The 72,089-nt window shown below is 42.9% G+C and overlaps 1 long non-coding RNA gene and 3 other non-coding genes across 4 annotated transcripts; 1 reads left to right on the top strand and 3 right to left on the bottom strand.

The window, feature by feature from the left end:
* Window positions 1-14,023: 14,023 nt before the first annotated feature.
* On the bottom strand, window positions 14,024-14,095 carry trnae-uuc (transfer RNA glutamic acid (anticodon UUC)). The gene has a single exon. It is a non-coding gene; the product is annotated as a tRNA-Glu (tRNA).
* A 14,047-nt stretch (window positions 14,096-28,142) lies between these two features.
* trnae-uuc (transfer RNA glutamic acid (anticodon UUC)) lies at window positions 28,143-28,214 on the top strand. The gene has a single exon. It is a non-coding gene; the product is annotated as a tRNA-Glu (tRNA).
* Window positions 28,215-46,242: 18,028 nt separating this feature from the next.
* On the bottom strand, window positions 46,243-46,316 carry trnai-aau (transfer RNA isoleucine (anticodon AAU)). The gene has a single exon. It is a non-coding gene; the product is annotated as a tRNA-Ile (tRNA).
* Window positions 46,317-65,139: 18,823 nt separating this feature from the next.
* LOC132865932 (uncharacterized) lies at window positions 65,140-65,907 on the bottom strand. Its single transcript, XR_009650526.1, has 2 exons — window positions 65,478-65,907; window positions 65,140-65,199 (listed from the first exon to the last, which is right to left on the bottom strand). It is a non-coding gene; the product is annotated as an uncharacterized LOC132865932 (long non-coding RNA).
* Between the last annotated feature and the right edge of the window lie 6,182 nt (window positions 65,908-72,089).

Raw genomic sequence — 72,089 nt, 5'->3', positions numbered from 1 at the left:
GGCCATAAACAGCATTCCATCAATGACACTCCTCAAAGAACTAGATACACAGCCTACTATGGCAGAGTTAGAGAAGGCAATTGATGCCCTCTCTAGTGGAAAAGTACCAGGGAACGATGCAATCCCACCAGAGGTAGTTAAGGAAGGAAAACCAGCGCTTCTCCCACACCTTTATGAACTTCTTTGCTAATGCTGGAACAAAGGTGAGGTGCCACAGAGCATGCAGGATGCCAATATTGTGACTTTGTATAAAAACAAAGGGGATAGAACCGATTGCAACAACTATCATGGGATTTCGCTTCTCAACATAGTTGGGAAGGTCTTCGCTCGTGTGGTTCTTGTCAGACTACAGGTGCTAGCCAACCATGTGTACCTTGAGGCACAGTGTGGGTTCAGAGCGGGGCGCTCCACTATCGACATGGTATTCTCAGTGAGACAGTTACAGGAAAAGTGTCGGGAGCAGCGGAAACCACTCTACCTTGCTTTTGTCGACCTCACAAAGACTTTCGATCTCGTAAGCCATAGCGGACGGTTCAGGCTACTTGAGAAGATAGGTTGCCCACCAAAGCTGCTCAGCATAATCAAGTCCTTCCACAGCAACATGAAAAGCACTGCCAGCTTTGAGGGTAGTACCTCCAAGCCTTTCCCGATTCTCAGTGGAGTTAAACAGGGCTGTGTACTTGCCCCAACGCTGTTCGGGATCTTTTTCTCACTGCTCTTGATGTATGCCTTCCAGTCCTCTGAGAATGGGGTCTACATCCACACCCGCCATGATGGCAAACTTTACAACCTGGCCCGCTTACGCGCCAAAACAAAGGTAACACGCGTGCTCCTTAGGGAGCTACTATTTGCCGATGACGCAGCCTTTGCAAGTCATACACCTGATGGACTCCAATGCCTGATGGACAGGTTCTCAAATGCCTGTAAAGAGTTTGCCTTAACAATCAGCATAAAGAAGACTGAGGTGATGGCCCAAGATACTCCAAGCCCTCCGGTAATATCGATCAACGGCTCTTTGCTTGCTGTGACTGATCGATTCACATACCTGGGATCCACTGTCACAAACAACTTGTCTCTGGATGCTGAAATAAACACAAGAATTGGCAAAGCAGCCTCCGTTATGAGCAAACTCAACAAAAGAGTTTGGGGAAACAAAAACCTGACAATAAATACCAAACTAAAGGTGTACCAGGCCTGTGTGCTAAGTACTCTCCTCTATGGCAGTGAAACATAGATGACATATGCCAAACAAGAGGCAAAGCTCAATGCCTTTCACATGCGGTGTCTTCGCAGGATCCTAGGAATTAAATGGCAGGACAAGGTAACAAAAACTAATGTTCTCAAGAGGTCCAGTTTCAGGACCTTATTTGCAATGATCAGTGAATGCTGCCTGAGATGGCTTGGACATGTTCGCCATATGGGGAAAGGACGTGTTCTGAAAGATCTCCTATATAGCCAGCTTGAATGTGGTTCACGTCCAACTGGTCACACGCACCTGAGGTACAGAGATGTGTGCAAGAGAGATCTTAAGTCAGCTAACATCGACGTAAACTCATGGGATGAAACAGCGATTGACCGGTCAGCATGGAGACAAATTGTCAAAGCAGGGGTGAAGGAAGCTGAAGCTACCAGATCCCAACTCAGAGACCAGCGGCGACAGAAGGCACCTTCTTCCAACACCACCACATTCAGTTGTGCAGGATGTGGCAGAGACTGCCACTCTAGAATTGGCTTGTTCAGCCACCAAAGAAGATGCCGACCATGACCGAAACCCATCGTTGTCACGGAACAGACAGGAGAGGAGATCAAATGCGCTCAAACCACAGTTTATTCATAATAGGGGAAAGGGGAGTTGGGAAAATGTGTGTGGGTGAAATCCAGAGGCAGGGATGGCTGGTGGTGACATCTGAGGTCTCCTATCCAAGTAGTGTCCAGGCCCAACCCTGCTTAGCTTCTGAGATCTGACAGGATTTGCGTCATCAGAGAGCTGAGGCTGCAGGCTACCAGCAGGCCTGAGCTGGCTGGAGAACAGGCGAAGGTACAAGAGGGGCAGGCAAGAAGCAGAGTCAACAGGACAGAAGGCAGATCAGGTTACCGGGGCTGGAGAGCAGACAGAGTCAAACGAAACAGAACAATATCAGGAGTCAGAGTAGTAGGAACACAGAGCAGGTTATCAGGCTGAGAGTTGCAGACGATCTGACACTGAGGCTAGGGAGAACTGCAGCTTAAATACACCCAGGGGGAAGCAGGTGATCGGCAACAGCCAATGACAGTCACTGAAAGTTAATAAGAGGAAGTGAGTGCGGGCGTGGCCGGTAATGCTGAGTGGAGATGTTACCTGAAGAGAGAGCCCACAGGTAGGACCATGACAATCGTCTCTTTAAGACGGACGGAGGCCAATGATATACCGGTATATACATCAAGCTATGTTACTTCAGAGTGCCACAGGGTCATTTTCTCACACACCAATCTGCATATTCCTAAAGGAACGTACTGTCTTGTACAGTGCTTTGCAAAAGTATTCATACCCCTTGAACTTTTTCACATTTTTCCACCTTACAACCACAAACTTAAAAGTTTTTTATTCAGATTTTATGTGAGAGACCAACACAGAGTAGCACATAATTGTGAAGTGAAATGAAAATGATAAATGGTCTTCAAAATTTTAAACAAATAAAAATCTGAAAAATGTGATGTGCATTAGTATTCAGCCCCCCTGCATCAATACTTTGTAGAGCCACCTTTTGCTGCAATTACAGCTGCAAGTCTTTTGTGGTATGTCTCTACCAGCTTTGCACATCTAGACACTGAAATTTTTGCCCATTCTTCTTTGCAAAATAGCTCAAGCTCAGCCAGATTGGATGGAGAGCATCTGTGAACAGCAATTTTCAAGTCTTGCCACAGATGCTCAATGGGATTTAGGTCTGGACTTTGACTGGGCCATTCTAACACATGAATATTCTTTGATCTAAACCATTCCATTGTAGCTCTGGCTGTATGTTTAGGGTTATTGTCTTGCTGGAAGGTGAATCTCCTTCCTAGTCTCAAGTCTTTTGCAGCCTCCAACAGGTTTTCTTCCAGGATTGCCCTGTATTTAGCTCCATCCATCTTCCCATCAACTCTGACCAGCTTCCCTGTTCCTGCTGAAGAAAAGCATCCCCATAGCATGATGCTGCCACCACCATGTTTCACAGTGGAGATGGTGGGTGCAGGGTGATGAGCAGTGTTAGTTTTCCACCACACACACAGCGCTTTGCATTTAGGCCAAAAAGTTCAACTTTGGTCTCATCTGACCAAAGCACCTTCTTCCACATGTTTGCTGTGTCCCCTACATGGCTTCTTATGCCTGTCTTTCAACAATGGCTTTCTTCTTGCCACTCTTCCAAAAAGGCCAGATTTGTGGCGTGTATGACTTATAGTTTCCTGTGCACAGATTCTCCCACCTGAGCTGTGGATTTCTGCAGCTCCTCCAGAGTGATCATGGGCCTCTTGGCTGCTTCTCTGACCCTTGCTCACTCTGTCAGTTTAGGTGGATGGCCATGTCTTGGTAGGTTTGCAGTTGTGCAAACTTTTCCATTTTTGAATGATGGATTGAACAGTGCTTCTTGAGATGTTCAGATTTTTTTATAACCTAACCCTGCTTTAAACTTCTCCAGAACTTTATCCCTGACCTGTCTGGTGAGTTCTTTTGTCTTCAGGATGCTGTTTGTTCTTCAGTGTTCTCCAACAAACCACTGAGGCCTTTACAGAACAAGTGTATTTATGCTGAGAGTAAATTACACACAAAGTTCCACATACATTTTTCATACAAATGTTGGGGAGTTCCTGTTAGATAGCACACTCTGTGTGGGCTGTCAGCATGGTGGCCAGTTCCTTTCCTCACCACCTTTAGCTTCCCCAGTGTTTCCACCAGGTCCCCATTCACTGCTGGGTGGGTAGGAGGGAAGCCCCAGATCACCGTCTGAGGCAAGGCTTGAACCAGGGACCCTTCACTTGGTAGTCAAGCGCTCTAACCACTTGGCCACTTCACCTCATAAATTACACACAGTAGGACTCTATTAACTAATTAGATGACTTCTGAAGGCAATTGATTGCACTGGATTGTATTTAGAGGTATCAGAGTACAGGGGGCTGAATACTAATGCACACCAGATTTTTCGGATTTTTATTTAAAATTTTGAAGACCATTTATCATTTTCATTTCACTTTACAATTATGTGCTACTCTGTGTTGGTCTATCACATAAAATCTCAATAAAAAACTTTTAAGTTTGTGGTTGTAAGGTGGAAAAATGTGAAAAATTTCAAGGGGTATGAATACTTTTGCAAGGCACTGTAAATGCTCAAATGTCAAACAAATGCTCAAAATGAGCAAAATGTTCAGCAAATCACATCGCAAATGAAAGACAGGACGCGTATGACCATTACCTTAACAGAATCTGAACGTGGTCATTGGTTGGACTCTTGAATTGTTGGTGTTGCATTTATGTCAATTCATTGCTCAAAGCACTATATCAATACAATCAAACAAAAGTGAATTTTTGAAAGAGTTGTTCACTTGTTGCCCAATCTGGGTTTTCCTTGTCGAATAAGGAAGCTGGTTCACCTTTAAGAAATTCGAACACTTTCATGAAGAAGCTAACCTGAATGCAAACAGAAATAAAATGAAATTCTTATGCAAACTCTTCCATTCTGATTTACAGCTTTCTATTTTTATTTTTTATTTTTTTAATCCAAGTTCTTACCTGAAATAAAATGCTCGCTACAAATGTGGGTATTCACAAACTTTTCTGGAGTTTTCAGGCTTAGATCCTCTTGTCGCATTCTTTCTAACCACTCATTTCTTCATTGTTCTTGAAGCATTTGCTTCTCTTTCACATTTTTCTTGATAGCAGGCATATGATAAACCTTTTTATCTATTTCTCAGTTTGAACGATTTGAACAACCAAAAAAAAAAAATGCAAAAATGAACCATATTGAAGACAGACCAGGCCTTGCTTGCACAAAAGACTGTGTTTGTTTGTCACCCAGGTGAAATTATCATGTGATGCATCAGGTTGTGCGCAACGGGTCTATAGGAAATCACTATAAGACATGTTTTGTTTGGATAATAATAAAGGAGAGGGAAAAAAATTCTGGTACAATGAAAGTAATGTCTTGCACAATTTGGTCAGATCATGAGAGTATTTGGCACAGGCCAATATAGCTGTATATCCAATATAGCTCTAAACACTTACAGATTGAACACATTTAATTTAATAGTGACCAACGATAATTTATCATTAAAGATTAGCCATGATTAACAATGGATAAACAATGGTTAGGCTAATGACTAATTAAGGACAAAAAGGAGCCAATAAAAAAACAACAAGTCACTGATTTGGTAAGTTTAACCCAGCATTGCACTCAATATAACCAAAATATTGGGTTGAAATAAGAATCCAACCATTACGTAAATTTAAATTAATGGCCTTGTTAAAGTAACCCAACCTGCCAGGTGAAATGCATAACTCTTTTCACTGAGTTAAAATGACCCGGCATTGTTAAAATGCCCCTTACTTCTTTAAGTTACCAGCAGCAGCACAGAAAGGAATGCAATAACAAATATCAGACCTTACTTTATCAGCTCTCTCAAATGCAAAATTTAATACAGAATCTATAAAGTTCTAAATTAGCTGCATTTTCACCAACACTAACCTCATTCTTACACTCCAAGTTTCATTTACAGGGAAATCTTATTCATTTCACCAGTTGGGCAAAATAAACCAACATGCAAAACATCAAACCCATCTGTCAAAATAAAGCCAGCGCTCTAATGAACACACTCAGCACTGTCTACTCCTAGGCCTTTTCTCTTCTATAAACACGATGCTCACAATAAATGGTGTGTTAAAGCCTATCGTTTTTCAGATCTGTGTTACAGTAAATGTATATACATGTACACTCTGTTTTGACCAAAATACCATAGGTAAACCAAAACTGTACCTCTACACTTACAGATGAGCATTGCAAAAGATGTTTAGCATTTGCTTTTCTCACCAAACCTAGGAGAAATTAAATAGTGCTGATGTTCAGAATTATTGAGGTAATATGTACAAATGAGGGCGGCACGGTGGTGTAGTGGTTAGCGCTGTCGCCTCACAGCAAGAAGGTCCTGGGTTCGAGCCCCTGGGCCGGCGAGGGCCTTTCTGTGTGGAGTTTGCATGTTCTCCCCATGTCTGCGTGGGTTTCCTCCGGGTGCTCCGGTTTCCCCCACAGTACAAAGACATGCAGGTTAGATTAACTGGTGACTCTAAATTGACCGTAGGTGTGAGTGTGAATGGTTGTCTGTGTCTATGTGTCAGCCCTGTGATGACCTGGCGACTTGTCCAGGGTGTACCCTGCCTTTTGCCCGTAGTCAGCTGGGATAGGCTCCAGCTTGCCTGCGACCCTGTAGAAGGATAAAGTGGCTAGAGATAATGAGATGAGATAAAGTGCATGAGTATTGCACATAGAGGAATATTGTACTAGTATGTTATTGCACTAGTGTTGATATAATAATATACAGCACAGAATATACAGAACTGGTCAAATGCCATGGGCTGTATTGCACAGTAGTATAGCAGCAGTGAGCGAGTGGAGGTGTGCTGTTCAGACCTGTGGATTAGTTGGCGGAGGCAGTGAGTGCTGTGAGTTCAGTAGTGTGATAGCTATGGGGTAAAAACTATTCCTCAGCCGGGTTGTGCGGGCGTACAGAGTTCTGTAGCGCTTTCCAGGGGGTAAAGAGTCTGTGTCCAGGATGGGTTGGATCCTTGATAATGTTTTTGGATCTGGGAGTGCACTGGGAGTGATGGATTTCTTCCAGTGATGGAAGTGGAGTGCCTGTGATCCACTGAGCTGTTTTATGATGCGCTGCAGGGTCTTCTTATCTTCCAAGGTGCAGCCCAAGTGATGCAGTGTGTGATCAGTGACTCTATTGTGCACCTGTAGAAGTTCATCAGCAGCTGTTGAGGCAGTTTTGCTTTCCTCAGAGTCCTCAGGAAATGGAGCCTCTGAAGACCTTTTTCAGCCAGGGCCGAAGTGTTTGGGGTCCATGATGGGAGTCAAGAGCCATGCAGAACAACACGCTGCGCTGTCTAAAAGACCCATTATTATTTAATTTAGTAATCAATCTTCAGCATTTCTCTGAGCAGGGACAAACTGTCAATAAAGACACAATATAAAATCTCCTGCACCAAACATCAGTTGACACCACCAGCTAACAACTTGAAGGCAGGGTTCAACTTGCAACTTGAAAAGAACCCCAGTGCATTTCAGGTCCAATGCATTAATCCCTGACTGATTGCCAAAATGGAGCAAAGTCAAGGCCGAAAGGGTCATTCCTTGTCTTGGGTTTTTTATTTTTTATTTTTTCGGAACTGTCCATGATCTATACAAGGTGGCGACCTTTGTCCTCATTAGTATAGTGGCCAGTATCTCTACCTGTCAGGCGGAAGACCAGGGTTTGATTCCCTAACAGGGAGGGTATATTAGCTGTGAGTGTAAGAAGGCAAAAGGGTTTTCTGTCTTCATGGATGGTTTCCAAGCAACGTGTGCTGCCCTCTATTATATTTTCTCTTCTCCAGACACACCTCATTCTATTCTTCTGCTAATTACCAGCAGTTCTGGGGGAAGTGCATGCGTTTGATGAGGAAACAATATCAAATCTACTGCACCGAACATATTCTGGGACCACATTTGTGAATCAGGGATTTCCACAAATCTGACAGCATTCTCATTTTCAAAGTTCTGTAACGTAAATGAAATAGATGACACCCTTGGTGAACTTAATTGGCAAATACTATAAAAGAGTCAGTTGACACCACCAGCTTACACCATGAAGGCAGGCTTCAACTTGCACTGAAAAGAACCCCAGTGCATTTCAGGTCCAATGCATTAATCCCTGAGCGGTTGCCAAAATGGAGCAAAGTCAAGGCTGAAAGTGTCATTCCTTGTCTTGGGGCTTTTTTAATTACTATTATTTTTATTCGTGGTGAATAAGAGAAGAGAAGATACAAAGAAGAAGACCATCTGTCTGTGATTTTGTCACAAATGATACCCTAAAAATGTTGTAGGTGTAATTAATGATTTTGTGTATTTAAGATTGGATAAGTATTCAATCTTTAATAATTACATGAAATCAGTCTCATTAAAATTTGAAGGAACTAACCTTCAAATTAACATTTAATTAATTAATTAACATTTAATTAAAATGAATCAATCCTATTGAATTGTTTAATTTAACTCATTTGAATTGAATCATATCATAGAATCAATCTCATTTGAATCGTTTGAAGTGAATCATTCAATGAATCGTTTATTGAATCAGTGAATCATTTAGTGAATCATTTAGTGAACCGTTCAATGAATCATTTAGTGAATCAGTGAATCATTTAGTGAATCATTTAGTGAATTGTTCAATGAATCATTTAGTGAATCATACCATTGATCCTGGGTAAATTACCAGACAGCTAAAATGGTATCTTCCAAATTATTACTGATCACTCACCATATTACAAATTATCTACACCTTTCCTTGAATTCTTTGCGATTGGGCAACTTCAAAAGTATTAGAACAGCAGATAGACACCACACAATTTCAATAATAATGGAGTTTATTATAAAAAATAATAAAAGGAAATTAATAAAAAAAGGAAAAATGAAAACTTAATAATTGAATGGCAACAGAATGAAACCTTTATAACAGAGTATGTCTCTGTGTATGTGTGTGTGTGTAGTGTGTGTGTGTGTGTGTGTAGCCGAGTGATTAGCTATGTGGCTACACTAGACAAAAGGCTAGCTAACATGTGCTTTTGGCCTAATATGGGGTTAGCCACGTGATTAGCTTTGTGGCTAATAGACAAAGAGAAAGATAACATGTGCCCTTGGGCCTAATAAACTATGTGTGTCAAAAACCAGAAATTAATGATTAAAATACATTCAAACAGTCATCTGTAGTCTATATGGCTTTAAATGCAGACAGGAGAATTGCTATCAAGGTTGAATTAAACTCAGGACTTATGATGTTTATCTAATACTGAGATACAGGCCTCATGATGAGAACAAAGGAGAGGAGGAGGGGCTCTTCCTAAGCATGCAAAGGCCCCTTTTGGAGGCAAAACATTCCAACCCGCTCACCCATTTCTGTAGTATCATTCAATCTACTGAAATCTTAATGGGGTCACAATATGAGTGAGTTAAATGAAATTAGAATGTTAGGAGAGAGAGAGAGAGATATAGAGCATGCAAAACTTATGGATGAACCAATTTTAAATCAACAAACAAATGATAGAGAACCAAAATTCAGTGTATACACTTCATTTAACTTCATATAACTTCACATTAAGTGAATAACTAATTCCTAAGACTTAAACTTCTGTTTGCCCAATGCCTGCTTACTGCAAAAAGTCTCGCCTTTTGTAGGAAGCACAGTCTTACATGGAGAAGTGAATCTTGGAGAGGAAGTTTGTGCTTCGGTGAGGAAGAGAGAGATTGCTTTGAAGATCTTCGTGGATGATGACGAAAGTCTTTTCAGCAGTGCCGCGTGCGTGGATTTAAGAAGAGAAAATATATAAATATAATAAATAAAATAATATAATAAAAAGAGCTGTGGGGGGTTGGGTTGCAGTTCCATGGCCTGATTAGATAAAAAAAATGTTGAAAAATGGAAGTAAAAGTTAAATCTATCCCAAAGCCTCCAAACTTGTTATATGACTATTTGCCAGTATACAGGTGCTACTCAGTGGGTCCAAGGGTCAAGGGTTGGGTTGCTTTCAGCAAAGATTTGGCCACAGCTGTGACTGTCTCTCTTGGCAGAGAACAGCAAGCTTATGGTTATTTCCCTGTAATCTAATGTCTTTTTATTTTTCTGTATTTCCTGGTAGTCCTCTCTCTCAATCCTCTCTCTCTCTCTCTCTCTCTCTGATGATGATTAAGTTCTGACTTTTTTTTACCATGGGCATTAGGCAGAAACTTGACAAATTCCCACAGTTCAGAAAAATGACAAATTCCCACAGTTCAGAAAAATGACAAATTCCCACAAAAGACAAAGTTCAGAAAAATGGCAATGTCCCACTGCTCAGTTTTACCATGGGCATCAGGCGGAAATATGATAAATTCCCACAGTTCAGAAAAATGTCAATGTCCCACTGCTCAGTTTTACCATGGGCATCAGGCGGAAAAATAACAAATTCCCACAGTTCAGAAAAATGGCAATGTCCCACTGCTCAGTTTTACCATGGGCATCAAGCCGAAAAATGACAAATTCCCACAGTTCAGAAAAATGGCAAAGTCCCACTGCTCATTTTACAATCACACAAACCTTCTTTACTGAGCTAGGACAATAATTGTAGATCTGACTGTGGAAACAACAGTGGTGATGATATGCTGCTTTTACAGCAGATGGAGTGACAGCTGGGATAGCCAACCATGTAAGTTAGCAAGAAACAGGTAGCTAATCAGATAATGATATCATTGTTAGAGGGGGGATTATTAGCAGTGTCATACATTTAACCCTTTGTGTGCCATATAATCATTGCACAGGTGAGGAGATCGGTTTTATTGATCGTGATTACACAGTAGCAGCTGAATATTGGTAGGGACATGTTCCTAGCGTCCCTACCCAAAATTACGCCCTAGCATCCAGGAGACTTTGTGCTTTTCCTTGTTTGGGAAATAAGTATTTGTTATACATAAGTTCCTGGCGCAACATAGTTCCAAAAGTCTCTGTCCATTTTCATTTATTTTGCCCACTCCAAAGTGGCCAATGCATGCTGGCCAGACATCGTGCTCAGCGCCAACTCTGGCGTTGAAATCGCCAAGCAGGTAGATGTCCTCTGTTGGAAACATTTGACTAATAAGCTCATCGAGCTCATTGTAGAACTTGTCCTTTGTCTAAGTAGGGGACTTAAGCGTGGGTGCATAGACAGACACAAGGTTTACTGGACCATTTGTGGAGTTTAGATGAAGGCACAGTAGCCATTCGGTACCACCAGAAGGTGCTTCTATCATGGTTAGGAGAGATGTTCTTACTGCGAACCCAACTCCTTGTTCACATCTGTCATCCTAGTGTTTCCCCTTCCAGAAGAAGGTGTATTGACTTTCTTGTAATGAGACATCATTTGCAAGTCTAGTCTCTTGGAGTGCAGCAATGTCCACGTTTAGTCTGGCAAGTTCAGCATCAATGACAGCTGTTTTTCGGTTGTCATCGATAAGTTGTAAGTCATTTGACAATCCTGTTAACATTGTCCTAACATTCCAGCTTGCTATATGAAGTGCTGGAGACTTCCTTTGCTTTGTGCGAGAAGGTGTGCTGAGTATCGGCCTGCTTGTCAAGCGCGAGCACCCTAAGCCACTTACACCCAAAAGAGCAGCAGACCGTGACAGATCAGCACCCTATTGACTGGGGGCTGCCCAGCTTCAGGTGGGCGGTAGCTGATCAGTGGACCATGGCGGGTCCTTCCACCGTCGGAGTCAGCCCGTGGTGTCCTTTTTCTACGCCAATTGAAATAGGACTTATTACCTGTAACTGCTGACTCCCGTGTTGTGCCCTTGCTTGTAACCACAAAGATGGAGTGACCACTCCATGATGCAAAATGCCTGGGCAGGGTTATGGAGATCCTGAGTTGCCCAAGTGTCAGGACCCCCCTCTCGGCCTTGCTGATGTGGTCCAGAGGAAAGCAGTGCAGTACATCTGGCACCAACTTGGCTGCAGGAGCTGCCGGAAGAATTGACTGGTAGCCAGGTCAAACCGCTTAATGGGGCTCCGCTCCAAGTTTTCTTTCAGGGTTTACTTCCATAGCCTTCCACTATCCCTAGCACTCACAAGGCAGTGAGACTATTTACCCATAGTTGGGGCCCTTGACAGGTGCTGTCACTCCGGGCCAGAGCGAGCCTTGGAGTAGTGATAGCTAAGGGGTCACTCCACTCTCCCCACAGCCAGACCATGGCCCTATCAACATATATATATATATATATAGAGAGAGAGAGAGAGGGGCGGCACGGTGGTGTAGTGGTTAGCACTGTGGCCTCACAGCAAGAAGGTCTGGGTTCGAGCCCCGTGGCTGGCGAGGGCCTTTCTGTGCCGAGTTTGCATTTTCTCCCCGTGTCTGCATGGGTTTCCTCTGGGTGCTGCGGTTTCCCCCACAGTCCAAAGACATGCAGGTTAGGTTAACTGGTGACTCTAAATTGACCATGAATGTGAGTGTGAATGGTTGTCTGTGTCTATGTGTCAGCCCTGTGATGACCTGGCGACTTGTCCAGGGTGTACCCCACCTTTTGCCCATAGTCAGCTGGGACAAGGTCCAGCTTGCCTGCGACCCTGTAGAACAGGATAAAGCAGCTAGAGATAATGATATATATATATATATATATATATATAAATAGAGAGAGAGAGTTTATTCCAAAGATACCATTTATTGAAATTGCTGACATGAATTAGCGAACTAATACTGATCGTATATAGCAACGATAGCAGCCAAGGAATAGTTCAATATAACTGGTGATACAATATGTACAAATAAGAATCAGTAGTGTATATGATGATAACTAAGGCACCAATGGTGATCAGAAGTAATAAGCTATATCCAAGTTTGCCATGTTGGGGTGAGTGGATGTTGAAATTGTGATAGGGAAACCACGTGTTTGTGAGAGTGTGTGTGTGTGTGTGTGTGTGGAATGCAAATGGAATGCAGCCGTGCCCAAAAGGTGGATGGTCAGCACAGAAAGGGCGTGCGAAATTGAACAAAGGAATCTGTAGCTCAAACTAGTCTTGGCTCGGCCTTAAACCCAAATTCTACTCAAATCCCAATGTTGAGGAGTGAAGTATAATGGAGGAAGTTAAAAAGAGAGAGAGAGAACATATGCACAAAATAACTAAATACAGATCATAAATAAAGTAAATCAAACAACACGTGGTGTAAGACCGACTATCATGTGAATCAAAATGTGAACATTTAAATTATAAAGGAATTCAAATAAAGAACACTATTAACTAACTACAAGTAAAAACTAACACATTTTGCCCAGATGCTAGCCTTGGGTGATTGCTCTTGTTAGCAATTGAAGTGTGCCTTCTCCGAAGATTGCGAGGGATGCAGATCCAGGATGAAAATGATTTTGTTCCTTACAGCTCAAAAGCTGAAGATCCTCGGTGTCCTGTTGGCTGTCCAATAATCTAGAAGGAATCTTGTTCATAATTCATTGACATTGAAAAAGGGAAAAGGAATCCGGTTGCCTTTTCTCTTTGAAACACTTCGTGGGCTGCAGTAACTAATCAGTTCAATTATTATTACAACTCTGCAAAGGTCAAATACATTGAACTTTGGCTAAAGTCTCGTATCAATAGCTGGTTCTTTGTTCTCTGTCCTTCTGTAATGCCAATGCATGGCTTCTCTTTCACTTGTGGAATCCACCGCCAGAGAGACAGAATTTCGGTGCCGCCACTGGTTTAAAGCAGTCATGATGTCACTGTATTTCATATCTGGTATCGTCTCTGTCCAATACACTTACAGGGATTCAGAAGAATGGGCGGAGATAGAACATGGCTTCGAGTACAGAGATTGGTGTGTTCAAACTGTACTGGGAAAGGGTTACTATGGTTATGGGCATGGTAGCCGGCCCTACATCATATGTTGGAAAAACAGCTGGATGCACTGGCACACATTTCGCCTGGTGTAGTGAAAACCTGGACCCTTACTCTTTCCCTCTGTACAGGTTTGAGCCCACGGTGTTAAAAAATAGCTGTAACACTGAACACTAGCTGCTGTGGTCAGATTCAGAGTACAGCCTTTGTTGGAGTTAACAAAAAGCCAGGCCCAGGATCTTAGATGGGGTAAGAGAGAGCTAAGCTGAGTAAGCCAAGAGTTAATCCTGGAATCTTCTGCACTGTCATGAGACTCCTTGTCCCATCATGACACCAAAACGACTCATGAAAGCAAGAGCCTATAGAATGAAGATTTCACTCAAGGTCATGTGACTTGCAACTAGAGTGACACAACAAAGACACATTCCCATACCAGGAGTCGAACCCAGGCCTCCTGGGTGAAAACCAGGAATCCTGACCACTAGACCATATGGGACAGCCTTCATGTGTAAAGGCTGCCTTTGAAGTGCTTAGGCCATTGGTGAGAACTCAGGCATTTTCATTGTCCATGACAATGTCAATTGTCCAATTGTCAACAGCTTGCTGTTGATCGAATTTCATGTTTCCCATACAAGACAAGTCCACATTTCGCTAAAACGTGTCAGAAACAGGAGTATATAGGATATTTAAAGATTAGAATTACATATGATTAATAAAAATACCACTACACGATCAGTTTTAAAATGGTTTTAGATCAACATTAGGTCATTGTTAAACTTTTCCAGTCACAAGTAGGGTAAATATATTTGATGCCTTTTATTACACCTTTTCCATATCTGTTCTATTCTATGTGATGAACACATGAGGCGTGTTGAATAAACTTGTGTCCAGGCATACAAAACATTTCCTGCTTCTCTCCCATCTAGTGCACATGCCTAACTCACAAGCATTATAGGAACTGGAGTTCATCACAATTTTGCCGTCACATACTTCTGGTCTTAGTTTTAACTACTTCGTATCCATCATTTATAAGATCTAGACATGAAACTGCATTAATAGCTGCACTATTAATTATTAAAACATTAATAGTCTTGTAGAGTGCTCGCGGACCACTCGTGACTTTCCAGTTACAAGTTTCGGACTATCAACACACAAAGAATATAAAATACAAATGATCTACTCACCAAATGCTGAAACTAATTGATTAAGAAGCAGATTTTTCCTCTGATGATTCCATTCTGTGTTAACGGAAGAGGATCTCTAAAGGCCTCTGCCTGCTCTTGCGACAAGGCTTTCGCAGACAGCTTTTCACAGACAGTTGTAATTTATCGTTGAGCGGGAGATATAGGCGTGCACGATGTTATTCACCAGCACAACGCAAGGGGGCACAAAGTCGCTAGGAGTAGTTGGTGGGTGTGGTTAGTGGAGTGTTTATCCTCCGGTTACTTATAATGACTAGAACTTTTTTTTTTTATAATGACTAGAACTGGAGTTGTATAGATGTACGTACTTCCTCAATCAACCCCTCTTCATGCTGCTCCATCTTCACTCGTGTTTTTAAAAATGCCAGTCATGAAAACAAACCAAACCAGGAAAGTAGGGAAGCGGAAGTGTGTGTACAGCGGATGTAGAGTGGACCAATCAGAGCCCTCTTGTCTGCGGCGCTGTCTGCGAGGCTTCTGCGGTGGTCACAATTTTTGGGAGGTGCGCGCAGAGCGTCTGCGAAGGTGGGGGGGCTACGCAGACACTGTCTGCGATGCTATCTGCAAGGACTGGGTTGTCAGTGTAACGGTGTAAATAATAAGTTTTCTTTCCCTTGCTTATTTTTTTTTATTTTGAAACTTCACCAATTCCTGATTTGTCTCTTTAATGTTGTCTAAATGAATACACTGAGAATGTGAACCTGTACTGCCCCTTTAAGGAAATTATTTCCGTTTTCTTGTTCCCATGGTTTTTCCTCAGTCTGTGATTGCTGTGCTGAGGAAAGGTATGCTTGTTTCGTTGATGAATCATAAAAGTACATATTCTTAGTGTTAAACTCTTACAGATCGTTTATAAGGTCAAGATTAACATGTAGATAATGATAGTGGACATGCAGCTTAGTATACATACGATGTGAGTTTGTGTTTCTTTTATTTTGTAAGATGGTTTTCAGAAAGTTTTTCTCTGCTGCAGGCTACTCCCGTATGAAGATTGCATGTCAGCCTTTTCTTTTCTTTTGTTTTGCTACGTACAGGTATGTTGAACTCAGTGTATGTTCATTTTACTTAATGTTTACTTTTGTTGACGATGTTTAGCGTATAGCAGCACTCTTATACTGTATGTTGAGTGAAGTTTCCGTCTGTATTTGCCTACAGACTTAGCGTGTACAAGCCAGTGAAATATACTGTTGCTCAGTCTGTGATTGCTGTGCTGAGGAAAGGCTACTCCCGTATGAAGATTGCATGTCAGCCTTTTCTTTTCTTTTGTTTTGCTACGTACAGATATTGCTTTACGCTAAATAAAGCAACCAGTGAGAGAATCAGTGTCCGGCCATTCCCTGCCTAGTTCACAGCACAGCCACTACCAGACAGAACACAACGCAACGCACAGTCCCGTTACAATGGTGCCGTGACCTTCAGGATCGCCTTCAGATCGACGTCAGTTCGTTCACCGTGGGAAAGCTGCGCAGGGTTTTCTCCTTGCGTGGCATTGAGGTATTTTTTTTTGGACAGAGTGACTTTTATCAATCAGCATATTTTTGAGTTTTGTGCATCGCCGTGGACTGAGTTTGATGCGTGCACACAGTAAAGACTTTGGTTAATTTTGCTTTGGGTGAAAGAAAAAAAAAAAAAACAGTTTAAATGTTGGACAAGACAGGCTGCATAGCCGATCTGTTAAGGTGTTTGAATATATGCTGAGTTGTATCTTTTGAGATTTCCATTACATATGGTGTTTTGTGCATTTGATATCTTTAAGGAATTTTGCATATAGCTTTTTTTTCTCTTCTTTTTTTTCTTGTCTGTGTAACTTGATCGCTGGGATAATGGCAGAGGGAGTGACATTTACTGTTGGGGAAGAGAAAGGCAAAGATGATGACTTTCAGAGCCAGATAGTTGTGGGGAGGGGATATTTTCAGTATCCTTTTGAAACCAGTACACCAGGGCCAGGAAAGAGACCATTAGCTGAACCTGTACTTACCTCCACAAGATATGTAGAACGTCCCATGTCAAGACAAGATCAGAACACAGACATAGGTGCACTCATCACAGAGATAGCTGAGAAATTAGGCCAGTCCATCGCAGCACAGCTACAGCCTGATAGGAGCGCACACAGTCCTGAACAGCCCTCAGAAGTGACACTGTCCAATGTTAAGTTGGTCATGCATTCTGATGCAAGGGAGCCCCCTATCTTTAGGGGCGATGCCTCAGACAAGTTCACAGTTCATGAGTGGGAGACTCTTATGACCATGTACTTGAAGAAACGGGCTATCCCAGTTCATGAGCATTCACAAGAAATTCTGGCTAAGCTTATGGGCAAAGCGGGGGATGTGGTGAAGATAAAGTTGCGCAACGCATCTGTTGATCATACACAGAATCCCACAGTGATCTTTGACATATTGAAACAGCATTTTAGTGTGCACACATACTCGAACATGCCATTAGCTGATTTTTATAATACCCTTCCAAAACCAGACGAGGACACCATGGAGTATTGGATCAGGCTTAACAAGACAATGGATATTGCAATCGAGTGTCTGAAAAGGCAAGGGCGTAGCATTGAAGACCCGAACCATGAGGTCAGCATGATGTTCACTAAGCACTGCCCTGACCAGTCACTTGCAAATGTCTTCAAGTTTAAGTCTGCAGACAAATGGCTAGCCAGTGAAATTCAGGAACGGCTTGATGAGCATATGCAGGACAAGAAGAGTCGTGCTTCTGTTAAGTCAGCTCAGCCAGATACAGTGAAGTGCAAGGCCCATTCGCAGTGCCAGGCACCCTTTGTTGACAGTGAGCCCGAGCCAAGACCTCCTACATCTTCAATGCAGTCTCCAGTGTCTTCTGCAGTTAGTGCCGACAACGACTACATGAAAAGCTTGGTGGGATTGCTGGATAGGTTAGTGATGCAGCAAAGTCAGATACCTGTCAATGTCAGCAACCAGGCTGCTGCGCCTGTAGCTTTCCGTAGGCCTTGCAGAGTCTGTAGCAAACTCGATCACTCCACAGTGTCACACTGCAGACGGGAGAATAGGTGTCTGAAGTGCCTTGCACCTGGACATTGGAAGAAGGATTGTACTCAGCGCTTTAGCCAGCAGCGTGCTCCACCTAGTGCGCCTAGTGGCAGGGCAGAGGGGCAGAACCAAAAGTTAAACTACTGAGCCCACACCTTGAGGGGGGTGGTGTGGGTGAAAAGACTGAATCCCTCAATGAAGATTCTGACTTGATTAGTGTGTTTGAAGAGAGTATGGCTAATGCAACTAAGGGGTCAAAGGTCATCATCCAATCTAGCCAGAAGATCCAGGCATTCAGTGAGCTTTTCTATATTCCTGTTGTTATCAACCACCAAGTCCAACTTGAAGGCATGCTAGACTCAGGCTCCATGGCGTGTACCATCAGTGGACCGGCAGTGGAGAAGCTTAGATGCGCTGGTGTCTTGCCTGAAAAGCAGCATCCGGAGGAGAACATTGTGCTAATAGGTTGTGGGGGTCGGCAAACTCAACCAGAAGGGCTTTATGAGTTAAAGATCCAGATTTATGGCACATGCTGCATCGTACCCACTTTAGTTGTCCCATCTCAGCCAGATGACCTCATAATTGGGTCAAATGTCATCAAACACCTGATGCATGATTTAAAAAGTGACAGTAAATATTGGGACATTGTGTCCAGTTACAAACATCAGTCTAATCCTGACATTGACCACTTTTTGTCAATGTTTACCAGTGTTGAGCAGTGGAAGGGGCAAGAGATTCCTGAGAAGGTTGGAACGGTTAAGCTTACCCAAGCAGTCACTCTCTTGCCCAGACATGAACACCTTGTCTGGGGCAGACTTCCTCCCAATGTGCCGATGTCACCAGGTAGCACAGTTATGGTGGAGCCGACTGGATCCAAAGCTCAGCCACGGGGTGTCCTTGTTGGCCGTCTCGTCACACCTCTATGGGGTGACAGGTGGGTGCCCATGACCGTCGTGAACCCTTCAGAGAAACCTATCACATTGAAAAGAAATTGCAAGATGGCCGACGTGTATCCATGTTTGGCATTAGAGGATTTTGATGTCTTTCAGGGCTTACATGTCGTCTCAGAGAAACAACAGCCAGACCCTTCTCACGGTTCATGTTCTGGCTCCCAACATGCAGCTGCGCTGGCAGAGTTAGGCTTGGCTGACATCAAGATCGACTCCTCTCACATAAGTGAAAGTTGCAAGAATGAGCTTGATCAGTTACTTGCAGAGTTCCAGGACATTTTTTCAAAACATCCATTGGACTGTGGTGAAGTTAAGGAGTTCACTCACCGCATTCGTCTGACTGATGACCGACCATTTCGCTTACCATACCGGAGAGTGCCTCCCGCACATTATCAGAAGCTGAGGCAAGTGCTTACAGAAATGGAAGAAAGAGGAATCATTCGGAAGTCCACAAGTGAATATGCATCGCCTCTGGTAATGGTGTGGAAAAAGGATGGGGGTCTACGAATATGTGTCGATTTCAGATGGTTGAATGCACGAACTCTGAAGGATGCTCACCCGTTGCCACACCAATCAGATTGTCTGGCTGCTTTGGGTGGCAACTGCTTCTTTAGTACAATGGATCTCACTTCAGGGTTTTATAATATCCCTATGCATGAGGATGACAAAAAATACACGGCATTTACAACACCTCTTGGATTACACGAATATAATCGCATGCCACAAGGACTATGTAACAGCCCTGCTTCCTTTATGAGGATGATGATGGGAATCTTTGGGGATCTGAATTTCTCTAAGCTGTTGTGCTACCTCGATGATCTTTTAGTCTTTGCACCCTCAGAGAGTGAGGCTTTGTCCAGATTGCGCACAGTGTTTGAGAGACTGAGAGAGAACAACCTAAAATTGGCCCCAAGGAAATGCCATCTATTGCAGAAGGAAGTGAGGTTCTTAGGGCATGTTATTAATGTGGAGGGCGTATCTGTGGACCAAGCAAAGGTGGAGGTCATTAGCAACATGCCTGTACAGAGTCTCATGGAGCATGATGGGTGTACACCCTCAGTGCGGAAGATTAAGTCTTTTCTTGGAATGGTATTTTACTACCAACATTTCATTCCTAACTGTTCTGCAACCGCAAAGCCTTTGTTTGCTCTTACCGCAGGACAGAAAAGGAGAGGACGCTTGACTAAAGACAAGAAATTCCAGGGGGTGTATCGCAAACTTACTCCAGCAGACTGGACAGAGGAGTGTAATGACGCCTTTAATAAGCTGAAAGCCATGCTGCTCGATTGCGTAGTCCTTGCTCACCCAGACTTTGAGCGGCCTTTTATCCTCTCAATTGACGCTTCATTGGATGGACTAGGAGCGGTCCTTTCTCAAGTGTCTGAGGGAGAATCGAAAGCCAGGCCGATTGCTTTTGCAAGTAAGACCCTTAGTGCATCACAAAGGAAATATCCTGCTTATAGACTGGAGTTTATGGCCCTGAAATGGAGTGTGTGTGAGAAGTTCAGCCACTGGTTGAAGGGACATAGCTTCACAGTCTGGACGGACAATAACCCACTTACTTACCTTCTGACAAAGCCCAAACTGGACGCCTGTGAGCTTCGGTGGGTGTCCAAACTTGCCTCCTACTCCTTTGACCTCAAACACCTCCCTGGCCAAAGAAATGTGGTAGCCGATGCATTAAGCAGAGATGTGTTCACCAGGCCAATTAGCCAAAGATTGTTAACGGAGTCCTATGAGTGTCTTAGTCAGGAGGCTAATGAGGTGGGAGAGGAGTCTATACAGGATGCTTTTAGAGTCAGCTCTCAGTCTCAGATCCTTGAGTCAGTCAACAGTCGTCCGTCCAAGTTTGTGTGTGGTGCTGCTGAAATGAGAGCTCTCTGTCAGGCCCATTGTGATTCGATTGACGCTGCAGAGTCTCGGGCAATGTGTGTAACTCAACACCTGCAACAGCTGACAAGTTGTCAAGATGCACTGCCCATGATCTCTGCTCAAGAGCTTCAGCTGAGCCAGGAGCAAGACCCATACATTTCAAAAGTACTGCCTTTTGTCACTGCAAGAAAGCGCCCAAGTAGGCGAGAAAGGCATGGCGTTCACTCCAAAGTCCTTAGGCTGTTTAAGCAGTTTGACAAACTGGACATCCGAGACAATGTTTTGTACAGGGTGCTAAAAGACTCTGTGTCCAAGCAGAAAAGATTTCAATATGTGTTGCCTGAGAGCTTCAAGGATAAGGCATTAAAGGGCCTTCATGATCTTGCTGGACATCAGGGACAGGACCGAACTCTGTCACTCGCGAGACAGCGCTTCTACTGGCCTAACATGGAGAGCGACATCAGAGAATATGTCCGATGTTGCCAGAGATGTGTTGTCGCGAAGTCGCCAGATCCTGCTGCTCGTGCCCCTTTGGAGAGTATCAAGAGCTCGTATCCGATGGAACTTGTATGTATGGATTTTTGGTCAGCAGAGGATTGTAAGCAGCGTTCAGTGGACGTTCTTGTGGTAACAGATCACTTTACAAAGCTTGCCCATGCCTTTCCCTGCGCCAATCAGACAGCCAAACAAGTGGCCAAGAAACTCTGGGACAATGTATTTTGTGTTTATGGGTTCCCCGAGAGAATACATTCTGATCAGGGCACAAATTTTGAGAGCAATCTGATAGCGGAACTCCTCCGTCTGGCTGGTGTTGCAAAGTCTCACACGACAGCTTATCACCCAATGGGGAACGGTGCTACCGAGCGATTTAACCGTACCCTAGGTAGTATGCTTCGTACTCTGCCCCTTAAAGCAAAACATCATTGGCCCCAGCAAATTCAGACACTGACATTGGCATATAATGCTACAGTCCATGAAACAACTGGCTACGCCCCTTTCTTTTTGATGTTTGGGCGGGTTCCTAGACTGCCAGTGGACATCATGTTCAAGCCAGTCATGAATGACCAAGGGGTGGCTGATTATGATACATATGCAAAGTCTCTGCTCACTTGCTTGAAAAATGCCATGGAGATTGCACAGAAACACTCCACCGCTGAGCAACAGCACCAGACTAGACAGTACAACAAGCGTGTCAAAGGTACTCACTTGGCTGTGGGAGATCGTGTCCTAGTGGCAAATAAAGGAGAAAGGGGGAAAAGAAAGTTGGCAGACAAATGGGAGGATGGGGTCTACACAGTCATTGAAGCCAATCCTACTCTTCATGTCTATAAAATAAAGGATGTCACAGGGCATACAAGAACCGTCCACCGGAACTTGTTACTAGAGGTCAATTTTTTGCCTCTCCCTGAGAGTAATCTGGATGAGAGTGCACAAGATCATGATCAGTCTTTGATCAGCAATGAGTCTGATGAAGATTGTGACAATGATGAGGATATGTCTGCCATCCAAGTAGCTCAGGAAAACGACACAAGTGACCTGTTGGCGGAGTCCTCTAGTTCTCCACTTGATGGCTCAGTCGTGCATCATTCACCTAGCTCTGAGACATTGCATGAGCTTAGTTCAGTAGGCAGTCCAATTAGAGCCAGTGCTGAACACTCACACACATCAGTCGCATCACTTGCAGATACACCACACTCGACACATACTGATGTACCTCCTCTTGATCTACCAGATACATGTACGGATCCCAGTAGTAGTGTTAGGACCCGTGCAGGTAGATTAGTGAGATCAGTGAATAGACTAATTGAATCTATGGTTCAAAGGCCATTCCTGAAAGTTTAATGGTTTAGAGATTAACCAAGTTTTTGTTTGATACAGACTTTTACGAAGTACTTTTGGTTTGTTTTTCACATGAATAGTAATTAATGGGTATAAGGCCAAGTATTGTATGATGTAACAGGCATCATATTGACAGTATCAAAGGGAATTAAGAGACTTGATCAACCTCTTATTTTTCTCTTAACCTTGAGTTTGAGGTAACCTTTTGGGGATGATTAGTGGACTAGGTCTAATTTGATCTTGAGCCAGATACCAGTATTAGATACTACCCAGATTGTCTATCAGGATATTGGTGAATTTCAGGAGGGGTGTATGTAATGGTGTAAATAATAAGTTTTCTTTCCCTTGCTTATTTTTTTTTATTTTGAAACTTCACCAATTCCTGATTTGTCTCTTTAATGTTGTCTAAATGAATACACTGAGAATGTGAACCTGTACTGCCCCTTTAAGGAAATTATTTCCGTTTTCTTGTTCCCATGGTTTTTCCTCAGTCTGTGATTGCTGTGCTGAGGAAAGGTATGCTTGTTTCGTTGATGAATCATAAAAGTACATATTCTTAGTGTTAAACTCTTACAGATCGTTTATAAGGTCAAGATTAACATGTAGATAATGATAGTGGACATGCAGCTTAGTATACATACGATGTGAGTTTGTGTTTCTTTTATTTTGTAAGATGGTTTTCAGAAAGTTTTTCTCTGCTGCAGGCTACTCCCGTATGAAGATTGCATGTCAGCCTTTTCTTTTCTTTTGTTTTGCTACGTACAGGTATGTTGAACTCAGTGTATGTTCATTTTACTTAATGTTTACTTTTGTTGACGATGTTTAGCGTATAGCAGCACTCTTATACTGTATGTTGAGTGAAGTTTCCGTCTGTATTTGCCTACAGACTTAGCGTGTACAAGCCAGTGAAATATACTGTTGCTCAGTCTGTGATTGCTGTGCTGAGGAAAGGCTACTCCCGTATGAAGATTGCATGTCAGCCTTTTCTTTTCTTTTGTTTTGCTACGTACAGATATTGCTTTACGCTAAATAAAGCAACCAGTGAGAGAATCAGTGTCCGGCCATTCCCTGCCTAGTTCACAGCACAGCCACTACCAGACAGAACACAACGCAACGCACAGTCCCGTTACATCAGCATAAATTGGCCTTAACAGTGATGAGATTCACAAACAATTCGGATCTTTGTCGGGACGAAACATAAAAATGACTCGATCGAGCGAATCGATACAGAAGCATGGACTGCATTTGTTGAGTTCATGCACACATAATGGTTTGAGGAAAGTTCATACTTTAATTTCATGCAGCATGAAAGTGTGATTATTGTTTACAATTTGAAAACAGGAATACAGATAAGGTTTCTGTAGTTTCTGAGTCAAGAATCAAGTAAATTGATTCACATGCATGCGAGTTCGTTCTAAAGAATCAGTGAAGCTTTCATTGAGATTAAAATGCACAATATACAGAATGTCCATATTTTATACGGATTTAATTCAATAAACATAGTATATGGGCGTACAAATAAAGTTATACGGATTCTTTTTAACAAAAAAAACCTTCAATATTTATTTAGAGCTATAACCAATTCCCACGATGATAAAAGAGCACATAACATTTACACTTTGTGTTTTTTTTGTCAAACATTGAAGCTTTGTATTCATTCTTAAAGTTTATTGTTATTAATATTGAATAAAAAGTACCTGGGATATATAATTGTTACTTATCATTCAAATTTTAGGTAAATCATTTTAATTTGCATCCCATAAGGATCTTATAAAGGAAATAAGGATTTTGGAAGTTGGTTATACAGGTTTGATTGACCAAAGGTTTGACATTTATGCACACCAAGAACACACTGTTCATGTCCAGAGTACTGATTTGTTGTTTCATTATTTTGTGCATATCCAGTAATAGTTTATATAAATGCTCTAACAATTAAAGATACATTACACAGCTCCTAGAGATTGCAAATACCTGAATGAGGATAAATCAAAACTGAGCTGGCCAAATTGTCTAGAATTTGTGTAGAATGCTAAACCACAGCAATTCATCCAATCCCGTGGTTTTTTTTCTCTTGGGGTCCAGGAACCTTAATACAATACAATTTTCCCCCCATGGTGGCACGAAGGAATCAGTCCCGAGATTAATTAGGGTAATTATTATGGGTTTAACATAAAAAGAGCGCTCTTCCCGTGACAGCTCCTTCACTTCACGAGGATCACCTTCCCATGCTTTTACACGAGGTTTAACCAATCTTCCCGTGGCTCTTCCATGAGGTTCACCAAAAAACATCCCATAAACAAAAGTCTACGAGGATCCCCAAAATAAAAAACATCCCGTAAACAAAAGTCCACGAGGTTCACCAAAATAAAAACGTCCCGTGCCTCTACATGAGGATTACCAATAACATAACCAAAATAATAAACAACTGGGTTTTTTTCTGATACCTCCAACCAGGCAGAAGTCCAACCAATCAAACTAATCAATTAAAAGAGACCCCTTACCTGATTGGAAATATCCCTGTACAGGCCACCAAATTGTTAGGGTTAACCCAGTCAGAAATGGTCAACTTACTTCTCGGGACCCCCGCCCTCGTACCACCTGCAGAATTTTGGGATGGAACACCGCAAAAAAACAGAGAACCAGAGATCGGTTTCACTGTTGTTTATTCACAGTTTTCTCACCAAAGATGAAATATTACAAACACCTTTTATAACAAATTATAATTTCTCTAAACGGCTATTGTGTTTGTCGAATGTGCGTGTGTGTTTGTATGTGACCTCAGAGAGGGGTGTGTGTGTGTGTGTGTGTCTATGGGAGGGTGTGAGTAAGTGACATCATTTTGATATCTGTGTCTATTTGTGTGTGTGTGTGTGTGTGTGTGTGTGTGTGTGTGTGTGTGTAAATCATAACATAATCACATATTTCTGATCATATGACATGATAGCAAAGTACAGACAGATTTTAAAGGTCATTGCTTAAGTACATACGGAATTTTTCAACAAAGATATGTTATCAGAAAGTAAACAAAAAATAAGAACAAACCTAAACAAAGACAGTCATAAGCAAAACATCTCATATCAAGAATATGTTCTTAAACAATGTCCAGCCGAGACAGAAGATCATTTTAACTGAATAGAAATTAATCCTTAATTTTGTCACCATTTTAATAAATTACTGCTTTCTTGGTCAAGAATTCTACTTATATAAACCTAACAACACCAGGCCAAAAGTGGGCCAGGATGGCCCAATCCATGTCTAGCCACTGAGTTTGTGGCAATGCGCTCAGACACTCTGCCCTTGGGAGGCAGAGTGCTGTAGTAGTATAGTGGTTAATACTCTGTGTTATAATTGCAGCAACTCTGGTTTGAAGCTGGGTCACGGCATTGTGTTTTCCATCTCACTATTGAACAGGGGTGGCATGGTGGTGTAGTGGTTAGCGCTGTCACCTCACAGTAAGAAGGTCCTGGGTTCAAACCCCGAGTCCGGCGAGGGCCTTTCTGTGTGGAGTTTGCATGTTCTCCCCGTGTCCGCGTGGGTTTCCTCCGGGTGCTCCGGTTTCCCCCACAGTCCAAAGACATGCAGGTTAGGTTAACTGGTGACTCTAAATTGACCGTAGGTGTGAGTGTGAATGGTTGTCTGTGTCTATGTGTCAGCCCTGTGATGACCTGGCGACTTGTCCAGGGTGTACCCCGCCTTTCGCCCGTAGTCAGCTGGGATAGGCTCCAGCTTGCCTGCGACCCTGTAGAAGGATAAAGCGGCTAGAGATAATGAGATGAGATGACTATTGAACAGTGACTAAATGGAAATTTGTACGTAGTTTGGCTCTCACTTATCATGGCTCCGCTTGGGTCAGTGGTGTAAATGATAACAGGGCTGACTACAAATTAGAAGATTCTCTGTTAGATGCTTGGCTGACCACAAAATGCTTCAGCCAACAGCTGATTTTCTGGTAGGGGAACACAGATAACTCAGACTCTGGAGAGCTGTAATCAGAGAAGCGATTGGATTCTGTTCTGGCATCTCTGTAACCCTGGTCGAAATCTGGGTTATTCATTGAATTTTCAGTTTCACTGAGTCACTCTTCATCTCTGAGTTTGTCCATGGATTGCGACTGTTAGCATGGCTTGTGAGGGATAGCAAAATGAGAAAGGATCACCACTGCTTGAAACCTTACGTCAGCTTGGGGCACGATGGATAGTGCATGTGACCTCGGATCAGATGCTTCTCGCATTTCTGCTTGGTTCTCTCTTACCCCATACAGCACTTTGTACAAGACTCGTTCACACTCACAAAGCTCAAAGCTTCTGCTCAGAGTCTGACCATGGGCTGTGACCAGCAACCCTTTGAGAGAGGGAAAATTTTCTGACAGATAACATCTCACTCAGTTCTGCATCACTCTTACAGTGGTGCTTGGAACTTTGTGAACCCTTTAGAATTTTCTATATTCCTGCATAAATATGACGTGAAACATCATCAGATGTTCACACAAGTCCAAAAAGTAGATAAAGAGAACCCAGTTAAACAAATGAGACAAAAGTATTATACTTGGTCATTTATTTATTGAGGAAAATGATCCAATATTAGATATCTGTCAGTGGCAAAAGTATGTCAACCTTTGCTTTCAGTATCTGATGTGACCCCCTTGTGCAGCAATAACTGCAACTAAATGTTTCCGGTAACTGTTGACCAGTCCTGCACACCGGCTTGGAGGAATTTTAGCCCATTCCTCCATACAGACCAGCTTCAACTCTGGGAAGTTGGTGGGTTTCCTCACATGAACTGCTCGCTTCAGGTCCTTCCACAACATTTCCATTGGATTAAGGTCAGGACTTTGACTTTGCCATTCCAAAACATTAACTTTATTCTTTAACCATTCTTTGGTAGAACGACTTGTGTGCTTAGGGTCTTGCTGCATGACCCACCTTCTCTTGAGATTCAGTTCATGGACAGATGTCCTGACATTTTCCTTTAGAAGTCGCTGGCATAATTCAGAATTCATTGTTCCCTCGATGATGGCAAGCCGTGCTGGCCCAGATGCAGCAAAACAGGCCCGAACCATGATACTCCCACCACCATGTTTCACAGATGGGATAAGGTTATTAGGCTGGAATGCAATGTTTTCCTTTCTCCAAACATAACGCTTCTCATTTAAACCAAAAAGTTTTATATTGGTCTCATCCGTCCACAGAACATTTTTCCAATAGCCTTCTGGCTTGTCCATGTGATCTTTAGCAAACTGCAGATGAGCATCGATGTTCTTTTTGGAGATCAGTGGCTTTCTCCTTGCAACCCTGCTATGCACACCATTGTTGTTCAGTGTTCTCCTGATGGTGGACTCATGAATATTAGCCAATGTGAGAGAGGCCTTCAGTTGCTTAGGAGTTACCCTGGGGTCCTTTGTGACCTAGCCGACTATTACACACCTTGCTCTTGGAATGATCTTTGTTGTTTGACCACTCCTGGGGAGAGTAACAATGGTCTTGAATTTCCTCCATTTGTACACAGTTTGTCTGACTGTGGATTGATGGAGTCCAAACTATTTAGAGATGGTTTTGTAATCTTTTCCAGCCTGACTAAATAAAATAAAAAATAACAGCTACTTTTCTGGAAAATGCCTGAGTTCTCACCAATGGCCTAAGCACTTCAAAGGTGGCTTTTACATGTCAAGGCTGTTCCATATGGTCTAGTGGTCAGGATCCCTGGTTTTCACCCAGGTTGCCTGGGTTCGACTCCCGGTATGGGAATGTGTCTTTGTTGTGTCACTTGAGTTGCAACTCACATGACCTTGAGTGAAATCTTCATTCTATAGGCTCTTGCTTTCATGAGTCCTTTTGGTGTCATGATGGGACAAGAAGTCTCAGGACAGTGCAGAAGATTCCAGGATTCATGCTTGGCTTACTCAGCTTAGCTCTCTCTTACCCCATCTAAGATCCTGGGCCTGGCTTTTTGTTAACTCTAACAAAGGCTGTACTTTGAATCTGACCACAGCAGCTGGTGTTCAGCGTTACAGCTATTTTTTTAACACTGTGGGCTCAAACCTGTACAGAGGGAAAGGGTAAAGGTCCAGGTTTTCACTACACCAGGCCAAATGTGTGCCAGTGCATCCAGCTGTTCTTCCAACATCTGATGTAGGGGTGGCTACCATGCCCATAACCATAGTAACCCTTTCACAGTACAGTTTGAACACACCAATCTCTGTACTTGACACCATGTTCTATCTCTGCCCATTCTTCTGAATCCCTGTAATGGTATTGGACAGAGACGATACCTATACCAAATACAGTGACGTCACAACTGCTTTAAATCAGTGGCGGAACCGAAACTCTGTGTCTCTGGCGGTGGATTTCCTCTCTGGCGGTGGATTCCACACGTGAAAGAGAAACTGTGCATTGGCGCTACAGAAGGACAGAGAACGAGGAACCAAAATCAAATCAAATCAAGTTTATTTGTATAGCGCTTTTAACAATAAACATTGTCGCAAAGCAGCTTTACAGAATTTGAACGACTTAAAACATGAGCTAATTTTATCCCTAATCTATCCCCAATGAGCAAGCCTGTGGTGACGGTGGCAAGGAAAAACTCCCTCAGACGACATGAGGAAGAAACCTCGAGAGGAACCAGACTCAAAAGGGAACCCATCCTCATTTGGGCAACAACAGACAGCCTGACTATAATATTATCAGTTTTAACAGGTATAACTCTCAACTGTCCTCATGGGGCCGTCCTTCACAGGAGCGGTGCGATAAAACTCCGACCAGACACAGGGCACCAGGATGGATCAAGCAGGTCCGAGGGGCAGAAGAGGCCAGCATCTCAATCCCAGGATAAACATGTAACTCAGAGGGACAGATTGGGGGGGAAGAGAGAGAGAAAGAAAACACAGGTTGTTAGGTATGCCCTAAAAATGACAAGTATTAAATCTGTGTGGGGGCGGCACGGTGGTGTAGTGGTTAGCGCTGTCACCTCACAGCAAGAAGGTCCTGGGTTCGAGCCCCGGGGCCGGCGAGGGCCTTTCTGTGTGGAGTTTGCATGTTCTCCCCGTGTCCGCGTGGGTTTCCTCCGGGTGCTCCGGTTTCCCCCACAGTCCAAAGACATGCAGGTTAGGTTAACTGGTGACTCTAAATTGACCGTAGGTGTGAATGTGAGTGTGAATGGTTGTCTGTGTCTATATGTCAGCCCTGTGATGACCTGGCGACTTGTCCAGGGTGTACCCCGCCTTTCGCCCATAGTCAGCTGGGATAGGCTCCAGCTTGCCTGCGACCCTGTAGAAGGATAAAGCGGCTAGAGATAATGATAATGAAATCTGTGTGGTAGGCTCGCAGAGACAAGAGTCTTTACATCAGGCATAACACACAACAATGGCATGTTAATATGGTAAAAAAATATCATGACCTGCTCTGGCTGGATGCTTGATTGGGTGATGGGAGCACACTCCTCAGCAATGATGAGATGCAGATGGGACCCTTAAGGCTGGCCAAGACAATTCAGTTACATTTCACCGGGTCTGGGACATGCGACAGAATGTCTGACGGCCGATTCCCTGTAGGCTACAATAGCCAGTCAAGGTCTCCACCCTCTCCACCAAAAGATTTCCTGTTGACTCCATGTAACTCAGAGGGACAGATTTGGGGTGGGGGGGAGGGAAAGAAAACACCGGTTGTTAGGTATGCCCAATGTCACCTGAATAAGTAGGAGCAGTATACATATTGCACCGAGTACAAGCAGGGACTCCGGCAACTAACTATCACAGCATAACTAAAAGGAGAGAGCCAGAAGGTAACACAGGCATGAGGGAGCCCCGGGACATAAAGCAGCCAGCCACTACACCGTCAACAAACTCAAGTGAGCAAGCGAGTGGGGACTGACAGCATCCATACATCCCAGTTTACCAAAACACTCTATGTCTGAGGACCCTCCAGATCTACTCCTTTACCTCATAAACACCATTAACAAAAGGCTTGACTAAACAGATATGTTTTCAGCCTAGACTTAAATGCTGAGACTGTGTCTGATTTCCGAACATTACTTGGAAGGCTGTTCCATAACTGTGGGGCTTTGTAAGAAAAGGCTCTGCCCCCTGATGTAGCCTTCAATATACGAGGTACCAGCAGATAGCCTGCACCTTTTGATCTAAGTAGGCGTGGCGGGTCATAGAGGAGCAGAAGTTCACTCAGGTACTGTGGTGTGAGACCATTTAGTGCTTTAAAGGTCAATAGTAGTATTTTATAATCAATACAAAATTTGATTGGGAGCCAATGCAGTGTGGATAAGACAGGCATGATGTGGTCATATTTTCTAGTTCTAATAAGGACTCTTGCTGCTGCATTTTGAACTAACTGGAGCTTGTTTATGTACTTATTGGAACATCCAGACAGTAAGGCATTACAATAATCCAACCTGGAGGTAACGAAAGCATGGACTAGTTTTTCTGCATCATGCAATGACATTAAATTTCTTATCTTTGCAATATTTCTGAGATGAAAGAAAGCTATCCGGGTGATGTTATCAATGTGAGTTTCAAATGAAAGACTGGGGTCAATAATCACTCCGAGGTCTTTTACTGCTGCACGTGAAAAAACAGAAAGGCCATCCAGAGTCACTGTGTAATCAGAAAACTTACTTCTAGCTGTATGTGGTCCTAGCACAAGTACTTCAGTCTTGTCAGAGTTAAGCAGAAGGAAATTAATAAGCATCCAGTGTCTAATGTCCTTAACACATTCCTCAATTCTATTAAGCTGGTGTCTCTCATCAGGTTTTGCAGAGACATACAACTGTGTGTCATCAGCATAACAGTGGAAACTAATACAATGTTTACGAATAATATCACCCAGAGGTAACATATATAGAGAAAAAAGCAGTGGACCCAAGACAGAACCTTGTGGAACACTAAACTTTACCTCGCTACATCTAGAAATATCACCATTTATATCAACATACTGATAACGATCAGTTAGATAAGACCTGAGCCAGGAGAGGGCCATTCCCTTAACTCCCACAACATTTTCTAGTCTATCCAGAAGAATGGAATGATCAATGGTATCAAATGCTGCACTAAGGTCAAGCAACACAAGTAGCGAGACACAGCCCTGATCAGATGCCAACAGTAGGTCGTTTACTACTTTAACCAGTGCTGTCTCTGTGCTATGATGAGGTCTAAATCCTGACTGATACATTTCATGGATGTTATTCCTATGTAAATATGAGCATAACTGCTGTGCCACAGCTTTTTCAAGGATCTTGGAGATAAAGGGGAGGTTTGATATTGGCCAATAATTGGACAGCTGACAGGGATCAAGGTCAGGTTTTTTAATCAGGGGTTTGATAACTACTAGTTTAAAGGATTTGGGTACATAGCCAATCATAAGAGAACAATTTATTATTTTTAGAAGCGGTTCAATTACTCCAGGCATTATCTGTTTGAATAGATGTGTCGGTAGGGGATCTAGTACGCAAGTTGAGGCTTTTGATGTAGAGATTAATGAAAGTAATTCAGTTTCTTTTAGGGGAGTAAAACATTCTAACTGATGATCTGATACAGTTATATTGTTAACTACAAGGTCACTTTCATTATCTAACCTTAAATTAGTAGTTTGAATTTTTTGTCGGATATTCTCAATTTTGTCATTAAAAAAATTCATGAAGTCGTTGCTACTACATACTGCAGGTGCGCATGTTTTGATAGTGGACTTATTCCTGGTTAATTTTGCTACAGTATTAAATAGGAATCTAGGATTATTTTTGTTATCTTCTATTAGGGAGGAGAAATATGTTGATCTCGCAGCACTAAGAGCTTTTCTATACTTCAGGAAGCTCTCCTTCCAAGCTAATTTGAACACTACCAATTTTGTTTGACACCATTTACGTTCCAATTTTCAAGTTGTCTGTTTTAATGTGCGAGTGTCATCATTATACCAGGGTGCTAATTTTTTGTCTCTGACCATTTTCCTTTTTGGAGGAGCTACATTATCTAAAGTATGGTGGAATGTTGACTCTAAGCATTCAGTTGCCTGATCAAGTTCTGCAGGGGCTGACAGTGACCCAATCAAAGTTGACAGCTCTGGGAGATCATTTATAAAGCTCTGTGCAGTAGTTGACGTGAAAGTACGTTTAATACAGTAGTGTGGTGAGGTGCATATATTATTACTCAGACATGTCTTGAATGAGATGAGACAATGATCTGAGATAACTTCAGACTGTGGAAGTATGACTGTATTATCTACGTTTAATCTGAATGTTAGTATTAGATCAAGGGTGTGACCACCATTATGGGTCGGTCCTATGACATTCTGCTTAATCCCAACTGAGTCTAAGATGGACACAAACACTGTTTTTAAAGGGTCTTCTGGGTTATCGAAGTGAATATTAAAATCTCCGACAACTAAAGCTTTGTCTAAGGAAATAACCAGATCTGAGATAAAATCTGCAAATTCAGAAAGAAACTCAGAATATGGCCGCAGGGGCCTGTAAATAATAAGCAATGGAATTAACTGGGTAGACTTATTTTTCGAGGCTACATACATTATATGAGTATGAAGAACTTCAAATGTATTAAATTTATAACCAGGTTTTTGTGTTACACCTAGATAATCATTATAAATTACCGCGACGCCTCCTCCTCTGCCAGTTAGACGAGGCTGGTGTATATAACTGTATCCAGGAGGACTCGCTTCATTTAATACTATATGTTCATTTGGCTTAATCCATGTTTCTGTTAAACACAGTACATTAAACTCCTGATCAGTAATGAGTTCCTTAACCATTAGCGCTTTAGAGGTAAGAGATCTAATATTTAATAACCCCACCTTTAGATCAAAGGTGCTGGCAGCAGCTGTACAGTCAGTATGATCTAATTTTATATTGATTAGGTTACTGGAACAAACTCTCTGAAAATTTCTACCTTTTTGTTGAGCTCAGGGAACAGACACAGTCTCGATGTAGTGGGCCCTGAGTGACGACTCTGTGCAGCTAGCAGACAGTCAGTTTAGCCTGTTCATCCGATCCCTGGCCTTGGCTCTGGATTGTCAGAAATTAACTAGGCCTGTTCTGAGACTATCACCTATGCTGCAGGAAATGAGAGCAGCACCTTCCCGAGTGGGATGGATACCATCCCGCCCTAACAGGCCAGCAGTGCCCTCAAAATTAGCCCAATTATCTATAAAGCCCACACTGTTTTCAGAGCACCACCTGGACAGCCAGCAGTTCAGCGACCATAACCTGCTGTAAGCTACATCGCCACGCCGCATTGGGATGGGACCAGAGCATACTACAGCATCGGACATCGCCTTCGCTAATTTAAACACCTCTACAAAGTTACTCTTAGTAACCTCAGACTGACAAAGGTGTATATCATTAGCTCCTGCATGGATAACTATCGTTGAGAACCTGTGCTTGCCTAGGACCCTAAGATTACCTGCTATGTCCGGTGCCCTGGCTCCCAGTATACATCTGACTAAAGCTGCTGGTGCCCCTAAAGGCTGAGCTAATTTCACATGCTGTATGATAGAGTCCCCTATAACCAGAGCTCTTTCAGGTTTCTCAGTGGGTGCATCACTAAGGAGAGCAAACCTGTTCGACATGTGACGCGGAGAGGAGTGGTGCTCCAGTGGGCGAGCCTCAGCGGTAGCTTTGGCTCTACGCTTATGCCGCCGAGCCGTCACCCATTCGCCCCACTGTAAGGGCTCTAATGCCGGAGTTGGGGGATTGCTAACTCCACCTAGGGCATCCAGACTTTCCCTAACAGAAACTACACTGTTCTCACGCTCACTAACCTGCTCTAAACCCTGGACACACACTTCTAGCACTGTAATCTTCTCCGTCAGAGAGCTAACTAATCTGCACTTATCACAAGTAAAGCTAATGAAGCTATCGCTAGTGACGGAGGAAGAATTACTAGACATCCTGCACTCAGCACACTGAACAGGCTGAAGGTGTGCCATGATGAAAAGATTCACGTACCTTAAATGAAGATCTGTAGATATTAAAGCAGATCAGATGTGGATGGCCTCCGCTTGTGGTCTTTACACAGGAGGAGAGAAAAAGAAAACTTCTGGTCTCGGTGTTCTTCCAAAAAAAGAAAGAGAAAAAAACGGGAAAAAAAACCCGGAAAAAGGAAAGCGAAAGTGAAAAGTACAAAAATGAAAGCGACAGTACAATAAAAATGAAGAGGATACTGGAAATTTATTTGTAGAAAAAAAGTTAAAAAAAGATTAGTAATTAACGCCGGCACTCGCGGGAAAAAAGGACTCGGCGCGAACAACTCAGGAAGCAGGAAGTGGGTAAACCAGGAAGTCCTTACCAGCTTTTGATACCGGACTTTAGCCAAAGTTCAATGTATTTGACCTTCGCAGAGTTGTAATAATAATTGAACCGGTTAGATACTGCAGCCCACGCAGTGTTTCAAAGAGAAAAGGTGACTGGATTCCTTTTCCCTTTTTCAGCGTCGACAAATTATAAACAAGATTCCTTCTAGATTATCAGACAGCCAACAGGACACCAAGGATCTTCAGCTGATGAGCTGTAAGGAACAAAACCGTCTTCATCCTGGATCTGCATCCCACGCAATCTTCGGAGAAGGCACACTTCAATCGCTAACAAGAGCGATCACCCAAGTGAGGCTAGCATTTGGGCAAAATGTGTTAGTTTTTACTTGCAGTTAGTTAATAGTGTTCTTTATTTTAATTCATTTATGATTTAAATGTACACATTTTGATTCACATGAAAGTCGGTCTTAGACCACGTGTTGTTTGATTTACTTTATTTACGATCTGTATTTAGTTATTTTGTGCATGCATTCTCTCTCTCTCTTTTTAACTCCCTCCATCGTCCTTCACTCCTCAACACTGGGATTTGAGTAAAATTTGGGTTAAAGGTCGAGCCAAGTCTAGTTTGAACTACAGATTCCTTTGTTCAATTTCGCATGCCCTTTCTGTGCTGACCATCCACCTTTTGGGCACGGCTACATTCCATTCACATTACACACACACACTCACTCTCTCTCTCTCTCTCTCTCTCTCACCCACACGCACCCACAAACACATGGTTTCCCTATTACATTTTTAATATTCACTCACCCCTACACTGCAAACTTGGATATAGCTTATTACTTCTGATCACCACTAGTGCCTTAGTTATCATCATATACACTACTGATTCTTATTTGCACATATTGTATCACCAGTTATATTGAACTATTCCTTGGCTGCTATCATTGCTATATACGATCAGTATTAGTTCGCTAATTCATGTCAGCTATTTCAATTAATGGTATCTTTTGAATAAACTCTCTCTCTCTCTCTCTCTCTCTTTATAGAGAGAGAGAGAGAGAGAGAGAGAATGGTTGATGTTTTGCCTGCATCAGTATTAAGACGTATGTCATTTATAACTTTAATCAGCGCTGTTTCAGTGCTATGATTGGCATGAAATCCTGACTGAAAATTATCAAAACAGCTGTTTGACATCAAGAAGGCAGTTATTTGATTGAAGACAATTTTTTCAAGGATTTTCCCAATGAATGGTAGATTTGATATTGGCCTGTAGTTGTTCAATACTGAAGCATCTAGATTATTCTTTTTAAGTAGGGGCTTTACAATGGCTTTTCTTTCAGGGATGCAGGAAAAATGCCAGTCTCTAGAGATGTATTTATGATCTGAAGCACATCTGTAATTATAAGGTGAAGAACAGACTTAAAAAAGTTGGTGGGCAGAATGTCCAATTCAGATGTTGAGGAACTGAGATTTTGTACAGTTTTTTCAAGAGTCTCATAATCAATCAAACAAAATTCTGACATTGTGTTGAAATTGATATATTATGAGCAATATTCTGCCATATTTTATCAATTTTACCTTTGAAGAAGGATGCAAACAGGTGCAAAGTTGCACTTAATAAGTACAAACTGCCTTGGTATGAGCAGAGAAAATGCAATCATGATGAAATATTTCATGATTTCATCAGGAGATGACCATTTGCAGATGGATCTTTGACTTTCTGACAGGCAGATAATCGGACAGGTGGTGATAATCGGTAGCCACACTTCCTCCTCACTGATCCTGAACACAGGTGCACCACTGGGCTGTGTGCTCAGTCCCCTCATGTACTCCTTGTTCGCCCATGACTGTACTGCTAAATACAGCACCAACATCATCAAGATGTTTGCTGATGGCACAACCATGTTGGGCCTCCTTAGGGACAACGATGAGACAGCATGCAAAGAGGAAGTGAAGGCGTTAGCCAGCTGGTGCCAGGACAACAACCTCTCTCTCAACATCAGGAAAACTAAGGAGAAGATAGTGGACTACAGGAGACAGCAGGGGAGGACACACTAGCCCATCTAATCGTAGACATTTTTAGGGTATAATTTGTGACAAAATCACAGACAGATGGTCTTCTTCTTTGTATCTTCTCTTCTTGTATTCACCATGAATAAAAATAATAGTAATAAAAAAGCCCCAATACAAGGAATGACACTTTCAGCCTTGACTTTGCTCCATTTTGGCAACCGCTCAGGGATTAATGCATTGGACCTGAAATGCACTGGGGTTCTTTTCAGTGCAAGTTGAAGCCTGTTTATTTACAGTTTACATCAACATACTGATAGTGATCAGCGAAATTACAGCTGAGCCAGGAGAGGGCTGTTCCCTTAACTCCCACAACATTTTCTAGTCTATCCAGAAGAATGGAATGATCAGAGGTATCAAATGCTGCACGAAGGTCAAGCAACACAAGCAGCGAGACACAGCCCTGATCAGACACCAACAGTAGGTCATTTACTACTTTAACCAGTGCTGTCTCTGTGCTATGATGAGGTCTAAATCCTAACTGATACATTTCATGGATGTCATTCCTATGTAAATATGGGCATAACTGCTGTGCCACAGCTTTTTCAAGAATCTTGGAGATAAAGGGGAGGTTTGATATTGGACAGCTGACAGGGATCAAGCTCAGGTTTTTTAATCAATAACTGCTAGTTTAAAGGATTTGGGTACATAGCCAATCCTAAGGGAAGAATTTATTATTTTTTGAAGTGGTTCAATTACTTCGGGTATTATCTTTTTGAATAGACGTGTAGGCAAGGGATCTAGTACACAAGTTGAGGCTTTTGATGCGGAGATTAATGAAAGTAATTCAATTTCTCTAAGGGGAGTAAAACATTCTAATTGCTGATCTGATACAGTTCTATCAGTTAACTACAGGGTCACTTACATTGTCTGACCTTAAATTAGTAGTTTAAGTCTTTTGTTGGGTATTCACAATTTTGTCATTAAAGAAATTCATGAAGTCGTTGCGACTACATACTACAGGTATGCACGTGTCTGTAGTGGACTTATTCCTGGTTAATTTTGCTACAGTATTAAACAGGAATCTAGGATTATTTTTGTTATCTTCTATTAGGGAGGGGAGATAAGTTGATCTCACAGCACTAAGAGCTTTTCTATACTTCAGGAAACTCTCCTTCCATACTAATTTGAAAACTACCAATTTTATTTGACAACATTTACGTTCCAATTTTCAAGTGGTCTGTTTTAAACTGTGAGTGTCTTCATTACACCAGGGTGCTAATTTTTTGTCTCTGAACATTTTCCTTTTAAGAGGAGCTACATTAGCTTATGGCGGATAATGAGGTCAAGTATGGCGGAACGTTGACTTTAAGCATTCAGTTCCCTGATGAAGTTCTGTAGGGGCCGACAGTGACCCAGTCAAAGTTGATAACTCTGGGAGATCATTTATAAAGCTCTGTGCAGTAGTTGACGTGAAGGTACATTTAATACAGTAGCGTGGTGAGGTGCATTATTATTACTCAGACATATTTTGAATGAGTTGAGATAATGATCTGAGATAACTTCAGACTGTGGAAGTATGGCTATATTTTCTACATTTAACCCGAATGTTAGTATTAGATCGAGGGTGTGATGACCATTATGGGTCGGTCCTATGACATTCTGATTAATCCCTACTGAATCTAAAATGGACACAAACGCTGTTTTCAAAGGGTTTTCTGGGTTATCAAAGTGAATATTAAAATCTACGACAACTAAAGTTTTGTCTAAGTAAATAATCAGATCTGAGATAAAATCTGCAAATTCAGAAAGAAACTCAGAATATGGCCCCGGGGGCCTGTAAATAATAAGTCACCCATGAACCTGTTTTTTTTTTTTTTGGATGCTTTCTTTCCAGTAAAATATAGTGAATGGAATCATTGTAATAGTCTTAAATCATGGAGAAATAAACACAAGATTTTCTTGCTACGTAGTTATGATAGTAGATACAGTGTAGCGTCTCTCCTGGCAGTCACAGGTCCTACTCCCTAACTTGAATCACATACCAAGACAATGAAGTTACAGGCCTTGTTGAAAGCAGTAAAATCAGTAAAGCCATACAGATTTTGTGAAGAATGCAAAGGTGACATGAACCTGCATTCAAGCAGATATCTAATAGAACAGGGGCTAATAGGGGCTTCATGCCCCGACTAGAAAGATGGCCAAGATGGCTTTTGTTTCCCCTTCACATGAGTGTTAGTGCTATTGATGCTGGTCATTTGAGGTTAAGGCCTATGTCGCAGTGGCCTCATCAATGAGGCACTGGACTCTTAAGCCAGTGTTTGTGTGTCAAATTTGATGAGAGAAAGGCTTTGTCCAGAGGCTTTTGAAATTCGCGATTGCATGTGTTTAGCAGCGAGGGGCAAGCAGATTTCTTCTCATCTCATCTCTAATTATCTCTAGCCACTTTATCCTGTTCTACAGGGTCACAGGCAAGCTGGAGCCTATCCCAGCTGACTACGGGCGAAAGGCGGGGTACACCCTGGACAAGTCGCCAGGTCATCACAGGGCTGACACATAGACACAGACAACCATTCACACTCACATTCACACCTACGGTCAATTTAGAGTCACCAGTTAACCGAACCTGCATGTCTTTGGACTGTGGGGGAAACCGGAGCACCCGGAGGAAACCCATGTGGACACGGGGAGAACATGCAAACTCCGCACAGAAAGGCCCTCGCCGGCCACGGGGCTCGAACCCAGACCTTCTTGCTGTGAGGCGACAGTGCTAACCACTACACCACCATGCCGCCCGCGCAGATTTCTTCTAACACCAAAATTTCCAAGATCCCATTAATTGAGAGTACACACAAGGATGCAGCAGAAGCATGGCTGGCTTGCTAAACAAGAGGAAGCAAATCAGTAGTAAAAATGTGTCAGCCCATTTCAGTCCAGACAAATCCAGGTGTTTCCATTTTCTTTTCTTCTTCTGTCCCATGTCAATTTGCACCACATATAGGGACCGTTACAGCGATAGAGACAGGTTCCTAGCACTTCATCCCTCCCTGTCGTTTGCCATCAGTCTTTTCATGTTGGACTTTTCAACATAAGTTTCACGAATGCCTCATCGGCAACGATCCATGTCCCGTTTGAAACCATTCACCCGTACAACTGGGTTTGGGAATGCCTCACCGGTGTTTGCATCATGCAACAGTCTTAGCTCATTGCACAAGTGCACGATGGACTTGTCAGGATTACTTGAAATCATTTCTGTCAACCATTGCACACTTAGTCCTGGGTCATCAATCTCAGGCAGCCCTGCTCTTATGACAGAATAGCCAAAGGGGCCCCACCAATGGTGCCAGTTGTCCGCAACCCTTTGTTGGCTGTCCATTGCTTGCGATGATGCCTGCTTCATTAGGATGCACAGAAATGCAGATGGGCCGCGAGGCCTGCACCAGAGCGACAGAGTCGTCCGCAGCGGTGGCATGAATGGCCCGGTTGAGGTGCTATGGATTGTCTAGTTTCATGAGCTCTCCTATACTCCCTTTGATGCTTGTCTTCAATTTCAAACACTGAGCTTTTAACTTTGCTTCACTATGTTGCTCTAACTGAGGCATCCCTTTCTCATGTCTGATCGATAATGACGGCATTCTTCATGTTCCTCTTCCAAATGTCTTTGTACCTCAGTTTCTGTCCTCCTTGTTTCTGTCAGACTCTTTCCTAGGCTCAGTTCTCCATAGAAAACGGCTTCTGGTAGTCGCGTGTCAAGCATGTGCCAGATGTGTCCAGCCCAACGAAGTTGGGAGGCTGTGATAAGGGTTTCCACGCTTACTGTTTTGGCTCGCCTGAGGACTTCTACATCAGGGACCTTGTCCTGCCATTTTATTTTGAGGATTTGATGCAGGTGTTGCAGTTGTAGCCTGGTCAGATACTTGAAGTGTTTACCGTAGATCATCATACATTTGTTGGTGTAAAGCAGTGGTGATAAGACTGCGGCATTGTATACTTTCAACTTGCTGGTTCTCTTGATGTCATGGCGAGACCATAGTTGCTTTTGTAAAGCACCGAAGGCTTTGGTGGCAGCTTGAGTCTGGTGGTCTACCTCCAAGTCTGATGAGTTGATGTTGTGCATCTGCTTAATGCCTATCATGTAATATAATGGAATGTGATCTCAAAAACAAATTTCTGCTTGCTGCATACATTTCAAAAGGGCCAAAGGCTGTATCCGACTGCATGGAAGAAGCCATGAGTTAAACCCTGTAGGGCATGCTGAAATAGCTCAGTAGGGAAAGCGTAAGACTGAAGGTCCCTGATTCAGTCCTGGGTATCGGGATTGGTTGTTTGTGTATGCCTTTGACCAAGTGGGTGCTAAATTTTTTGCCAGAGCAAGGTCAGTTATATGGCAGTAATTTGATGGTAAAAACAGCCTTGTAGCTGTGTCTTGGTTCCATGGTGTAATGGTTAGCACTCTAGACTCTGAATTCAACTCTCAATGGAACCTCTGAAGCTGTTGTTTGCACCTCTTGAAATAATATATTTCACCTGAAGGCTGCTTTTGAGCAAGCTTGCATATCCCAAACCCTTTGTTTCCATCAACATGGAACAAGTTCTCGTCAAGATAGGTATGGTCCACTTCTGCAATTTTGGATCTGAGGTTTATTCCAGTACCATCACAGCTTCAATGATATTGGGCACTATAGGTCTGGATTTGGGTGCAACATGGTGGCTTGGGGAGCATTAGAACAGTTGGCGGTGGCACAGTCGTGTAGTGGTTAACGCTGTCGCCTCACAGCCAGCATGTTCTGGGTTTGCCCAGTGGCTGATGGGGGCCTTTCTGTGTGGAGTATGCATGTTCTTTCTGTGCCTGTGTGGGTTTCCTCTGGGTGTCCTGTTTTCCCCTGAAGACATGCAGGTTAGGTTAATTGGTGGGTCTAAATTGACTGTAGGTGTGAATGGTTGTTTGTCTTTATGTGTTAGCCCTGTGTTTTCCCCTCCTAGAACTGCCACCTTATCATGGTGGAGGGGTTTGTGTGCTTGAATGATCCTAGGAGCTATGTTGTCGGGGGCATTATGCCCCTGTTAGGTTCTCCCAAGGCAGACAGGTCCTAGGTGACAGGCCAGACCAAGAGCAGTTATATGTGTGCCGGGCATGCCACCATAGGGCAGAAGAGGTCTTTCTGCAGTCCCAATGGCCAGCATGCCTAAGGTCAGTCCCTGCCTGGGTCTGCCCACTGACCTTTGCCTTTCTGACCGCTCCTGGACATACGATGTTGTGATATGTGTCTCCCTGAGGCCACTCTGCATCAACTGCCCATGGAGGACATGAGCACGGAAGAGGGCAGCCTGCTCACCCTCAGCCCGAGGCCAGCACCCTTTGGCTGAGGATCTTGATGCCCGCTACAGATCCATCACAGTATAATTCGAATCAGCGTCGTACGCATGGGCGGCGACACTGCACATATGACGGACCAAGGGCAAAGCCGCAAGGACCCCCTGGCTCTGACTTACCCATGCGTGCCCGCCACACGATAAAATCAATCAAGCTTGCCTCCTGGAACATCAGAACCCTATCTGACAGAACCACCTCCAGACGCCAAGCCCCTGAAAGAAGAACTGCGTTAGTTGCAGACGAACTGAAGAGATTCAACATCGACATCTGTGGACTCAGTGAGTGTTGCATCCCTGAGGAGGGGGAGTTTATTGAGGGCAACTTTACTTTTCTCCACTCAGGCAGACCAAGTGTCCAGCCTAGACAGGAAGGAGTCGGGATTGCAATCAAGACCTCCCTGCACCCACTGGTAACCAAGTGGAAGGGTATCAACTCCCGCATTATGATGATGAGGATCAAGCTCAATAAGTCCTGCCAAGCAACTGTAATAAGTGCCTACGCACCTACATTTAAAAGACCCCTCGAAGAAAAAACCCTATTTTACGACCAACTGTCTGAAGCCCTTTCAGTGCCCAGTCATGACCGACTCTTTGTACTTGGTGACTTCAATGCTAGAGTTGGCAAGGACACCACAATGTGGCCAGGCGTCATCGGAAACCATGGATTAGGAGACTCCAATGAACAAGGAATCATGCTTCTCGAGCTTTGTGCGCGTTATGGACTCACAATCTCCAACACCCTTTTTGAACATCGGGACATTCACAAAGGCACTTTGATGCATCCATGATCACAATGCTGGCACATGACCGATTTCATCATTGTACGCAACCACTACAAAAGCGACTTGATCGATGCCTGGGTAAAACGCTCAGCTGATTGTTGGATGGATCACAGAATGGTGTGTGCACGCTTGAAGCTATGTTTCCATATCTCCACTCAAAGACGTCGGTATCCTGGTGCTAAGCACCTAAACACAACCAGGCTCAAAGATCTGGAGGTCATGAAAATACTTGAGGGATCAATCACGCAAAGGCTTGGAGACATCAAATCATCATCCCTAGAAGATCATTGGGAATCCTTGATAGATGTTTTGTACTCCACATCCAAGGACATTCTCGGGCTACAGAAGAGATATCATCGCGACTGGTTTGACGAAAATTACCTAACCATCCAGGACCTCTTGAAGAGGAAGCGTGACAGTTTCCAAGCGGTCTTACAGAATGAAACCCCTGAGAACTGCCAGAGATACAGGAAGGCACATAGCGAGTGCCAGAGAGCATTGCGCAAACTCCAGAACCAATGGTGGCTTGACAGAGCTACCGAGATAGAAGAACATGCAGAGAAACATGACTCACAGAGTTTCTTTAAGGCAGTGAAGATGGTTCAGCAGAGGCATTCATCTGGCCTTGGTCCCATCAATGATGTTAACGGTATTCGCCTTACCGAGAAAGACGACATACTAGCTTGCTGGAAAGAACATTTTGCCACTTTGCTCAACCAACCGAGCAGCGCTGATCCATGAGTTCTCAATGACATTCCCCAAGAGCCAATCCTACATGAGCTTGCTGAACCACCGCTCCTTGATGAAGTGCAGAAGGCACTAAAACACTTAAAGAACGACAAATCACCTGGCCCGGATTGTATCCCTGCGGAAGTCCTCAAAGCCGGTGGCATCGCTCTCACCAACAAGCTCCACAAGCTTCTGCTCACAATCTGGCAGGAAGAGAGAGTGCCCCAAGACTTCAAGGATGGCAACATTGTGACACTCTTCAAGAAGAACTGTAGGTTTACATGTGGAAACCATTGTGGCATCTCCTTGTTATCTATCATCAGAAAATCGTTTGCACGAGTGATCCTGAATTGTATCTGGCCAAGCATAGAAAAGCACATCCCAGAGGCACAGTGTAGCTTCAGAGAAGGGCGCTCAACCAATGACATGATCTTTGCCCTGCGCCAATTGACTGAGAAGAGCCACGAGCAGAACCAGCAGCTCCATATCATCTTCATTGACCTTGTCAAAGCGTTTGACACAGTGGATAGGTCTCTCACATGGGATATCCTGCGCAAGATTGGAATCCCCCCTAAGCTGGTGGCCATCAGCAGCAGCTTCCATGACAGCATGCAGGCCAAAGTCTCTATCAAAGGCGAACTCACTGAAGCATTCGAAGTCTCCTCTGGACTACGGCAAGGTTGTGTTCTCGCACCCATGCTGTTTATGCTTTTCTTTTCCTTCTTGCTTCGCCATGCTCATGAGGAAATGCAAGACTGTGGAGTTGAGATACGACACAAGTTGGATGGCAAGCTTTTCCAACTTCGCTGCCTCAAGTCTAAATCAGTATCCAAAACGACACTGAGCGACTTCCTGTATGCCGACGATGCAGCCTTAGCCACTGCAGACCTTAACTCTCTACAGAATGTCACAACAGCCCTTAACAATGCATGTAACGACTATGGCCTCACCATCAGCAAACCCCAGACCGAGGTAATGCACATTCAGTGCCCAGAACCACCACCGATCCTCCTAGACGGCTTCAAACTCAAGCGGGCACACAATTTTGTGTACCTGGGTAGCAACCTCAGCGACGATGGGAGCCTTCAAGCCGAGGTCAAGAAGAGAATTAGCCGAGCAGCTCACTCATTCCGCAGTCTAGCTACGAGATGTTGGGACAGAAATGGACTGTCCACCACCACCAAGCTGACAGTGTACAGAGCCATTATACTACCAATTCTGCTCTACGGCAGTGAGACATGGCCAACTCTCTCAAAGCAACTGCAAATGCTAGAAAGTTTCCATCAACGATCCTTGCAGAAACTCCTCAGAGTTAAATGGTGGCATCACATCACGAACCCAGAGGTCCTGTCACGTGCCAACTCAACTACAGTGGAAACTATGATTCGAGCTAATAGACTCTGCTGGCTGGGTCACGTCTGTAGGATGGGTGACAACAGGATCCCAAAGCAGCTCCTCTTCTGCGAACTCTCGCACGGCACCCGACCGAGAGGCCATCCCCTTAAAAGATGGAAAGACTGCGTGAAAGAAGACCTGAAAATCTTTGGCTTTGGCAACAATTGGTTTGAGGTGGCGGCTGACAGAACGGCATGGCGTGCCCAGGTGAAGCTTGGTCGAACCCTGTCAGAGCATCAGCTCATGGAACGAGCAGCAGCCAGGGGTCAACGACGTCATGAGAAGGGTCCCCGATCATCTTCCTAGATGCGGACCATAGTGAGTGAGTGAGTGATGATCTGGTGACTTGTCCAGGGTGTGCCCTGCCTCTTGCCCATAGTCAGCTGGAATAGGCCCCACCTTGCTTGCGACCCTGTACAAGATAAGTGGTTACAGATAATGGATGGATGGATGGATGGATGGATGGATGGATGGATGGATGGATGGAAAGCATAATTGGCTGTGCCCCTAGAGCCAAATCAGAGTGATAACTGCCCATCAATGTTTAACTCACTTGGTCTGCTCACATGGCATGATGGACCATCCATTGTACCCTCTGTTGCCACATTGGATTGTGTGGGTTGGGCTGTGAACGAACTCAAATTCTGATCAGATCCTGTGTACTTTAAATGAAAAACACCTGAGTCAGTCCCCTCAGAATGAAATAGTGGTCAACTGGTGAATTCTGACTATGGACTTTCTGGAAAAGCAGTCAGCTAATGACTGTATTATTTAGTGGTGAATAAGAGAAGAAAAAATACAAAGAAAAAGACCATCTATCTGTCTATCATACCCTAAAAATGGCTACTACCTTCCTGGATCCTTTGGTAATTGCTATGTTTTGGAGTGGTTTTGAGTGATTCAAGCAACTAAAGATACCTTTTAGAGTTTATGAAATTAAAGTTACTTTCAAAATGAAGCACAATTAGATGAATTGAAAAAGGAGCACTGATTTTTACGAGATTCATTAGTGCTTCTCTTTGAGGCAATCTCATGTGTGTATTTGAATTTCCTGCGTCCTGCAATCAGTTGTTATTGTATTTCAATGGCACATTCAGATACAAGGAATCGATTGACATTTTGCGAAACAACCAGAGAATCTCTTGTTTTGCAGAACATTTCCCTCAACAGAAAAAGGCTTCCCCTGTCCTGAAAACAACAGGACCTGTAAAGGAGGGAACTAGCCAGTACAGGGATTGAACCTGTGACCTTGGTGTTATTAGTATCACACTCTAACCAACTGAGCTAACTGGCCAAGGTAAAAAAAAATGTCATGGCTGCTGAGGTGCTTCACTAAATAGTGACGAGTCGGTGACTTTCCCTTGAACAGATGTCTTTTCTCGTGATTATTGTTTTGAAGCCCTCAGTTCGACCCACTCACATATTTACACAGGGGGATGAAAATCCCAACATCCAGTCTGGAAAACATATTCTATCTACTGAGCAAAGTCAGCATGGATAGCTTTAAAAATGTGAAAGAAGGATGCACACCTACTTCCCTTCTTCAACATGGTGGTCCAAAAGCCACCATGTGCTCTGATGAACCACTTCTCGCCAACCTCGACCCAATTGCTCACACTGAACAATAAAGCAACATCTGCTTCCTGAAACATGCGTCAAAAGAAGGAGAAGCAGGCCAAGGATCCCATGTCAGGAAATTAGGTAGTTTTAAAAGACTGGAGCCTTGAAGATCACCGAGGGAAAGGCTTCTTACTGTCCTGAAAACAACACATCCAATAAAGGATGGAACTGGCCGGTACAGGGATGCATTTATGGCTGAGGACTACAGTTGACTGGCTAACTTTCGGACTGCAGTTATCATGAACAGTTTTGCACTCAAGTTTCCATCAATGAACAGTTTATAACATCAACAAAACAGACTCAATGTAAAAAAAAATTATAATCACACTATCTGTTATCACCCAAATGAGCTTCTTCAAAAAAAGCTTCTGCTCACAGTCTGACCATGGGCTGTGACCAGCAACCAAAATCAAGTCAGGTTGCAAGATCTTGAAAGGATTTAGGCAAGGCAAGGCAAGTTTATTTATATAGCGCATTTCATACACAGTGGCAGTTCAATGTGCTTTACAGAGGTAAAAGCAAAACAGTAAACAATAGAAAATAAAATTACATAAAATAAAGTGGGAAGAAGAGAGAAAGTTCAGTAAAAACAGCAGAATAAAATGGAATAAAAGTTAAGTAAAGTTTAAGACATGCAAAGATTGTGAAAGTTAAGTAAAGTTTAAAACATGTAAAGATGATGATATTTATCAATTAGCATAAAGCATCTGAAAGCAGCTTGGTCTTTAACCTAGATTTGAAGCTGCCAACAGCAGGAGCATTTTTAATGTGCTCTGGGAGTTGGTTCCATAGCTGTACTGCATAGTAGCTAAAAGCTGCTTCACCACACTTTGTTTTAACAACAGGTTTTACCAGTAATTTTTGCTGCTGCGATCTGGTAGATCTGATTGGGTTAGGCCACTGCAACATATCAGAGAGGTAATTGGGCCCTGTACCATTTAGAGATTTGTACACTAGCAGCAATGCTTTAACATCAATTCTGTAGCTTACTGGAAGCCAGTGAAGGGACCTTCGAATTGGAGCAATGTGCTCTGTTCTTTTTGTTCGTGTAAGAACCCTAGCCGCTGCATTTTGAACCAGCTGAAGTCGTTTGATGGTCTTTTTTGGCAGGCCTGTGAAAAGGCCATTGCAGTAATCAACCCTACTAGAGATGAAGGCATGTATAAGTTCTTCCAGATCATTTTTTGACATAAGTCCTCTTAGTTTGGAAATATTTTTTAGGTGATAAAATGATGATTTAGTGATTGCTTTCATGTGACTGTCAAAGTTTAGCTTGCTGTCAATGAAAACACCAAGATTTTTAACCATATCTTTTATTTTAATCCCCTTTGTGTCAAGAATAGTGGTAATCCTGAGTCTTTCATTTTTTTCCCAAATAGAATTATTTCTGTTTTATCTGTGTTCAGCTGGAGAAAATTTTGTGACATCCAGTTGTTGATTTGGTCGATGCACTGGTAGAGACATTCAAGGGGGGCATAATCATTAGGTGATAGAGCAAAATAAATTTGGGTGTCATCTGCATAGCAGTGATACAAAATTGAGTTGTTCTTGATAATTTGTCCAAGTGGGAGCATATAAAGGTTGAATAGTAATGGTCCAAGGATCGAACCCTGGGGGACACCACAGGTCAAGGACATTGATGTTGAGGTACAATTTCCCATGGTAACAAAGAAGCTTCTATCTTTTAAGTATGGTTTTAACCAATTGATAACTTTACCAGTCAACCCAACCCAGTGTTCAAGTCAATATAGCAGTATGTTGTGATCAACAGTATCAAAAACTGCACTGAGGTCCAGTTACACCAGGACCGATATTTTGCCTGCATCAGACGTATGTCATTTATAAGTTTAATCAGTGCTGTTTCAGTGCTATGATTGGCATGAAATCCTGACTGAAAGTTATCAAAACAGCTGTTTGATATCAAGAAGGTAGTTAATTGATTGAAGACAATTTTGTCAAGGATTTTTCTGATGAATGGTAGATTTGATATTGGCCTGTAGTTGTTCAATACTGAAGCATCTAGATTATTCTTTTTAAGTAGGGGCTTTACAATGGCTTTTTTCAGGGATGAAGGAAAAATGCCAGTCTCTAGGGATGTATTTATGATCTGAAGCACATCTGGAATTATAAGGTGAAGAACAGACTTAAAAAGTTGGTGGGCAGAATGTCCAATTCAGATGTTGAGGAATTGAGATTTTGTACAGTTTTTTCAAGAGTCTCATAATCAATCAAACAAAATTCTGACATTGTGTTGAAATTGTCTGTCTGTGTCACTGGTGATTGCAGTTTTTCAGTTATTTGCAACTGAGATATATTATGAGCAATATTCTGCCATATTTTATCAATTTTACCTTTGAAGAAGTATGCAAACAGGTGCAAAGTTGCACTTAATAAGTACAAACTGCCTTGGGATGAGCAGAGAAAATGCAATCATGACGAAATATTTCATGATTTCATCAGCAGATGACCATTTGCAGATGGATCTTTGACTTTCTGACAGGCAGATAATCGGACAGGTGGTGGTAATCGGTAGCCACACTTCCTCCTCACTGATCCTGAACACAGGTGCACGACTGGGCTGTGTGCTCAGTCCCCTCATGTACTCCTTGTTCGCCCATGACTGTACTGCTAAATACAGCACCAACATCATCAACAAGTTTGCTGATGGCACAACCATCTTGGGCCTCCTTACGGACAATGATGAGACAGCATGCAGAGGAAGTGAAGGCGTTAGCCAGCTGGTGCCAGGACAACAACCTCTCTCTCAATGTCAGGAAAACTAAGGAGATGATAGTGGACTACAGGAGACAGCAAGGGAGGACACATTAGCCCATTAAGTCGTAGACATTTTTAGGGTATCATTTGTGACAAAATCACAGACAGATGGTCTTCTTCTTTGTATCTTCTCTTCTCTTATTCACCACGAATAAAAATAATAGTAATAAAAAAGCCCCAAGACAAGGATTGACACTTTCAGCCTTGACTTTGCTCCATTTTGGCAACCGCTCGGGGATTAATGCATTGGACCTGAAATGCACTGGGGTTCTTTTCAGTGCAAGTTGAAGCCTGCCTTCATGGTGTAAGCTGGTGGTGTCAACTGACTTTTTTATAGTATTTGCCAATTAAGTTCACCAAGGGTGTCATCTTTTTCATTTACGTTACAGAACTTTGAAAATGAGAATGCTGTCAGATTTGTGGAAATCCCTGATTCACAAATGTGGTCCCAGAATATGTTCGGTACAGTAGATTTGATATTGTTTCCTCCTCAAATGCATGCACTTCCCCCAGAACTGCTGGTAATTAGCAGAAGAATAGAATGAGGTGTGTCGGAAGAAGACAAAATATAATAGAGGGCAGCACAAGTTGCTTGGAAACCATCCATGAAGGCAGAAAACCCTTTTGCCTTCTTACACTCACAGCTAATATACCCTCCCCGTCAGGGAATCAAACCCTGGTCTTCCGCCTGACAGGTAGAGATACTGGCCACTATACTAACGAGGACAAAGGTCGCCACCTTGTATAGATCATGGACAGTTCCGAAAAAATAAAAAATAAAAAACCCAAGACAAGGAATGACCCTTTCAGCCTTGACTTTGCTCCATTTTGGCAATCAGTCAGGGATTAATGCATTGGACCTGAAATGCACTGGGGTTCTTTTCAGTGCAAGTTGAATCCTGCCTTCAAGTTGTTAGCTGGTGGTGTCAACTGATGTTCGGTGCAGGAGATTTTATATTGTGTCTTTATTGACAGTTTGTCCCTGCTCAGAGAAATGCTGAAGATTGATTACTAAATTAAATAATAATGGGTCTTTTAGACAGCGCAGTGTGTTGTTCTACGTGGCTCTTGACTCCCATCATGGACCCCAAACACTTCGGCACTGGCTAAAAAAGGTCTTCAGAGGCTCGATTTCCTGAGGACTCTGAGGAAAGCAAAACTGCCTCAACAGCTGCTGATGAACTTCTACAGGTGCACAATAGAGTCACTGATCATGCACTGCATCACTCGGGCTGCACCTTGGAAGATAAGAAGACCCTGCAGTGCATCATAAAAACAGCTCAGCAGATCACAGGCACTCCACTTCCATCACTGGAAGAAATCCATCACTCCCGGTGCACTCGCAGAGCCAAAACCATTATCACGGACCCAACCCATCCTGGACACGGACTCTTTACCCCCTGGAAAGCACTACAGAACTCTGTACGCCTGCACAACCTGGCTGAGGAATAGTTTTTACCCCATAGCTATCACACTACTGAACTCACAGCACTCACTGCCTCCGCCAACTAATCCACAGGTCTGAACAGCACACCTCCACTCGCTCACTGCTGCTATACTACTGTGCAATACAGCCCATGGCATTTGACTGGTTCTGTATATTCTGTGCTGTATATTATTATATCAACACTAGTGCAATAACATACTAGTACAATATTCCTCTATGTGCAATACTCATGCACTTTATCATATACATAATCTTACTCCTTCATTTGTACATATTACCTCAATAATTCTGAACATCAGCACTATTTAATTTCTCCTAGGTTTGGTGAGAAAAGCAAATGCTAAACAACTTTTGCAATGCTCAGCTGTAAGTGTAGAGGTACAGTTTTGGTTTACCTATGGTATTTTGGTCAAAACAGAGTGTACATGTATATACATTTACTGTAACACAGATTTGAAAAACGATAGGCTTTAACACACCATTTATTGTGAGCATTGTGTTTATAGAGAAGAAAAGGCCTGGGAGTAGACAGTGCTGAGTGTGTTCATTAGAGCGCTGGCTTTATTTTGACAGATGGGTTTGATGTTTTGCATGTTGGTTTATTTTGCCCAACTGGTGAAATGAATAAGATTTCCCTGTAAATGAAACTTGGAGTGTAAGAATATGGTTAGTGTTGGTGAAAATGCAGCTAATTTAGAACTTTATAGATTCTGTATTAAATTTTGCATTTGAGAGAGCTGATAAAGTAAGGTCTGATATTTGTTATTGCTTTCCTTTCTGTGCTGCTGCTGGTAACTTAAAGAAGTAAGTGGCATTTTAACAACGCTGGGTCATTTTAACTCAGTGAAAAGAGTTATGCATTTCACCTGGCAGGTTGGGTTACTTTAACAAGGCCATTAATTTAAATTTACGTAATGGTTGGATTCTTATTTCAACCCAATATTTTGGTTATATTGAGTGCAATGCTGGGTTAAACTTACCAAATCAACGACTTGTTGTTTTTTTTTATTGGCTCCTTGTTGTCCTTAATTAGTCATTAGCCTAACCATTGTTTGGTCATTGTTAATCATGGCTAATCTTTAATGATAAATTATCATTGGACACTATTAAATTAAACGTGTTCAATCTGTAAGTGTTTACAGCTATATTGGATATACAGCTATACTGGCCTGTGCCAAATACTCTCATGATCTGACTAAATTGTGCAAGACATTACTTTCATTGTACCAGAATTGTTTTTCCCTCTCCTTTATTATTATCCAAACAAAGCATGTCTTATTGTGATTTCCTATAGACCCTTTGTGCACAACCTGATGCATCACGTGACAATTTCACCTGGGTGACAAACAAACACAGTCTTTTGTGCAAGCAAGGCCTGGTCTGTCTTCAATATGGTTCATTTTTGCATTTTTTTTGGTTGTTCAAATCGTTCAAATTGAGAAATAGATAAAAAGGTTTATCATATGCCTGCAATCAAGAAAAATGTGAAAGAGAAGCAAATGCTTCAAGAACAATGAAGAAATGAGTGGTTAGAAAGAATGTGACAAGTGGATCTAAGCCTGAAAACTCCAGAAAAGTTTGTGAATACCCACGTTTGCAGTGAGCATTTTATTTCAGGTAAGAACTTGGATTAAAAAAAATAAAATAAAAATAGAAAGTTGTAAATCAGTATGGAAGAGTTTGCATAAAAATCTCATTTTATTGCTGTTTGCATTCAGGTTAGCTTCTTCATGAAAGTGTTTGAATTTCTTAAAGGTGAACCAGCTTCCTTATTCGACAAGGAAAACCCAGATTGGGCAACAAGTGAACTCTTTCAAAAATTCACTTTTGTTTAATTGTATTGATATAGTGCTTTGAGCGATGAATTGACATAAATGCAACACCAAAAATTCAAGAGTCCAACCAATGACCACGTTCAGATTCTGTTAAGGTAATGGTCATACGTGTCCTGTCTTTCATTTGCGATGTGATTTGCTGAACATTTTGCTCATTTTGAGCATTTGTTTGACATTTGAGCATTTACAGTGCCTTGCAAAAGTATTCATACCCCTTGAACTTTTTCACATTTTTCCACCTTACAACCACAAACTTAAAAGTTTTTTATTGAGATTTTATGTGATAGACCAACACAGAGTAGCACATAATTGTGAAGTGAAATGAAAATGATAAATGGTCTTCAAAATTTTAAACAAATAAAAATCCGAAAAATCTGGTGTGCATTAGTATTCTGCCCCCTATACTCTGATACCTCGAAATACAATCCAGTGCAATCAATTGCCTTCAGAAGTCATCTAATTAGTTAATAGAGTCCTACTGTGTGACATTTATGAGGTGAAGTGGCCAAGTGGTTAGAGCACTTGACTGCCAAGCGAAGGGTCCCTGGTTTGGGCCTTCCTTCAGACAGTGATCTGGGGCTTACCTCCTACCCACTCACCCAGCAGTGAGTGGGGACCTGGTGGAAACACTGGGGAAGTTAAAGGTGGAGACGAAAGGAACTGGCCACCATGCTGACAGCCTAGACAGAGTGTGCTCTCTAACAGGCACTCCCCAACATATGTACTTTTTGACTTTGTGTGTAATTTACTCTCAGCATAAATACACTTGTTCTGTGATGGCCTCAGTGGTTTGTTGGAGAACATTGAAGAACAAACAGCATCATGATGACCAAAGAACTCACCAGACAGGTCAGGGATAAAGTTCTGGAGAAGTTTAAAGCAGGGTTAGGTTATAAAAAAATATCCCAAGCTCTGAACATCTCAAGAAGCACTGTTCAATCCATCATTCAAAAATGGAAAAAGTATGGCACAACTGCAAACCTACCAAGACATGGCCATCCACCTAAACTGACAGAGCGAGCAAGGGTCAGAGAAGCAGCCAAGAGGCCCATGATCACTCTGGAGGAGCTGCAGAAATCCACAGCTCAGGTGGGAGAATCTGTGCACAGGACAACTATAAGTCATACACTCCACAAATCTGGCCTTTTTGGAAGAGTGGCAAGAAGAAAGCCATTGTTGAAAGACAGGCACAAGAAGCCATGTAGGGGACACAGCAAACATGTGGAAGAAGGTGCTTTGGTCAGATTAGACCAAAGTTGAACTTTTTGGCCTAAATGCAAAGCACTGGGTGTGTGGTGGAAAACTAACACTGCTCATCACCCTGCACCCACCATCCCCACTGTGAAACATGGTGGTGGCAGCATCATGCTATGGGGATGCTTTTCTTCAGCAGGGACAGGGAAGCTGGTCAGAGTTGATGGGAAGATGGATGGAGCTAAATACAGGGCAATCCTGGAAGAAAACCTGTTGGAGGCTGCAAAAGACTTGAGACTGGGAAGAAGATTCACCTTCCAGCAAGACAATGACCCTAAACATACAGCCAGAGCTACAATGGAATGGTTTAGATCAAAGAATATTCATGTGTTAGAATGGCCCAGTCAAAGTCCAGACCTAAATCCCATTGAGCATCTGTGGCAAGACTTGAAAATTGCTGTTCACAAATGCTCTCCATCCAATCTGGCTGAGCTTGAGCTATTTTGCAAAGAAGAATGGGCAAAAATTTCAGTGTTTAGATGTGCAAACATACCACAAAAGACTTGCAGCTGTAATTGCAGCAAAAGGTGGCTCTACAAAGTATTGACGCAGGGGGGCTGAATACTAATGCACATCACATTTTTCAGATTTTTATTCGTTTAAAATTTTGAAGACCATTTATTATTTTTGTTTCACTTCACAATTATGTGCTAATCTGTGTTGGTCTCTCACATAAAATCTGAATAAAAAACTTTTAAGTTTGTGGTTGTAAGGTGGAAAAATGTGAAAAAGTTCAAGGGGTATGAATACTTTTGCAAGGCACTGTACAAGACAGTACGTTCCTTTAGGAATATGCAGATTGGTGTGTGAGAAAATGACCCTGTGGCACTCTGAACCAACATAGCTTGATATATATATCATTGGCCTCCGTCCGTCTTAAAGAGACGATGGGTTTTGGTCATGGTCAGCATCTTCTTTGGTGGCTGAACAAACCAATTCTAGAGTGGCAGTCTCTGCCACATCCTGCACAACTGAGTGTGGTGGTGTTGGCAGAAGGTGCCTTCTGTTGCCGCTGGTCTCTGAGTTGGGATCTGGTAGCTTCAGCTTCCTTCACCCCTGCTTTGACAATTTGTCTCCATGCTGACCGGTCAATCGTTGTTTCCTCCCATGAGTTTACGTCGATGTTAGCCAAATTAACATCTCTCTTGCACACATCTCTGTACCTCAGGTGTGGGCGACCAGTTGGACGTGAACCGCATTCAAGCTGGCCATATAGGAGATCTTTTGGAACATGTCCTTTCCCCATACGGCGAACATGTCCAAGCCATCTCAGGCAGCATTCACTGATCATTGCAAATAAGGTCCTGGAACTGGACCTCTCGAGAACATTAGTTTTTGTTACCTTGTCCTGCCATTTAATTCCTAGGATCCTGCAAAGACACCGCATATGAAAGGCATTGAGCTTTGCCTCTTGTTTGGCATATGTCGTCCATGTTTCACTGCCATAGAAGAGAGTACTTAGCACACAGGCCTGGTACAACTTTAGCTTGGTGTTTATTGTCAGGTTTTTGTTTCCCCAAACTCTTTTGTTGATTTTGCTCATAACGGAGGCTGCTTTGCCAATTCTTGTGTTTATTTCAGCATCCAGAGACAAGTTGTTTGAGACAGTGGATCCCAGGTATGTGAATCGATCAGTCACAACAAGCAAAGAGCCATTGATCGATATTACCGGAGGGCTTGGAGCATCTTGGGCCATCACCTCAGTCTTCTTTATGCTGATTGTTAAGGCAAACTCTTTACAGGCATTTGAGAACCTGTCTATTGGGCGTTGGAGTCCATCAGGTGTATGACTCGCAAGGGCTGCATCATCAGAAAATAGTAGCTCCCTAAGGAGCATGCGTGTTACCTTTGTTTTGGCGCGTAAGCGGGCCAGGTTGTAAAGTTTGTCATCATGGCGGGTGTGGATGTAGACCCCATCGTCGGAGGACTGGAAGGCATACATCAAAAGCAGTGAGAAAAAGATCCCGAACAGCATTGGGGCAAGTACACAGCCCTGTTTAACTCCACTGAGAATCGGGAAAGGCTTGGAGGTACTACCCTCAAAGCTGGCAGTGCTTTTCATGTTGCTGTGGAAGGACTTGATTATGCTGAGCAGCTTTGGTGGGCAACCTATCTTCTCAAGTAGCCTGAACAGTCCGCTACAGCTTATGAGATCTAAAGCCTTTGTGAGGTCGACAAAAGCAAGGTAGAAGGGTTTCGGCTGCTCCCAACACTTTTCCTGTAACTGTCTCACTGAGAATATCATGTCGATAGTGGAGCGCCCCGCTCTGAACCCACACTGTGCCTCTGGGTACACACGGTCGGCTAGTACCTGTAGTGTGACAAGAACCACATGAGCGAAGACCTTCCCAACTATGTTGAGAAGCGAAATCTCATGAAAGTTGATGCAATCGGTTCTATCCCCTTTGTTTTTATACAAAGTCACAATATTGGCATCCTGCAAGCTCTGTGGCACCTCACCTTCATTCCAGCATAAGCAAAGAAGTTCATAAAGGTGTGGGAGAAGCGCTGGTTTTCCTTCCTTAACTACCTTTGGTGGGATTGCATCATTCCCTGGTGCTTTTCCATTAGAGAGGGCATCAATTGCCTTCTCTTACTCTGCCATAGTAGGCTCTGTATCTAGTTCTTTGAGGACTGTCATTGATGGAATGCTGTTTATGGCCTCCTCAGATACTGTGTTCTCCGTGGAGTACAGCTCCGAGTAATGTTCAACCCACCGATCCATCTGTCCCTGTCAGTCAGTGATGGTGTCGCCAGTTTTTGTTTTTAAGGGGGCTGTTTTCTTTATGGTCGGACCAGTGGCCTGCTTAATGCTGTTGTATATGGCCCTAACATTGCTAGTCAAGGATGCATGTTCTATGGAGGAGCAAAGCTGTAGCCAATAGTCATTTGCGCATTTCCTTGCTAGTTTTTGACTACTAGCCTTAGCGTTCTTTAGCAAGAGTAAATTCTGCAAAGTGGGGTCCCTCTTCCATTTAACTAATGCTTCTTTTTTGGCCCGGGTTGCTGGCTCCATAACCATAAGGTTGGCTTTGTACCAGTCAACATTTCTCTTTTCTTTCCTCCCAAATGCGGCAATAGCAGACTTGTATATAGCAGCGCTGAGGTGCTGCCATCGTGTTTCTGCTGACACAACATCCCTGGCCAGTCTCAGGCCATTGATAAGGGAATGGAATTTGTTTTTGCTGTCAATATCTTTAATAAAGGCAGTGTTTATCCTTGGGAGACTCCTAGGCCTCGCATGGTGCAGCAGTTTTCTTCCTTGTAGCGCTATTTTGCTGATAACAAGGGAATGATCGGAGTCACAGTCAGCGCTGCGATAGCTCTGTGTGCTGTGCACCATTTGGAGGGTTTTCCTTCTGGTAAATGATGAGGTCAAGCTGGTGCCATTGATGTGATCTGGGGTGCATCCAGGAGACTTTGTGCTTTTCCTTGTTTGGAAAATAAGTATTTGTCATACATAAGTTCCTGGCGCAACATACTTCCAAAAGTCTCTGTCCATTTTCATTTATTTTGCCCACTCCAAAGTGGCTGATGCATGCCGGACAGACATCGTGCTCAGCGCCAACTCTGACGTTGAAATCGCCAAGCAGGTAGATGTCCTCTGTTGGAGACATTTGACTAATAAGCTCATCGAGCTCATTGTAGAACTTGTCCTTTGTCTCAGCAGGGGACTTAAGCATGGGTGCATAGACAGACACAAGGTTTACTGGACCGTTTGTGGAGTTTAGACGAAGGCACAGTAGCCATTCGGTACCGCCAGAAGGTGCTTCTATCATGGTTAGGAGAGATGTTCTTACTGCGAACTCAACTCCGTGTTCACGTCTGTCATCCTGGTGTTTCCCCTTCCAGAAGAAGGTGTATTGGCTTTCTTGTAATGAGCCATCATTTGCAAGTTTAGTTTCTTGGAGTGCGGCAATGTCCACATTTAGTCTGGCAAGTTCAGCATCACTGACAGCTGTTTTTCAGTTGTCATCGATAAGTTGTAAGTCATTTGACAATCCTGTTAACATTGTCCTAACGTTCCAGCTTGCTATACGAAATGCTGGAGACTTCCTTTGCTTTGTGCGAGCAGGTGTGCTGAGTATCGGCCTGCTTGTCAAGTGCGAGTGCCCTAAGCCCCTTACACCCAAAGGAGCAGCAGACCGTGATGGATCAGCACCCTATTGACTGGGGGCTGCCCAGCTTCAGGTGGGTGGTAGCTGATCAGTGGAGCGTGCCGGCTCCTCCCACCATCAGAGTCAGCCCATGGCATCCTTTTTCTACGCCAATTGAAATAGGACTTATTACCTGTAACTGCTGACGCCCATGTTGTGCCCTTGCTTGTAACCACAAAGATGGAGTGACCTCTCCATGACGCAAAATGCCTGGGCAGGGTTATGTAGATCCTGAGTTGTCCAAGCGTCAGGACCCCCCTCTCGGCCTCGCTGATGTGGTCCAGAGGAAAGCAGTGCAGTACATCTGCCACAAACTTGGCTGCAGGAGCTGCCGAAAGAGTTGACTGGTAGCCAGGTCAAACCGCCTAACGGGACTCCACTCTGAGTTTTCTGTCAGGGTTTACTTGCTGAGCCTTCCACTATCCCTAGCACTCACAAGGCAGTGAGACTATTTACCCATAGTTGGGGTCCTTGACAGGTGCTGTCACTTCAGGCCAGAGCGAGCCTGGGAGTAGTGACATCTAAGGGGTCACTCCACTCTCCCAACAGCCGGACCATGGCCCTATCACCGGTTGCAGTTTAAGGTCATACCCAGGACAAATATATATATATATATATATATATATATATATATATATATATATATATATAGAGAGAGAGAGAGAGAGAGAGAGACAGAGATAGAGAGAGAATTTATTGAATTAGCTGACATGAATTCGCAAACTAATACTGATCGGATATAGCAACGATAGCAGCCAAGGAATAGTTCAATATAACTGGTGATACAATATGTGCAAATAAGAATCAGTAGTGTATATGATGAAAACTAAGGCACTAATGGTAATCAGAAGTAATAAGCTATATCCAAGTTTGCAGTGTAGGGGTGAGTGGATGTTAAAAATGTGATAGGGAAACCACATGTTTGTGGGTGGGTGTGGGTGTGAGAGTGTGTGTGGAATGCGAATGGAATGCAGCCGTGCCCAAAAGGTGGATGGTCAGCACAGAAAGGCGTGCGAAATTGAACAAAAAAATCTGTAGTTCAAACTAGTCTTGGCTCGGCCTTAAACCCAAATTCTACTCAAATCCCAATGTTGAGGAGTGAAGTACAATGGAGGGAGTTAAAAAGAGAGAGAGAGAGAATGCATGCACAAAATAACTAAATACAGATCATAAATAAAGTAAATCAAACAACACGTGGTATAAGACGAACTTTCATATGAATCAAAATGTGTACATTTAAATCATAAATGAATTCAAATAAAGAACACTATTAACTAACTGCAAGTAAAAACTAACACATTTTGCCCATATGCTAGCCTCACTTGGGTGATCGCTCTTGTTAGCAATTGAAGTGTGCCTTCTCCGAAGATAGCGCAGGATGCAGATCCAGGATGAAGACGATTTTGTTCCTTACAGCTCGTCACCTGAAGATCCTCGGTGTCCCGTTGGCTGTCCAATAATCTAGAAGGAATCTTGTATATAATTTGTCGACGTTGAAAAAGGGAAAAGGAATCTGGTCACCTTTTCTCTTTGAAACACTGCATGGGCTGCAGTAACTAACCAGTTCAATTATTATTACAACTCTGCGAAGGTCAGATACATTGAACTTTGGCTAAAGTCTGGTATCAATAGCTGGTTCCTCGTTCTCTGTCCTTCTGTAGCGCCAATGCACAGTTTCTCTTTCACATGTGGAATCCACCCCCAGAGAGGAAATCCACCACCAGAGACACAGAATTTTGGTGCTGCCACTGGTTTAAAGCAGTCATGACATCACTGTATTTGGTATCTGGTATCATCTCTGTCCAATACCGTTACAGGGATTCAGAAGAATGGGCAGAGATAGAACATGGCGTAGAGTACAGAGATTGGTGTGTTCAAACTGTACAGTGAAAGGGCTACTATGGTTATGGGCATGGTAGCCACCCCTACATCAGATGTTGGAAGAACAGCTGGATGCACTGGCACCCATTTGGCCTGGTGTAGTGAAAACCCAGACCCTTACCCTTTCCCTCTGTACAGGTTTGAGCCCACGGTGTTAAAAAAATAGCTGTAATGCTGAACACTGGCTGCTGTGGTCAGATTCAGAGTACAGCCTTTGTTAGCGTTAACAAAAAGCCAGGCCCAGGATCTTATATGGGGTAAGAGAGAGCTAAGCTGAGTAAGCCAAGAGTGAATCCTGGAATCTTCTGCACTGTCCTGAGACTTCTTGTCCCATCATGACACCAAAAGGACTCATGAAAACAAGAGCCTATAGAATGAAGATTTCAGTCAAGGTCATGTGACTTGCAACTCAAGTGACACAGCAAAGACACATTCCCATACCAGGAGTAAAACCCAGGCCACCTGGGTGAAAACCAGGGATCCTGACCACTAGACCATAAGGGACAGCCTTGATGTGTAAAGGCCACCTTTGAAGTGCTTAGGCCATTGGTGAGAACTCAGGCATTTTCCAGAAAAGTAGCTGTTATTTTTTATTTTATTTAGTCAGGCTGGAAAAGATTACAAAACCATCTCTAAATAGTTTGGACTCCATCATTCCAGTCAGACAGACTGTGTACAAATGGAGGAAATTCAAGACCATTGTTACACTCCCCAGGAGTGGTCAAACAACAAAGATCATTCCAAGAGCAAGGTGTGTAATAGTCGGCGAGGTCACAAAGGACCCCAGGGTAACTCTTAAGCAACTGAAGGCCTCTCTCACATTGGCTAATGTTCATGAGTCCACCATCAGGAGAACACTGAACAACAATGGTGTGCATAGCAGGGTTGCAAGGAGAAAGCCACTGATCTCCAAAAAGAACATTGCTGCTCATCTGCAGTTTGCTAAAGATCACATGGACAACCCAGAAGGCTATTGGAAAAATATTCTGTGGACGGATGAGACCAAAATCGAACTTTTTGGTTTAAATGAGAAGCGTTATGTTTGGAGAAAGGAAAACACTGCATTCCAGCCTAATAACCTTATCCCATCTGTGAAACATGGTGGTGGTAGTATCATGGTTTGGGCCTGTTTTGCTGCATCTGGGCCAGCACGGCTTGCCATCATCGAGGGAACAATGAATTCTGAATTTTGCCAGCGATTTCTAAAGGAAAATGTCAGGACATCTGTCCATGAACTGAATCTCAAGAGAAGGTGGGTCATGCAGCAAGACCCTAAGCACACAAGTTGTTCTACCAAAGAATGGTTAAAGAATAAAGTTAATGTTTTGGAATGGCCAAGTCAAAGTCCTGACCTTAATCCAATGGAAAAGTTGTGGAAGGACCTGAAGCGAGCAGTTCATGTGAGGAAACCCACCAACTTCCCAGAGTTGAAGCTGGTCTGTATGGAGGAATGGGCTAAAATTGCTCCAAGCCAGTGTGCAGGACTGATCAACAGTTACCGGAAACATTTAGTTGCAGTTATTGCTGCACAAGGGGGTCACACCAGATACTGAAAGCAAAGGTTGACATACTTTTGCCACTGACAGATATCTAATATTGGATCATTATCCTCAATAAATAAATGTATAATACTATATAATAATATAATATAATAATATCCTCAATAAAAAAATGTATAATAAATGTATAATACCAAGTATAATACTTTTGTCTCATTTGTTTAACTGGGTTCTCTTTATCTACTTTTAGGACTTGTGTGAAAATCTGATGGTCATATTTATGCAGAAATATAGAAAATTCTAAAGGGTTCACAAAGTTCCAAGCACCACTGTAAGATTGATGCAGAACTGAGTGGAGATGTTATCTGTAAGAAAATTTTCCCTCTCTCAAAGGGTTGCTGGTCACAGCCCATGGTCAGACTCTGAGCAGAAGCTTCGAGCTTTGTCAGTGTGAACAATAAGTCTTGTACAAAGTGCTGTATGGGGTAAGAGAGAACCAAGCAGCAATGCGAGAAGCTTCTGATCCAAGGTCACACGCACCAACCATCGTGCCCCAAGCCGACGTAAGTTTTCAAGCAGTGGTGATCCTTTCTCATTTTGCTATCCCTCACAAGCCATGCTAACAGTTGCAATCCATGGACAAACTCAGAGATGAAGAGTGACTCAGTGAAACTGAAAATTCAATGATATAACCCAGATTTCGACCAGGGTTACAGAGATGCCAGAACAGAATCCAATCGCTTCTCTGATTACAGCTCTCCAGACTCTGAGCTATCTGTGTTCCCCTAACAGAAAATCTGCTGCTGATTGAAGCATTTTGTGGTCAGCCAAGCATCTGACAGAGAAGCTTCTAATTTGTAGTCAGCCCTGTTATCCATTGCACCACTGTCCCAAGCAGAGCCATTATAAGTGAGATCCAAACTACGTACAAATTTCTATTTAGTCACTGTTCAATAGTGAGATGGAAAACACAATGCCATGACCCAGCTTCAAACCAGGATTGCTGCAGTCATAACACAGAGTACCAACCACTATACTATCACAGCACTCCACCTCCCAAGGGGCAGAGTGTCTGATCGTGTTGCCACAAACTCAGTGGCTAGACATGGATTGGGCCATCCTGGCCCACTTTTGGCCTGGTGTTGTGAGAACAGTCAGCTTTTTATTTCAGTTCAGTTCAGTTCATTGCTCATTTTATGTTAACACATGGCCAACTTGCAATGAAATGCAGTGGACCAGATAAGAACTAGAAAAAAGTCTCTCAGCACTGGAGCCCAACAGGAGTTTAACAGAATATCAGTTAAACAAAAGATTCAAATTCCTAAAGATAAAAAAAACAACGGAAGTTAAATTTAAGTGAAAATAGAAATAACTGAGACGTATGCATGCATTGTCTCAGGGTTGTAAAACTGATATCTTTGGCTACCAGTAATTGCACTTTGTTGAAGACCAATGAAGTACTGACCATGTAAACAGAGTTTTGATGTGTGTTGGTAAATGTGGAAACAGTAAATGTGTAAATGCTTTGGTGATATTTAAACAGAGTCTTGAGATATATTGGTGATATGTAAGCGGAGTCTTGTGATATAAACAGAGTCTTGTGATATGTTGTGATATAAACAGAGTCTTGTGATATGTTGTGATATAAACAGAGTCTTGTGATATGTTTTGATATAAACAGAGTCTTGAGATATGTTGGTGATATGTAAACGGAGTCTTGTGATATGTTGTGATATAAACAGAGTCTTGTGATATGTTGATTGTGGACCTGTAGTAGTTTGAAATGATGTTTGCCTTCATGCCAAACTTCTTCAGCCTCCTCAGGAAGCACAGCCACTGGTGAGCTTTCCTGACCACAGTGTGGAACTTGAAGCTCCTGACCCTTTCGACCTCATCCTCATTGTGTGTCCTCCCTTGCTGTCTCCTGTAGTCCACTATCATCTCCTTAGTTTTCCTGACATTGAGAGAGAGGTTGTTGTTCTTGCACCAGCTGGCTAACGCCTTCACTTCTTCTCTGCATGCCGTCTCATTGTTGTCTGTAAGGAGGCCCGAGATGGTTGTGTCATCAGCAATCTTGATGATGATGTTGGCGCTGTATTTAGCAGTGCAGTCGTGGGTGAACAAGGAGTACATGAGGGGACTGAGCACACAGCCCAGTGGCGTACCTCTGTTCAGGGTAAGCGAGGAGGAAGTGTGGCTACCGATTATCACCACCTGGGGTCTGCTTGTCAGAAAGTCAAAGATCCATCTGCAAATGGTCATCTGCTCATGAAATCGTTAAATATTTCGTCATGATTGCATTTTCTCCGCTCATCCCAAGGCACTTTTACTTATTAAGTGCAAATTTGCAGCTAAATGCTTTCAAGATCTTGCAACCTGATTTGATTTTGGTTGCTGTTCACAGCCCATGGTCAGACTGTGAGCTGAGCTTTGTCAGAGATAGCTTTCAGAAAACAGGTTTCCGTGGCCTTTTTGAAGGATGCTTTAGCTTCAGAAAATGCTAAATGTAACTCAAAGAATGTTGAACCTTGGTCCTATCTACTGAGCTGTGCAGGCTCTAAGATGAGCTATATTGAACCATATGTATTTTCTTTTAGAATGTGAAGAATTTTGTCCATCAGCTCACTTTGAAAATGTTACCAGAATTTTGTCCATCAGGTCACTTGGAAAATGTTACCATTGGAAACAGTTGGTGCATTATGAAATGCAAAATACGATAAAGGATACTCCAAATGCTTGAGCAACTGAAATCCTATAATCAGGCAAGAATGGGACAACATTTCTCTTTCAAAACTACAGCTCCCAGCTCCTCAGTTCCCAAACATTTACAGAGTTTTGTTAAAACAAGAAGTGATACAGCACAGTGGTAAACATGCCCCTGTTCCAACTTTTTGAAATGTGTTCCTGGCATCAAATTCAAAATTAGCATATCTTTTTCAAACAACAATAAAATTTCTCAGTTTCAACATTTGATACAGTATGTTTTCTCCACATATCACCTCCACACCACTCTGAAAGCTGCTCAGAATGTAGTGATTCATTTTTTGATAGCAACAGCTCTGACAGTATTTCCAGCTGCAAGCCCAAAAGTACTGGAACAGCAAGGACAATTCTGTCCCAGATAGCAGAGGGTCGTTGATTCGACGTGGAATCATCGGCATGTTCTTCGACCTATACGCCGTCGAATCACCGTCGATCACCGACGTTGATTCAACACCGCTTTGCTCATACGAGTTTCCATTGAAACGACGTTGAAAAGTGGCTGGTGGCCGACAGAGAATAGACCCCCTTTCACCCTTTATTCAACTACGTATTTCGGTCGATTTATAGTTGAATTTTCGGCGATGATTCATCCAACTTTACTTCCTGTTTTATGTACAACAGGAAGGCTACAAATTAAGCAAAACAGGCTAAATTAAACTAGCTAACAATAAAGCATCGGGGCTCTTGCCTAGGATGAACACACACATGCATACTTCAACCATGAAAGTGAAACTTAATTTATATCAATGTGCATAGGCTACATCCTGTTTAATGTACAACAGGATATAAAAATGCATGCAACAATGCACCTCTCCTAATGTTTGTCAAGCTATCTAATGAGGCATAACTTTTAACATTTATAAGGAACAGAACACACTTGAACAAGTTCTTAGAAACATTTTATGATTTATTTATAATTGTGGCCTATTCCTCCTGCGGCGCAGACCTGTACATGGAAACAGAAAAACATAACCAAAATTAATTTGATGCAGCATTGATAAAGAAAGTCAGCAGTAGGCTATGGGTTTCTAAATGCCACCCTACCTCATTATTTGGACATGGGGAAAAACTATATTTAAAATCCAAAGAGGGATGGAGGGAGGAAAATTAAAACAAAAGAAAGAAATGAAATATAGAGTAGAGAATATTTGATAAAATTAAGGATGTTTTTATTCAGTAAACATTTAAAAAAATGTTCTACAACACTCTAGCCTAGTGACTTACCAGTAACAAAATAGACTTGAAGTATTCAGATCCGCTCTGCATAAAGCAGCTAAATCCTCTCTCTGTCTCCCGGCAGAAAGCTCCTTGGTTTGCTTGTGTCTCAATCACAGCTGGTATTCTGTAGAAAGACTTCTTTTCACCTTTCCCATCAGCTTTGTTAGAACCCTAACACAGCACAAAAGTTTACCATTGTAGGTTTATGATGAACCAAGTGCCTCGTGGGTTCACATACCGCGCGCTGCCTTTATTTCCCCCAAATCACGAGTTTATGGTCTTCCAATGTAGCGCAGGGTTTGTTTACTTCCGGTTTCGGGTGACGTCAGTGAAAGGGGTCTAATGGGGGCATTACCGCCACCCACTGGATTGGGGTGTAAAGCAGTCTGAACAAAACGTGTAAACATAAACATAGGAGAAATGAACCCGTTTTTCTAACTCGTCCTCACTTAGTCTACTTTTCTTTTTTGATTAGTCTGGATTTGATATTGTAAATTTAAAGGTGAATCAATGTATATTCATCGGACATGAACAAATGAATAAATCTTGAGTAATCTTGAGGGGCGTGTGTGTCCGGGGCGCGGTGTCGCGTGGGGGGGGGGATCGAATTCACGAACCCTCCGATCCCCCCTGGCTACGGGCCAGAATTAGCATATCCTACCAATGTTGAAAACTGGCCGGCAAAAGTGACGATGGTTCAACGTCATATATTCAACCTTCTCTGACGGTCGACAGATCAACCTTTACCCACGTTGATTCAACGGTGATAAATCGACCCTCTCAGACGGCGGAGAAATCGACGTTTCACGGCGCCGTTTCAACGTTGATTTTCTGACGTACGACGGAAACCGACCATTCTGACCAAAACTCTACGTCGTTTCAACGACCCTCTGCTATCGGGATCCTTGGCCTGCTTCTCCTTCTTTTGACGCATGTTTCAGGAAGCAGATGTTGCTTTATTGTTCAGTGAGAGCAATTGGGTCCAGGTTGGCGAGAAGTGGTTCTTCAGAGCACATGGTGGCTTTTGGACCACCATGTTGAAGAAGGGAAGTAGGTGTAGGTTATATGTATGTGCAATTGGTCTTAAGTGATCAATGTCATTAAGTCAGTCTCATTAAATCATTATATCAGTCTCATTAATAATACCATTAATTTTGGTGCTTAATAATAAATTACCAAACAGCTAAATTATGGTATATTCTGAATTGTTATGATCACTACCGTATTACCTAAATACTGCAACCAATGGCGTTCATATACACTTTGGAATTCTTTGAGATTGGATGACTTCAAAAATATGGGAACAACACAGACACAGTTTAACAATTAATTGAATTTATTATAACAAAGATAAAAATGAATAATAGCAGTTGAAATCTTCAAATGCTCAGCAGCAAACAGTGAGGTATGTTTATGTGTGAGAGCATGTGTGTGTGTGTGTGAGAGAGGAGAGAGGGAGAGAAAAAGTGTGTGTGATAAAAAATTGAGTATTGCAGTTGAAATACATTCAAATGGTCATCAGTGATATGTGTGGGTTTGAATGTGGGCGCGGGAAAATGCGCTATAAAGTTTGAATTGAATCAGGGCTTGGAATGTTATCTAAAGTTGAGACAAAGGACCTCGTGGTAAAGAACGAAGGAGGAGGGGTCACCACGTGTTTTAAGGAGAACAAAGGGTGTGTGTGTGGGGGGTGACCACATGGCTGAGACAAAGGTGACCACCTCGTGGTATTCTAACCCACTACTTATAACATTACCAAAATCACTGAAATCTTGATGAGGTCAAAATATGTGTAATAATGAAATTAAAGGTTAGAAAGGATAGCAAGAGCATGCAAAAGCCTATCTATTAACAATTGAGAGATCAACACAAATAGAACAATAATCGATTCGACACCCTAAGTGTCTACAGTGTACAAAATTAAACCATTCCTGAGTTTAAATTCACACTACTTCATAAAGCTAATTCCTAAGACTAGTCTTTGTGCCCAAAAATGCCAGTCTTACTTCCAGTATCTTGCTGATATGCAAGATTATAGAGACGTTCCAAAACTTCTGAATCCACCGGAGCATGTGGGTCGTTTCCATGGAAAGCAGAGAATTCTTGGTCCGAACTTCAGCGTTCATGAAGAAAAGTCTCTGATCAAACAATGTGCACAGCACTTTTAGTCAGAAGGAATCCGGTCGCTTCTAACTTTAAATTAACTGCTTTGGGCTGCAGTCGTAACGTTACTTAATAAACAAATGCAAAAGAAACTGGTTGTACTCAATCTGAGTTAAATTGCACGATTCTGGATTTTTTTACCATGGCCAGTGGTAAACAAAAGAAAACGCGCTAAATTCTGTTTCTTGCAAGAAAGACGTCTTTATCGTGGGGTGCTCTGATGAGCAGATCTCTTTGTGTCCATGTGATGAGCTCACGCAGTGCTAAAAGAGAAAGAGAGTAGCGTTAGTTACTTATGGAGTCATGGAGGAAGTGACATAGGTGATCCCGCCCAGGCATGACGTAAGTCAACGCGGAAGTTGGTTGATGGGATTTGTTGTTTCTAAACGGGACGGTGGTGTTGTACTTACATAGGTGTGCATCCTTCTTTCACATTGTTAAAGCTATCCATGCTGACTTTGCTCAGTAGATAGAATACGTTTTTCAAACTGGATGTTGGGATTTTCATCCCCCTGTGTAAATATGTGAGTGGGTTGAACTGAGGGCTTCAAAACAATAATCAAGAGAAAAGACATCTGTTCAAGGGAAACTCACCGCCTCGTCACTATTTAGTGAAGCACCTCAGCAGCCATGACATTTTTTTCCTTGGCCAGTTAGCTCATATGGTTAGAGTATGCTGCTAATAATGTCAAGGTCACAGGTTTGATCCCTGTACTGGCCAGTTCCCTACTTTACAGGTCCTGTTGTTTTCAGGACAGGGGAAGCCTTTTTCTGTTGAGGGAAATGTTGTCCAAAACAAGAGATTCTCTGGTTGTTTCGCAAAATGTCAATCGATTCCTTGTATCTGGATGTGACATTGAAATACAGTAACTCAACTCATTGCAGGATGCAGGAAATTCAAATACACATATGAGATTGCCTCAAAGAGAAGCACTTATGAATCTCTTAAAAATCAGTGCTCCTTTTTCAATTCATCTAATTGTGCTTCATTTTGAAAGTAACTTTAATTTCATAAACTCTAAAAGGTATCTTTAGTTGCTTGAATCACTCAAAACCACTCCAAAACATAGCAATTACCAAAGGATCCAGGAAGGTAGTAGCCATTGTTAGGGTATGATTAGGGTGACCAGACGTCCCGGTTTTACCGGGACAGTCCCGATTTGGGGTTGTGTGTCCCGAGTCCCGACAAAAGTCTGTCGGGACATCGATATGTCCCGGTTTTCGCCACTCGCGATGTTTGCGACTGAGCAGCGTGGGAATCATTAGCAGAGAAATGTCTGCATTTACTATTTTGATGAATTGACAGGAATCGCAAACTTTCCTGGTTACTGCCCCCTGGCCCTGTGGCATGGGTGTTTATTTAGCCACATTATTCCAGACAACAGAACGTGTTGCCATGCAACAATAAAATAAACATTAACTGGCGCGAATGTTCTTTGTCTAGCAGCTGGCAGCATTAGTGCCACAGCAATTATTATGCCGAAAAGAAAATGTACCTTTTCCAAAGATTTACAGGGCACCGACCCCTTCCTCCGAGAGGTGCAGAACAATGCGCATGAAGCCTACTGCATACACTGTAAGTGCTTTGTTCTTGTACTGAGTTGGGTAGCCTATGTTGCAAATGCTGTGCGCTCCTGTGGGGGCTTTCCTCGGGCTGTCGCCCCTCTCCCCCTTTACTGCTGTTTTGTTTGAGTGTATATTTACGGAAGCCGCAAGAGGCCCTTCATATAATCTTTTTTTATTCACCTTGTTATCCCGAGATAACGACATAATTAATTCAGGATCTCGAGAAAACAACACAACTAATTCGAGATCTCGAGAAAACAAAACCATTATTCCGCGATCTCGAGAAAACAAAACATTTATTTCATGATCTCAGCTGGATCACTGTATCTGTGTCGGTAGAGATAAAGCTGGGCCAGTCTTATGCGGAGGTGCTGCGGACTAATTTTGAAATTATCCCTTATTAAAAGACTTAATGCAATCTCTCCCTGTGTCAACCCCTGATCAAAATATTGCCTTATTAGGTGATCGATTATTCCAGACATTCTAATGACCAAAGTTGCATCTATTGAGGTATTTCACTCACGTGACCAAGTCATGTGATGCTGCCATTTTGGACGGCACGGCTCGAATCAGTTTGAATGCGAGGAAGGCGACAAACGAAAAACAAAAGAAAAAGGAGCGAGATGCAGAAAACACCTTCACTATCCAGTGATGTAGGACATTTACAGGGCGAGCAGAGGGAGAGGTATTTGCAAAAATTGAGGTTAGCAGGCTTAGAGAACGACGTTTACCTGCTTCCACCAGGATTGCTCACTGACGTACGGAAGTACACGAAGCCCTCGTCTTTACCTGACTTCGGCCCACAGGATCTGTATACCTATGTCGTTAAAAACCCATCGCCATACACAGGTATTGATCTGAAAGCGTATAAGAGTTTGGATGCCTACAAATATTTTGTGTCAGGCTTGGTAACATGCCTACATCAGCGGGTCGTCCCTGGAGCCGGTGGTCGCCATCTGATTACAGCTAAGGTTTGTTCACATTTTCATTTACTTTCGGTCCTCAGGATAAACAAAATGTTATTAAATGTCATTGAAATAACTTCTTAGTCTGTTGAGACATGGCCCGTTATAAATTTGCTGTTACCAGGCAATGACTAAGAACTGTATTATTAGGGTCGGTGTCTGTGTTGTAGCAGTGTACTAGCAACTAGCTGTTAGCACTAGCTAATGTCAACAACATAGTAGCTGGTATGTTACTGTAGCAATGTTTACGTTCAGTCATTTGGATGACTCTTAAAACCTTTCAGTCTCAAGTTTTTCCTTTACTGGATTTACTAGTTTACTGAGCTAGCGCGCTCGGCCAAACCGGGAGCCATCGCGCGCTCTCCGGCCAGGCCGGGAGCCATCGCGCGCTCTCCGGCCAGGCCGGGAGCCATCACGCGCTCTCCGGCCGAGCCGGGAGCCATCGTGCGCTCTCCGGCCGAGCCGGGAGCCATCGCGCGCTCTCCGGCCGAGCCGCGAGCCATCGCGCGCTCTCCGTCCGAGCCGGGAGCCATCGCGCGCTCTCCGTCCGAGCCGGGAGCCATCGCGCGCTCTCCGTCCGAGCCGGGAGCCATCGCGCGCTCTCCGTCCGAGCCGGGAGCCATCGCGCGCTCTCCGTCCGAGCCGGGAGCCATCGCGCGCTAGCTCAGTAAACTAGTAAATCCAGTAAAGGAAAAACTTGAGACTGAAAGGTTTTAACAGTCATCCAAATGACTGAACGTAAATATTGCTACAGTAACATACTAGCTACTGTTGTTGACATTAGCTAGCTTGCCGTCCAAAATGGTGGACACCGGGGCGTCACGTGACCCTGTGACGTCAGGTGAAATACCTCAATACAGAATGAGAAATAGCCCCAAAGTCAGCATGTCACAAGTCTCTTGGCGCACCTGAATGAACCATTTCTCAGCTGTTTACTCAAGATCATGAAATAATTGTTTTGTTTTCTCGAGATCACGGAATAATTGTTTTGTTTTCTCGAGATCTCGGAATAACAGTTTTGTTTTCTCAAGATCTCGAATTACTTGTGTTGTTTTCTCGAGATCCTAAATTAATTATGTCGTTATCTCGGGATAACAAGGTGAATTAAAAAAAAGGATTATATGAAGGGCCTCTCTCGGCTTCCGTAGTATATATTCTCAAATCTCTTGTCTCTTTTTTGTTTCTGTTTAACATACAATTCTGACAGTTTGGCCATATTGCTGTGTTGAACAGCTTGTTGCACCTTCCATTAAAGTGTTCACTATTGTAGCCATCTTCTTGCTTTATTCATTCAGTTGTGGGGAATGGTTAGTAAGGTTGATTCTGACCTAGGCTATGTTGAAGTCACATATCTACTTTTTAAGTTCATGCTATAGTGAATACAATTTTAGAGATATAGCCTACATGTGTATATGCATTCTTCTTGGTGTTCTCACAAACACGTGAAATAAATCAGTTTAAATTTGGCCTATGGACATAGCCTGGCCTATTCTCAGCCATTACAAAATCTGTTGTCTGACCATAATTTAACTGATCTGTATACCACTATACTACTAGATAACAAAATGCCTGTTTGTTTTATTTCATGTGAGATGTTGATAAATGTGAGCTTCAACAAAATGATAAGAGCACCTCTCTGAGTGTCACGTTTACGTAAAAAAAAAGGTGTGCGTGCACGAGCATGGTCGCGCGCAAAAGTGTCTCGGTTTCAGACTAGGGAAATCTGGTCACCCTAGGTATGATAGACAGATACCGCTAGTGACATACTCAGAATGCTCGCCTGTCTGCTGCAGAACGGTAGGGGCCCTCGCGGTAAGCTGCAGTAAGGGTGCAGTTACAACTTGCAGCCATGGGGGCAGCATAACACTGAAGTAGGCTTTGTCAGTGGCCGCTAAAACATGTGCGCCCGCCATCTCTCCCTCTC

This window comes from Neoarius graeffei, chromosome 18 (assembly GCF_027579695.1).
Source record: "Neoarius graeffei isolate fNeoGra1 chromosome 18, fNeoGra1.pri, whole genome shotgun sequence".
Taxonomy (NCBI): Eukaryota; Metazoa; Chordata; class Actinopteri; order Siluriformes; family Ariidae; genus Neoarius; species Neoarius graeffei.
Note: the sequence above shows the minus strand (reverse complement) of the source record. Positions and strands in the feature narration are given on the sequence as shown.